Here is a 72,089-nt window from a genome sequence, read left to right as displayed (position 1 = left end):
CGCACAGCTTGGGCTCTGGAACCCAGCTCCTCGAGAGAGGCTGGACTCTCCACTTCTCTGGAGTTGCCCATGGTGAGCGGCGGCGGGCTGGTGTGGGCTTGCTTATAGCTCCCCAGCTCAGCCGCCATGTGTTGGAGTTTACCCCAGTGAACGAGAGGGTCGCCTCTCTGCGCCTTCAGATTGGAGAGAGGGCTCTTGCTGTTGTTTGTGCCTACAGGCCAAATAGCAGTATAGAGTATCCGGCCTTCTTGGAGTCCCTGGGAGAGGTACTGAGGGGGGTGCTCAGACTGGGGACTCCATTGTGCTACTGGGGGACTTCAATGCTCATGTGGGCGATGACAGTGACACCTGGAGGGGCGTGGTTGGGAGGAACGGCCTCCCCAACCTGAACCCGAGTGGTGTTTTGTTATTGGACTTCTGTGCTAGTCATGGTTTGTCCATAACGAACACCATGTTCGAGCATAGGGGTGTCCATAAGTGCACGTGGCACCAGGACACCTTAGGTCAGAGGTCGATGATCGACTTTGTAGTAATTTCATCTGATCTCCGGCCCTATGTCTTGGACACTCGGGTGAAGAGAGGGGCTGAGCTGTCAACTGATCACCACCTGGTGGTGAGTTGGATCCGCTGGCGGAAGAGGAAGCTGGACAGACCTGGCAGGTATGGTGAGGGTCTGCTGGGAACGTCTGGCCGAGCACTCTGTTGGGGAGGTCTTTAACTCCCACCTCTGGGAGAGCTTTTCCCAGCTTCTGAGGGAGGCGGGGGACATTGAGTCTGAGTGGACCATGTTCTCTACCTCCATTGTGGACACAGCTGTTCAGAGCTGTGGCCGCAAGGTCTCCGGTGCCTGTCATGGTGGCAATCCCCGAACCCGGTGGTGGACACCGGAAGTAAGGGATGCCATCAAGCTGAAGAAGGAGTCCTATCGGGCCATGTTGACCTCCGGGACTCCTGAGGCAGCTGACGGGTATCGGCAGGCCAGGCGTGCTGCAGCTCAGGCAGTTGCGGAGGCAAAAACTCGGAACTGGGAGGAGTTCGGGGAGGCCATGGAGAAGGACTATCGGTCGGCCTCGAAGAAATTCTGGCAAACCGTCCGGCGCCTCAGGAGGGGGAAGCAGTACTCTGCCAACACTGTTTACAGTGTGGGTGGGGAGCTGTTGACCTCGACTGGGGACATTGTCGGGCGGTGGAAGGAATACTTTGAGGATCTCCTCAATCCCACCATCATGTCTTCCACTGAGGAGACTGAGGCTGATGACTCAGAGGTGGACTCGTCCATTACCCAAGCCGAAGTCACTGAGGTGGTTTGCAAGCTCCTCAGTGGCAAGGCACCGGGGGTGGATGAGATCCGCCCTGAGTATCTCAAGTCTCTGGATGTTGTGGGGCTGTCTTGGTTGACACGCCTCTGCAACATCGCGTGGCGGTCGGGGACAGTGCCTCTGGAGTGGCAGACTTGGGTGGTGGTCCCTCTTTTTAAGAAAGGGGACCGGAGAGTGTGCTCCAATTATAGGGGAATCACACTTCTCAGCCTCCCAGGGAAGGTTTACTCCAGGGTACTGGAGAGGAGAATTCGACCAATAGTCGAACCTCAGATCCAGGAGGAACAATGCGGTTTTCGTCCTGGTCGTGGAACACTGGACCAGCTCTATACCCTTCATAGGGTGCTCGAGGGTTCATGGGAGTTTTCCCAACCAGTCCACATGTGCTTTGTAGATCTGGAGAAGGCATTCGACCGTGTCCCCCGTGGTATTCTGTGGGGGGTGCTTCGGAAGTATGGGGTTTGGGGCTCTTTGCTAAGGGCTGTCCAGTCCCTGTACGAACGGAGCAGGAGTCTGGTTCGCATTGCCGGCAGTAAGTCAGACCTGTTCCCAGTGCATGTTGGACTCCGGCAGGGCTGCCCTTTGTCACCGGTTCTGTTCATAATTTTTATGGACAGAATTTCTAGGCGCAGCCAGGGGCCGGAAGGAATCCTGTTTGGGAACCACAGGGTTTCATCTCTGCTTTTTGCGGATGATGATGTCCTGTTGGCTTCTTCAAACCAGGACCTTCAGCATGCACTGGGGCGGTTTGCAGTCGAGTGTGAAGCGGCTGGGATGAGAATCAGCACCTCCAAGTCCGAGGCCATGGTTCTCGACCGGAAAAGGGTGGCTTGCCCTCTCCAGGTTGGTGGAGAAGTCCTGCCTCAAGTGGAGGAGTTTAAGTATCTCAGGATCTTGTTCACGAGTGAGGGAAGGATGGAGCGTGAGATCGACAGGCGGATCGGTGCAGCCTCCGCAGTGATGCGGTCGCTTTACCGGTCTGTCGTGGTGAAGAAGGAGCTGAGCCAAAAGGCGAAGCTCTCAATTTACCGGTCGATCTACGTTCCGACTCTCACCTATGGTCATGAGCTTTGGGCAATGACCGAAAGAACAAGATCGCGGATACAAGTGGCCGAAATGAGTTTCCTTCACAGGGTGGCTGGGCGCTCCCTTAGAGATAGGGTGAGAAGCACAGTCACTCGGGAGGAGCTCAGAGTAGAGCCACTGCTCCTCCACATCGAGAGGAAGCAGCTGAGGTGGCTCGGGCATCTTTTTCGGATGCCTCCTGGACGCCTCCCTGGGGAGGTGTTCCAGGCATGTCCCCCCGGGAGGAGGCCCCGGGGAAGACCCAGGACACGCTGGAGGGACTATGTCTCTTGGCTGGCCTGGGAACGCCTCGGTGTTCTTCCCGAGGAGCTGGCCGAGGTGTCTGGGGAAAGGGAAGTTTGGGCTTCCATGCTTAGACTGCTGCCTCTGCGACCCGGTCCCAGATAAGCGGCAGAAGACGAGACGAGACGAGACAAGTTGAATGTATGAATCAGTAGTCGAAAACAGCTAATAATGTGGGGGGTGGGAGTCATTTTGTTAATGTTTTATGGATAAATTGGGTCTAAAATGTACATCAAGCATTGCGATTGGTGAAAGTTTGTCATAATTTGCATTACTGTTCAAAACTGATTCAATAAAGATTTATTTTTTGGAAAATAACAAAAGGTTTATGTCAGACACGTGAAATGTACCCCGAATTCTAGAATGACCCATATATATATATATATATATATATATATATATATATATATATATATATATATATATATGAGTGCCTTGCAAAAGTAGTCATCCCCCTTGGTGTTTGTCCTGTTTTGTTGCATTACAAGCTGGAGTTAAAATGGATTTTTGGGGGGTTAGCACCATTTGATTTACACAAAATGCCTACCACTTTAAAAGTGCACTTTTTTTATTGTGACACAAACAATTAAAATGAAAAAACAGAAATCTGGAGTGTGCATAAGTATTCACCCCCTTTTGTATGAAATCCCTAAATAACACTACGTTCACACTGCAGGCTGAAGTGACTCAAATCTGATTTTTTCGCCCATATGTGACCTGTATCTGATCTTTTATTGACAATATGAACGACACAGATCCGATTTTTTCAAATCCGACCCAGGCCGTTTGGATATGTGGTCCTAATTCCGATTCCTATCCGATCTTTTCATATGCGACTTCAGTCTGAACCGCCAGGTCGCATTCATCCGACTTACACGTCATCAACAAGCCACAAATGTCATTATTCTGCGCTGAAGTAGGTGGCGGGTCTCTCAAAAAAAGTTACAACAACATGGCACATGACATCAATGCGACTCCGCACCCACACGTTCCTTTGAACGGAGGTTGCAGTCACTACCCCGCAGAATGCCTGAGCCAAAACCCTTGCCCTTTTCCTTCTCAACCTCCTCCTTAACATCAGGCTATTGTGCATGTTCTGGCTCCGTCGCAACAACAACTGCATCATCGCCAGGTACTCCATGCTGGCTACTATCATACACAGGAAACTTTAGGTTACTTCTGTAAACACTGACCATGCTCACTGCAAGTGACATCGTTGTATCCTGCAATGCACATGCGGAACACTTTTAGGTCACTTTTCGTTCATACTGAGGATCACATACAAGTCGCATATATTTGTTAATGTGAACGACCTCACAAAAAAATCGGAATTGAGCATTAAGCCTTGCAGTGTGAACGTAGTGTAAGAGCTGGTCCAACCAATGCACTTCATAAGTCACATAATTAGTTGATTAAGATCCACCTGTGTGCAATCAAAATGTCACATGATCTGTCATATGATGCCTGTAGAAATCAACCTGTTCTGGAAGGACCCTGACTCTGCTCCACGACTAAGCAAGCAACATGAAAACCAAGGAGGACTCCAAACAGGTCAGAGACAAAGTTGTGGAGAAGTATAGATCAGGGTTGGGTCATAAAAAAATATTCCAAACTTTGAATATCCCAGGGAGCACCATTAAATCCATTATAGCAAAATGGAAAGAACATGGCACCACTACAAACCTGACAAGAGAAGGCCACCCACCAAAACTCACAGAGCGGGGAAGGAGAGCATTAATCAGAGATGCAACCAAGACACCAATGATAACACTGAGGGAGCTGCAAAGATCTACAGTGGAGACGGGAGTATCTGTCCATAGGATCACTTTAAGCTATACACTACACAGAGTGGGGTTTTATGGAAGAGTGGCCAGAAAAAAGTCATTGCTTAAAAAATCACTTTTGGAGTTTGCCCAACAGCATGTGGCAGACTCCCCAAACACATGCAAGACGATTCTCTGGTCAAATGAGACAAATTTGACCTTTTTGGCCAGCATGGTGGTGTAGTGGTTAGCACTGTCACCTCACAGCAAGAAGGTCATGGGTTCAAGCCCAGTGGCTGGCAAGGGCCTTTCTGTGTGGAGTTTGCATGTTCTCCCCATGTCTTCATGGGTTTCCTTTGGGTGCTCTGGTTTCCCCCACAGTCCAAAGACATGCAGGTTAGTTTAATTGGTGGCCCTAAATTGACCATAGGTATGAGTGTGAATGGTTGTCTGTGTGTCAGTCCTGCGATGACCTGGTGACTTGTCCAGGGTGTACCCCGCCTCTCGCCCCTAGTCAGCTGGGATAGGCTCCAGCTTGCCTGCGACCCTGTAGAACAGGATAAGCAGCTACAGATAATTGATGGATGGATGGATGGATGGATGGATGGATGGATGATGGGCCATCATGGGAAATGCCATGTGTGGCACAAACCCAACACCCTGAGAACACCATCCCTAGCATGGTGGTGGTAGCATCATGCTGTGGATGTTTTTCATCTGCAGGGACAGGAAACCTGGTCAGGACTGAAGGAAAGATGGATGGCACTAAATACAAGGCAATTCTGGAGGAAAACCTGTTTGTCAGCCAGAGGTTTGAGACTGGGACAAAGGTTCACGGTCTTGCAGGACAATGATCCTAAACATACTGCTAAAGCTATGCTGGACTGGTTTAAAGGGAAACATTTAAATGTCTTGGAATGGCCTAGTAAAATCCCAGACCTCAATCCAACTGAGAATCTGTGGCATAACTTGGAGATTGCTGTACACCAATGCAACCCATCTAACTTGAAGGAGTTGGAGCAGTTTTGCCTTGAGGAATGGACAAAAATCCCAGTGGCTAGATGTGCTAAGCTAACAGAGACATACTCCAAGAGACTTGCAGCTGTAATTGTAGCAAAAGGTGGCTCTACATGGTATTGAATTTGAGGGGGCTGAATACCTATGCACACTCCAGATTTCTGTTTTTTTTCCCATCTTATTTTTTGTGTCACAATACACAAAGAATGTGCACCTTTAAAGTTGTTGGCATGTTGTGTAAATTTAATTGATGCTAATCCCCCAAAAATCGATTTTAATTCCAGCTTGTATTGCAACAAAACAGACAAACACCAAGGGGGATGAATACTTTTGCAATGTACTGCACACACACACACACACACACACATACACACACAGGTCTATCTCAGAAACTGGTCTCTCATTTGGGACATTATGGTCAAACAATAAATTTTCTAATTTTACTTTTTTTTTTTTGCATTTATCTAACACTCAGTGTTTCTTTTGTCATGTTTAATAAGAATAAAGATAGTATCTTGCTTTATCTGTCATCCACTGTGGAAATTTTTTTTGAATACAATTCAAATGCTTTTGTAAAATTGATTTACACATAAAATAACTACATCATGAAGAATTAAAGCCCCTCCTTCACAAATGAGTGAAAATATTGAATAAGTTTCCTCTTTTTGATCGCTTGGATTAAAAATGCTAAGTTATGATGACTGAATTGATTATTCACTTAAATATGAATAATATGATACAATTTGGATTTTTGATATGGCGAAATAGGACAATAGGACACAATGGAAAAATCAAGAACACACCGGAAAGATGAGAAAAACGACGGTGGTAAAAGAACAGCGACTGTACCGGCTAAAGGTTGCACGGGTCTCTGCTGCAGCGCGCGAGCAATGGGACATCACTACCGCACCGAACAGAGCAGGGGCGGGGCAAAATGACTGGCCGTAGATTATATCAAAAGTTCGATCTAAATTGACCATGGTTGCAAAATATTGGCCCAAAATATGCAAACACTACGAAATATGAAAGTAGATGAAAAAGAACCATTCTATTGCCTTATACTGCAAGACTAAAACAAAATAAAACTGTCAAAACTCACCTTTTCAGTGATAACATCCGAACAGATCACTCGTGTAACAGAAAGACCACAAATGGAAGCACGATCAACTTCTAACTGTTGGAGTGGAAAATTCCATTCTACACGTGCAAATTGCTAATGTGTGTCCTCCCCCACACACAAATAACATGCTATGGTAAAAAATAGACCACAACTCATTTTATAGCTCAGAAATTCATACAAGACCAGCTACCATTGTAACATATTCTGTAAGAAACATATTCTATAGGTAACTTTCAGCTTTAATTTTAAAAAATAAAATTGCAGATTTATAACTAAATTTTTATATGGCATAGTGATTTTAAGTTACTACTTTTGGTGAGGTAGTGACCTTGACCCTGAGGCTTTCCGTTTAGATCAAAACACACGATCGTATTGGTTTTGGGTATGCGGAAAATGGAGTTACAACGGTGATCAAATACTTTGCATGATGTTTTATTATCTCATCTCATCTCATTATCTCTAGCCGCTTTATCCTTCTACAGGGTCGCAGGCAAGCTGGAGCCTATCCCAGCTGACTATGGGCGAAAGGCAGGGTACACCCTGGACAAGTCGCCAGGTCATCACAGGGCTGACACATAGACACAGACAACCATTCACACTCACATTCACACCTACGGTCAATTTAGAGTCACCAGTTAACCTAACCTGCATGTCTTTGGACTGTGGGGGAAACCGGAGCACCCGGAGGAAACCCACGCGGACACGGGGAGAACATGCAAACTCCGCACAGAAAGGCCCTCGCCGGCCCCGGGGCTCGAACCCAGGACCTTCTTGCTGTGAGGCGACAGCGCTAACCACTACACCACCATGCCGCCATGTTTTATTATGGTTATGATTATTCTGTGAGCGCACCAATCCTTAGGTGTATAAAGTTACAACTTAAAATACAATTAGTGATAACTGTAGACTTTTCAGTGGACTACAACCTTTTTAAGGGAATGCAATGTAGTCAACCATTTATCATGTCCCGGATCAAGTTGCCATTTTTCCACAAATTTGCAGAATTTTTGCCAAATTCTGAATATTCACATCAAAGATTTAGTTTTATAAGTATTATTTCTTTCATCATTTTATTTCAAATTAAAACCAACATCACCATTCAAAACCGTATAGTTTATTGACTGTGAGTATATTTAGTGGGATACCCCCACAGTACCCAATTTCTGAGACAGACCCATAGTGCTGTCAAGCGATTAAAATATTTAATCGCGATTAATGTCGCGACTGTCATAGTTAACTCACGATTAATCGCAATTTAATCGCACATTTTTGTCACATGAAAAACCATTGTAATTATCTTATCAGCATAAAAAAGTGAATGGGCTTGCTTTGTACCAATGTTTTTTTTTTTTTTTATTGCAGAGCATAACACGTCTTGTCACAGCCACTGACATCCATAACTTCCATATTAGATGAGAAAACCAAGGGATGAAAAATAAAGTGCATATCACTGTGAAAATAAAAAAATGTTTTATTTTACTCTTCATTAGTTTCTTTTGAAGAGAAGTATTTGCCATAAAAGAAGAAAAAAACATAACAAAAAAAAAAATTACTGTTTTATTTATTGAGTCACCACACAGACCTACTCTCATTGAATAAAGTGAGCTGAATGACCGCCAAACTGAGTTCGGCCAGGCTCTAACGTCATACCAAAACAAAATACATCACTGATTCCTTCACATTCAGAAAGGTTAAAAACATTCATCATACGTTCAAAAACGTTCATCATAGTGTGGCACTGTATTATCTAATTCTCACTGCTTATAACTATACACCTACCCGGTGGAGATGAGCTGGGAAACTGAAGACTGAAGGAACAGTATTGAAAAGTATTTTTCCAGTCTCACCTGTGAAAGGTAATCCCATGTGATCTCGTTTGGACGGTAAACCTGTTGGTACAGTTAAACGCAGCACATGAATGAGGCATCTTTATTCTCGGCTACTGTCTAGACGTTATACCAGAGACGGGTGAAAAATCTCCACTTTGCCCCATCCAATATGGCGGCAAGGATGACGTATGATTCTACGCAGAAGGCGGCATCTATGTTTATATGTCTATGACTTTCTCCATCACTCACACTTACTCTTATTGAAGCAGCACGCAACAAGCCTCAACAGGAACTACAGGTGACTCGCAGGGCCAAATTAGAATTTGCGTTAACGGCACTATTTTTTTTTAATCGCGATAAATTGAGATCGCGTTAACGCGTTATTATTGCGTTAACTTTGACAGCCCTAATATATATATATATATATATATATATATATATATATATATATATATATAAAACCACATACACAGACATGGACAAATTTGTTGGTACCCTTACAGCTCATTGAATCATTGAAACAATGCTTTTATTCCTCCTGAAAAGTAATGAAATTAAAAGCAATTTTCTCATGTATTCTTGCATGCCTTTGTTATGCCAAACAGTAAAGCAAAAAAAAAAAAAAAAGTGTGAAAAGAAATGATTTATTGTTAACATAAAGATATTCTAAAATTGTGTGGACAGATTTGTTGGTACCCCTAGAAAAGAATATAAATAATTGGATTACAAGAATATAAATAATCGGATTTCTAACTGTTTAACCTTAATTAGTGTCACAGATGTCTTTAAACTTGTAATCAGTCATTCAGTCTATTTAACTGGAGAAAAGTCATCACTCTGCCATTTGGTATCATCGTGTGCACCACATTAAACATGGACCAGAGAAAGTAAAGGAGAGAGTTGTTTGAGGAGTTCAAAAACAAAATTATAATTTAATTTTGCATGTTAAAGACAAACACTATAAGACCAACTCCAAGCAGCTTGATGTTCCTGTGATAACAAGTGCAAATGTTATAAAGAAGTTTAAGTTCCATGGGACTGTAGCCAACCTTCCTGGTTGTGGACACAAGAGGAAAACTGTGTCCACATTCAGAGGCATTAGGTTTTGTAAGCGTTGTGGCAATAATACAACAATGCATTGACAGAAAATGTACTTTAAATACTTCAGTATTTTTAAAGCAAGTACTTCAGTACTTTAACTTAAGTAAAAATTTGACTGTACAACTTTCACTTGTATCGGAGTAACATTTGACCAGCGGGATCTGTACTTTGACTTAAGTAATGAAATTAAGTACTTTGTCCACCTCTGTGTTTAACACAAATTAGACTTTGCTTTAGAGTTTTGATTCAACTGAATATTTTACATAACAAAACAAATGAAAATGGCATGGACAGAAATGATACCCTTAATTTAATATTTTGTTGCACAACCTTTAGCAGCAATCACTGTTAACAAGCAGTCTCTGAAGCTCTCAATCAGATTTCTGCATCTGCCAACAGGTACTTTGGCCCACTCTTCTTGATCAAACTGCTCTAGCTGTTTCGGGTTTTCATGAACTGCATTGTAACAAGGGAACTAGAGCCAATGACAAGAACTACCTTAAAGCTCCAAATGGAGAGAGGACAACATTTGGTGGTTGAAGTTTTAAGTTACTCATTGCCAGTACTGTGGAATGAACTACCAGATGCTCTTCCTTTTGAAACTGATTTAGAGTTATTTAAGAAACACTTAAAGACACATTTATTGAGTAAGAATAGTTAGAAATACTTGTTGGCAACAATGTTATTGTATTTATCATTTGGAATTTTTTTTTTAATGTCAACAGGCAGTAATGTGCATTGTATACAGTTAGGTCCATAAATATTTGGACAGAGACAACATTTTTCTAATTTTGGTTCTGTACATTACCACAATAACTTTTGAACAAAACAATTCAGATGCAGTGGAAGTTCAGACTTTCAGCTTTAATTCAGTGGGTTGAACAAAATGATTGCATACAAATGTGAGGAACTAAAGCATTTTTTAAACACAATCCATTCATTTCAGGGGCTCAAAAGTAATTGGACAAATTAAATAATTGTAAATAAAATGTTCATTTCTAATACTTGGTTGAAAACCCTTTGTTGGCAATGACTGCCTGAAGTCTTGAACTCATGGACATCACCAGATGCTGTGTTTCCTCCTTTTTAATGCTCTGCCAGGCCTTTACTGCAGCAGTTTTCAGTTGCTGTTTGTTTGTGGGCCTTTCTGTCTGAAGTTTAGTCTTTAACAAGTGAAATGCATGCTCAATTGGGTTGAGATCAGGTGACTGACTTGGCCATTCAAGAATATTCCACTTCTTTGCTTTAATAAACTCCTGGGTTGCTTTGGCTTTATGTTTTGGGTCATTGTCCATCTGTATGATGAAACGCCGACCAATCAGTTTGGCTGGATTTGAGCACACAGTATGTCTCTGAATACCTCAGAATTCATCCGGCTGCTTCTGTCCTGTGTCACATCATCAATAAACACTAGTGACCCAGTGCCACTGGCAGCCATGCATGCCCAAGCCATCACACTGCCTCCACCATGTTTTACAGATGATGTGGTATGCTTTGGATCATGAGCTGTACCATGCCTTCGCCATACTTTTTTCTTTCCATCATTCTGGTAGAGGTTGATCTTGGTTTCATCTGTCCAAAGAATGTTCTTCCAGAACTGTGCTGGCTTTTTTAGATGTTGTTTAGCAAAGTCCAATCTAGCCTTTTTATTCTTGAGGCTTTTGAGTGTCTTGCACCATGGAGTGAACCCTCTGTATTTACTTTCATGCAGTCTTCTCTTTATGGTAGATTTGGATATTGATACGCCTACCTCCTGGAGAGTGTTGTTCACTTGGTTGGCTGTTGTGAAGGGGCTTCTCTTCACCATGGAAATTATTCTGCGATCATCCACCACTGTTGTCTTCTGTGGGTGTCCAAGTCTTTTTGCATTGATGAGTTCACCAGTGCTTGCTTGCTTTCTTTCTTTCTTTCTTTCTTTCTTTCTTTCTTTCTCAGGATGTACCAAACTGTAGATTTTGCCACTCCTAATATTGTAGCAATTTCTCGGGTGGGTTTTTTCTGTTTTCGCAGCTTAAGGATGGCTTGTTTCACCTGCATGGAGGGCTCCTTTGACCGCATGTTTTCTTCACAGCAAAATCTTCCAAATGCAAGCACCACACCTCAAATCAACTCCAGGTCTTTTATCTGCTTAATTGAGAATGACATAACAAAGGAATTGCCCACACCTGCCCATGAAATAGCCTTTGAGTCAATTGTCCAATTACTTTTGGTCCCTTTAAAAACAGGGTGGTACATGTTAAGGAGCTGAAACTCCTAAACCCTTCATCCAATTTTAATGTGGATACCCTCAAATGAAAGCTGAAAGTCTGGACTTTATGTCCATGTCCATTATATAACTATAACTTGAATATGTTTCAGTAAACAGGTAAAAAAACAAAATTTGTGTCAGTGTCCAAATATATATGGACCTAACTGTATATATATATATATATATATATATATATATAAAATATAAACATCTCCTTCTCACCCCCGGCGGGGGGGTGGTATCCATGTCATCCTCAAGCTTGGGTCCTCTACCAGAGGCCTGGGAGTTTGAGGGTTCTGTGCAGTATCTTTGATGTTCCTAGGACTGCGCTCTTCTGGACTGAGGCTTCAGATGTTGTTCCTGGGATTTGCTGGAGCCACTCTCCCAGTTTGGGGGTTACTGCCCCAAGTGCCCCCACTACCACGGGGACCACGCAACCCTTGACCTTCCACATCCGTTCCAGCTGCTCTTTCAACCCTTGATACTTCTCAAGTTTCTCATGTTCCTTCTTCCTGATGTTGGCGTCAGCTGGGATTGCCACATCTATCACCACCACCCTCTTCTGCTCTTTGTCCACCACCACTATGTCCGGTTGGTTAGCCAGGATCTGTTTGTCAGTCTGGAAGCTGAAGTCCCACAGAACCTTGGCCCTGTTGTTCTCAGCCACCTTCTGTGGTATGGCCCATTGGGACTTGGGTACTTCTATTCCATACTGGTTGCAGATGTTCCTGTATACTATCCCAGCCACTTGGTTGTGCCTCTCCATGTACGCTGATCCAGCTAGCATCTTACACCCTGCTACTATGTGCTGGACTGTTTCAGGGGCTTCTTTGCACAGTCTGCATCTTGGGTCTGATCTACTCTGGTAGATCCTGGCCTCTATGGCTCTTGTGCTTATGGCCTGTTCTTGTGCTGCCATGATTAATGCCTCTGTGCTGTCTGTCAGTCCTGCATTATCCAGCCACTGGTAGGATTTCTTGATATATCAGCTGGATAGTACAGTGGTAATGCTCACTGACTACGATGCAGGAGATCGGGGTTTGAATCCTGGTCGGGGCAAAACATCATCCAGTAAGGGTCCTTAGGCAAGACCCCTCATGATATATCAGCCTACCTCAGGAATGAGTGAAGACATAACTGATAGAGTCATACCGGCTCAGACGTCGCCCGGGTCAACAAGGTCTGCGTCAGTTGCTAGGGAACCAGGGCAAACTGATGAGAACAAGACATCGATGTCTGAGGACAGAAAATACAGATTTGCTGGAATGCTATTATACAAGCAATCCCAGAGAGAGGGGATACATGCAGCGAATGTGGATATTTTGAAACCCACAATCAAGGCTAACAAAGAAACAGCTATTAGCCCAGTGAAATTGAAATCTACTATCACAATGATTATGATTAATGAAATACAACAACGATGCTACGGCAAGGGGGAGCCAGGAAGACAGGTCAGCGGGGAGATGTCGTCATCATCATCCCCACAACCAGAGAACAAGAACCAGTAACCATCTCAAAGATGAAGAGCTGGACAGCACCAGGCCCCGATATGATCCATACGTACTGGCTGAAGAAGCTAACTGCACTCCATGAACGCCTAGCAGCACAGATGAACCAGCTGCTGAGGGATGGGATTTAAAGAACAGCGATCTATCAAAGTCTGATCTTCACAACACATGTTTGTGGAAGTGCATCATGGCACAAACAAAGGAGATTTCTGAGGACCTCAGAACAAGCATTGTTGATGCTCATCAGGCTGGAAAAGGTTACAAAACCGTCTCTAAAGAGTTTGGACTCCACCAATCCACAGTCAGAGAGTTTGTGTACAGATGGAGGAAATTCAAGACCATTGTTACCCTCCCCAGGAGTGGTTGACCAACAAAGATCACTCCAAGAGCAAGGCGTGTAATAGTCGGCGAGCTCACAAAGGACCCCAGGGTAACTTCTAAGCAACTGAAGGCCTCTCTCACATTGGCTAAAGTTAATGTTCATGAGTCCACCATCAGGAGAACACTGAACAACAATGGTGTGCATGACAGGGTTGCAAGGAAAAAGCCACTGCTCTCCAAAAAGAACATTGCTGTTTGTCTGCAGTGTTACGTCCTGAGCCCCCTCCTGGCATCAGCTCGCCAGTGCACGGGCAAGGCTGGTGTCAGGTGGGATAATTAACATCATTCGTTACACCTGGGTGGCGTACCTGGAACATAAGGTGGAGCTTTGCTCTCCCTCAGGAGGCACCTACTGGCTGTGTGTGTGGACGCACAGTCATTTGATCTGCACTCTCTCTTACTTTCTTCCCTTTTTGCCTCTACATTGACCACATAACTGACATACACCTTCACTCATCTACACAGTCCATGCCATACTTTGCACCACATATGTTTACCCTAGACGTTTGGAAAACTGGTAATTATAAATAAAAGTTTACAATTCAATCCGTAACCTTTTGTGTGGTATCCCTTTTTATGCTGCGGCGAGTTTACGAGCCATGCCGTAACATAAATTGGGGCTCGTCCGGGAGTTACGTGCAGGTGGTGAGACAGGACCATAGACTGAACTACATTCAGGTGAGCCTCTCTTGTTGGTTGTAGTAGCATTGTGGCTGGTGATTAGGAAGACTACTTCAGCTGGGCTTATCCCTTCCGTCGGAGCACTGTTTGTTTTTTTTATTTGTTATTTTAGTTTTTTTGTTTTGAGGGGTAATCCTGGTCCGGAGTTTTGTACTCCTGTCGGGGGCATGCTTCGTGCAAATTCTTGCAGCGAGTTAATGCGTTAACCAGTCACCCCGAGGCCGGCAAGCCCTGGAAGTCTAGCTAGGCTAAGTTAGTTTGTGTGGATTGTAGGACAGCAGAGGACAACATAATAGGAAGACTCTCTGACAACCAATGGAGGGCTTTACTGGATGGAAGGGAAGTGTTTTGGCTCGGCCTGACATACAGATGGGTGAGTAGATCTGTTTGTGTGGTGTAGTGTCTAGTGTAGTATTGTGGAGCATTCGCTGTTATTATCATTTATTGTAATGTTTGTGTGGAATGTGCTGATCTATTTTTAGATCGAGTGACATTCCATGTTTACTTTTGTGTAGCCTATCGTAGTATTTTAGGCTGCACAAGCGAACGCGTGGGCTGGTTAAATTCAGCCTAATTAGGTGTGGAGGCTTTAGCGTTCAAACTACTCTGTGAGTTTTGCTGTGAGTATTTGAAAGTAACTCGTATTGAACAGGTAGTGTATGCTTCAAGTAAACTGTTTTTGTATGCTGTGTCTTGGGGAAGTATAGCATTTGGTGGCCTGGTTTTGGCTTCTTTGACTGCAGTTAATTGAGTTTGAAGCATAGTAAGTATAGAGTTTGTGCTTACTGTTGAGCCTTGTTATTGTGTGCCTCATTTGTTTTGTACTGGTTAGCAATCAACCATAGTTAAGTGTTTCAACACCTATTGGGGGGATAGGTAGAGTTGCACTTGTCTAAACTGTTGCAATATAGGTTGTGTTTTGTGTTGTAGTGCTTAGTTGATAATATGGCAACTTCTGAAGATTTTATAGATAACCCATCTGAGGAATGCTTGTGGAGAGTGACAAAAGACCAACTACGTAAGTTGGTGGAGCATTTCGGGTTGACCATTACAACACAAGAGAAAAAGATTAAGGAGAGGTTTTGCTTGGCAGTGAAAGACCAGCTAATTGAGAAGGGTGTTCTTGAGGGGGTAAACTCAGATAGGGAGGAGGCAAATGCTGTTTCTGAGGATGTAGCTGCCACTCCTGAAAAAGAGTCGCAGCCGGATACTGTGAAAGCAGAGGGAAATACAAAGGAGGGTAAGGAAGATATGGATGTTTGTAAATTGAATTATCGGCTGGAACTCAAATGTTTAGAGCATCGACAGCAGGTAGAAATCAAACGCTTAGAACAAGAACAAGAGCGTGAATGCCAACAACATGAATTGGCTATGAAAAAACTTGAGCTGGAAATGTTAAATAAACAAGGGTCATCTTCCTTCCAAGCCTAATCTCCTTCAGAAATCTTGTTGTCCTCTGCATTTGATGTAAGTAAGAACATCCATTTAGTGCCACCATTCTCGGAGATGGATATAGAGCGTTATTTCTCTCATTTTGAGAGGATGGCCACTACACTGCTTTGGCCTAAAGCAATGTGGCCTTTAATGCTGCAAAGCGTGCTTAGTGGAAAAGCTCAGGAATTCTTTTCAGCTCTGAGCAGTGATCAGGCTAAAGAGTATGATATAGTAAAAAAAAAAAACAGTCTTGCGTGCATATGAGCTTGTTCCTGAGGCTTATTGCCAGAAGTTTAGAGACCTCCGGAAAAAAGACCAGCAGACATTCGTTGAGTTTGCCTGAGACAAGGAGTGTCTATTTGATCGCTGGTGCACCGCTCAGAAAGCAGGGACAAGGGAAGAATTGAAACAGTTAGTCCTGTTGGAGGACTTTATAAACTGTCTCCCTCAACCTGTTGCGGTGCACTTAAATGAACAAGAGGTAAAGACTTTAGATGCGGCTGCCGTTCTTGCCGATAAATATGTGTTGACGATGTTGATGTGATGTGTTCCTGATGGCCGGCGTGGGGCCTATCATAATCGAACAAGAGATTTTGTAAGGGGTAGACCACCTCCTACTGGTGGAAATGGTTCACAGCAGCAGCCCCCCCCACCTCTAATTATTTTAATAATTTTCTTGGTAACAAGGGTGAGGTAAGATGCTTCTATTGTAAGAAGGTTGGGCACAAGGTGTCAGAATGTAAGAAAAGTAAAGCAGTAAAATCGGTTGGGTTAATTTCTCCTGCTACCCACTGTCCATCTAGCTGGTCTGGTATGGTGGGGAGGACAACCACTGTAGCTGCTGATGGTAAGAGTGGCAATTACACCTCGTTTATTACAGATGGTTTTGTGTCTTTGCCAGGGGAACAGCCGAGTGTGCCTGTTCGCATATTGCGGGATACGGGTGCTGCCCAGTCATTTTTGTTGGCTGGGGTCTTGCCACTGTCTAATGACAGCCACTGGGACTTATGTCTTAGTTAGAGGTATTGAAATGTCTCCCCTTAGTGTGCCTTTGCATCACATCCACCTAGCCTCTAATCTAGTATCCGATTATGTGGTTGTAGGGGTGCGACCATCTCTTCCCGTGCCGGGAGTGTCTTTTATTTTAGGTAACGATCTATCTGGGGGAAAGGTGTGGGGTGATGTTAACTTGGTGTCATCACCTATAGTAGTGTCTGAGCCAGAACTAAAACAGACGTGATCCATGTTATCGGAAACATCCTGATGTTTTTCCTGCATGTGCTGTTACCCATGCCATGGCTAGGCGTGGAAATCCTGACACCTATGTAGCATTGGAAGACACATTTTTCAGTACACCTGAGAAGGTAGACTGTAGTCCCCCAAAGTCACCAGTAGAAGAACAGCTGACATGTGATGTTGAGTCTGACAGTCTCACAGAAGGCTCAAAGGTGGCAGTTGAGCCAAATGTAGGTCCTTCTGATAATCTAGTGGGTGGTGGCAAACTTCTAGATACAGAAGTGGACTATGACAAGGTCACTGGTTTTCTGTCTGATTTGTTTAAAGTCTCCCGTGAAGAACTGATTAGGGAACAGGCAGCTGACTCCACACTTCAACCTTTGCTAACCTTAGCAACTGTTGAGCGTGATGCTGGTGATACACAAGCATGATATTGTATCTGGGATGGGCTGTTGTGTAGACGTTGGGTATTTAATTGTGACACATTTACTAATCCTGGGTTTCAGGTGATAGTCCCATGTAAATTTAGGAATGCTGTTTTGGAGTTATGTCATAATGGACTGGCGGGACATACTGGGGTTAGGAAAACGTATGACTGGGTGGTGCGCTGGTTCTTCTGGTCAAGGTGGCAAGATGTGGCATCTTTTGTGAAATCTTGTCATGTATGTCAGTTAATAGGAAAACCTAACCAGAAGATTCCAGTAGCCCCATTGCAACCTATACCAGCTGTGAGTAGTCCATTTGAGCATTTAATTGTTGATTGTGTGGGACCATTGCCTCGATCCAAATCTGGTAATTGCTACCTGTTAACTGTAATGTGTCAATCTACAAGATATCCTGCAGCATACCCTCTCAGGTCCATTATGATCAAATCTGTTTTGAAGGCCCTCACTACTTTTATGTCCACGTTTGGTATCCCCAAAGTTGTTCAAAGTGAGCAAGGCTCGAACTTTATGTCCAAGCAGTTTGCCCGTGCTCTGTGCCAGTTAAGATCGAAACATAACATCTCTAGTGCATACCATCCTCAAAGCCAGGGTGCTCTTGAGCGTTTCCATCAAACCTTGAAATCCCTTCTAAGGTCTTACTGTGTTGAGCTTGGAGCAGATTGGGAGGAGGGGTTACCCTGGTTGTTGTTGGCTATCTGTGAGGTGGTGCAAGAGAGCACAGGCTTTAGTCCTAATGAACTTGTTTTTGGGCATACAGTGAGGGGTCTGACAGCAGTTTTGGCAGATGAGTGGTGTGCTGCTGAACCACTGGTAAATGTGTTGGATTATGTGTCTGGCTTTAGGTATCGTCTGTTTGAGGCCAGGGCTGCTGCCAGGCACTGCTTGGGGAAATCCCAGGCTAGGATGCAGTCCCTGTTCAATCGTAAAGCAGAGCAACGTCAGTTTCAACCTGGTGACCAGGTTGTGGCACTGCTGCCTTTGTTGAGTAGTCCTTTCCAGGCTAAGTTTAGTGGTCCTTATGAAGTTGCTAAATGCTTACCAGACCACAACTATTTGTTGAACACTCCTGACCGGTGTAAAAAGGTGCAGGTTTGCCACATCAATTTGTTGAAGCCATACTTTCCATCTAAATCACCTGGGTTGAAGGCTATTAAGCCTGCTGAAAATTCCGGTGATTGTGCTGTTGCTGTTTCCTCTGTGGTAGGTGAGAGTGGTCTGGGTTTTGGCAGTGAGGATTCTGAGGAGGGAGTTAGTGCGCCACCAGTAGAAATTGTGGTGGGGCGTTTTAGAAACTTTGAGGTTCTGGCAGATCTGCCATCACATCTTTCTCATCTCTCTAGTAAGGAGAAAAATGACATTGTTGAGTTAATACAGTGTTTTCCCTCATTATTTTCAGACATACCAGCTCGTACCTCCCTTGTTGAACATGACATTGATGTGGCAGGGACGACGTTCATTAAACAGCATGCTTACCGCGTCAACCCAAGGAAGAGGGAGCTGTTACAGAAAGAAATGAGTTACTTGTTGGCTAATAATCTTGCAGAACCTAGTTTCAGTGCCTGGAGCTCCCCCTGTCTGTTGGTTGATAAGCCAGATGGCACATATAATTTCTGTACTGATTACAGGAAGCTCAACTCTGTAACAAAACCTTATTGTTTCCCCCTTCCACAGTGTGATGATTGTGTAGATCGTGTGGGTGCTGCAACATTTGTTAGTAAATTTGATCTGTTAAAAGGTTATTGGCAAGTCCCTTTAACACCTAGAGCAAAAGAACTGTCTGCGTTTGTTACACCTGACAATTTCTTGCAGTATCACATTATGCCTTTTGGTGTTAGAAATGCACCTGCTACATTTCAAAGGCTTATCAACCGTGTTTTAGCAGGGATGCAGGGTTGTGATGCCTATCTTGATGATTTGGTTATCCATAGTGCTACCTGGACTGAACATCTGACCCAGATAAGAGAGTTGTTTACCCAGTTATCTGCCGCTAGCTTAACAATAAATCTTGCAAAGTGTGAATTCGGTAAGGCAAGAGTGACATATTTGGGCAAGGTTGTCAGGAGCGGAGAGGTTAGGCCTGTTCAGGCAAAGATCGAATCCATATGTAACTTTCCTGTACTAGGCACCCGTCGGGAGCTGAGGAGATTTTTTGGGAATGGCTGGTTATTATAGGGCATTTTGCAAGAACTTTGCCTCTGTTGTGGTGCCCTTAACTTGGCTCCTCAGTCCTAAGGCCCCCTACCTGTGGTCCAGTAACTGTCAGGAAGCCTTTGACAATGCAAAGTTCCTGTTAGCTACCTCACCTGTGTTGCAAGCCCCAAACTTCAACACACCCTTTTGTCTTGCAGTTGATGCCAGTAAGGGCGGCGCTGGTGCCGTCTTGCTACAAACTGACTAGCTTACAGCAGGTTATGGTCGCTGAACTGCTGGCTGTCCAGGTGGTGCTCTGAAAACAGTGTGGGCTTTATAGATAATTGGGCTAATTTTGAGGGCACTGCTGGCCTGTTAGGGCGGGACGGTATCCATCCCACTCGGGAAGGTGCTGCTCTCATTTCCTGCAGCATAGGTCATAGTCTCAGAACAGGCCTAGTTAATTTCTGACAATCCAGAGCCAAGGCCAGGGAGCAGACGAACAGGCTAAACCGACTGTCTGCTAGCTGCACAGAGTCGTCACTCAGGGCCCACTACATCGAGACTGTGTCTGTTCCCCGAGCTCAACAAAAAGGTAGAAATTTTCAGAGAGTTTGTTTCAGTAACCTAATCAATATAAAATTAGATCAGACTGACTGTACAGCTGCTGCCAGCACCTTTGATCTAAAGGTGGGGCTATTAAATATTAGATCTCTTACATCTAAAGCGCTAATGGTTAATGAACTCATTACTGATCAGGAGTTTAATGTACTGTGTTTAACAGAAACATGGATTAAGCCAAATGAATATATAGCATTAAATGAAGCGAGTCCTCCTGGATACAGTTATATACACCAGCCTCGTCTAACTGGCAGAGGAGGAGGCGTCGCGGTTATTTATAACGATTATCTAGGTGTAACACACAAACCTGGTTATAAATTTAATACATTTGAAGTTCTTCATACTCATATAATGTATGTAGCCTCGAAAAATAAGTCTACCCAGTTAATTCCATTGCTTATTATTTACAGGCCCCCGGGGCCATATTCTGAGTTTCTTTCTGAATTTGCAGATTTTATCTCAGATTTGGTTATTTCCTTAGACAAAGCTTTAGTTGTCGGAGATTTTAATATTCACTTTGATAACCCAGAAGACCCTTTAAAAACAGCGTTTGTGTCCATCTTAGATTCAGTCGGGATTAAGCAGAATGTCATAGGACCGACCCATAATGGTGGTCACACCCTTGATCTAATACTAACATTCAGATTAAACGTAGACAATATAGTCATACTTCCACAGTCTGAAGTTATCTCAGATCATTGTCTCATCTCATTCAAAATATGTCTGAGTAATAATATATGCACCTCACCACGCTACTGTATTAAACGTACTTTCATGTCAACTACTGCACAGAGCTTTATAAATGATCTCCCAGAGCTGTCAACTTTGATTGGGTCACTGTCAGCCCCTGCAGAACTCGATCAGGCAACTGAATGCTTAGAGTCAACATTCCGCCATACTTTAGATAATGTAGCTCCTCTAAAAAGGAAAATGGTCAGAGACAAAAAATTAGCACCCTGGTATAATGATGACACTCGCACATTAAAACAGACCACTCGAAAATTGGAACGTAAATGGCGTCAAACAAAATTGGTAGTGTTCAAATTGGCGTGGAAGGAGAGCTTCCTGAAGTATAAAAAAGCTCTTAGTGCTGCGAGATCAACATATCTCTCCTCCCTAATAGAAGATAACAAAAATAATCCTAGATTCCTATTTAATACTGTAGCAAAATTAACCAGGAATAAGTCCACTATCAACACATGCACACCTGCAGTATGTAGTAGCAACGACTTCATTAATTTTTTTAATGACAAAATTGAGAATATCCGACAAAAAATTCAAACTACTAATTTAAGGTTAGACAATGAAAGTGACCTTGTAGTTAACAATATAACTGTATCAGATCATCAGTTAGAATGTTTTACTCCCCTAAAAGAAACTGAATTACTCTCATTAATCTCTACATCAAAAGCCTCAACTTGCGTACTAGATCCCTTACCGACACATCTATTCAAACAGATAATGCCTGGAGTAATTGAACCGCTTCTAAAAATAATAAATTCTTCTCTTACGATTGGCTATGTACCCAAATCCTTTAAACTAGCAGTTATCAAACCCCTGATTAAAAAACCTGACCTTGATCCCTGTCAGCTGTCCAATTATCGGCCAATATCAAACCTCCCCTTTATCTCCAAGATCCTTGAAAAAGCTGTGGCACAGCAGTTATGCTCATATTTACATAGGAATAACATCCATGAAATGTATCAGTCAGGATTTAGACCTCATCATAGCACAGAGACAGCACTGGTTAAAGTAGTAAACGACCTACTGTTGGCGTCTGATCAGGGCTGTGTCTCGCTACTTGTGTTGCTTGACCTTAGTGCAGCATTTGATACCATCGATCATTCCATTCTTCTGGATAGACTAGAAAATGTTGTGGGAGTTAAGGGAATGGCCCTCTCCTGGCTCAGGTCTTATCTAACTGATCGTTATCAGTATGTCGATATAAATGGTGATATTTCTAGACGTACCGAGGTAAAGTTTGGTGTTCCACAAGGTTCTGTCTTGGGTCCACTGCTTTTTTCTCTATATATGTTACCTCTGGGCGATATTATTCGTAAACATTGTATTAGTTTCCACTGTTATGCTGATGACACACAGTTGTATGTCTCTGCAAAACCTGATGAGACACACCAGCTTAATAAAATTGAGGAATGTGTTAAGGACATTAGACACTGGATGCTTATAAATTTCCTTCTGCTTAACTCTGACAAGACTGAAGTACTTGTGCTAGGACCACATACAGCTAGAAGTAAGTTTTCTGATTACACAGTAACTCTGGATGGCCTTTCTGTTTCTTCACGTGCAGCAGTAAAAGACCTCGGAGTGATTATTGACCCCAGTCTTTCATTCGAAACTCACATTGATAACATCACCCGGATAGCTTTCTTTCATCTCAGAAATATTGCAAAGATAAGAAATTTAATGTCATTGCATGATGCAGAAAAACTAGTCCATGCTTTCGTTACCTCCAGGTTGGATTATTGTAATGCCTTACTGTCTGGATGTTCCAATAAGTGCATAAACAAACTCCAGTTAGTTCAAAATGCCGCAGCAAGAGTCCTTACTAGAACTAGAAAATATGACCACATCACGCCTGTCTTATCCACACTGCATTGGCTCCCAATCAAATTTCGTATTGATTATAAAATACTACTATTGACCTTTAAAGCACTAAATGGTCTCGCACCACAGTACCTGAGTGAACTTCTGCTCCTCTATGACCCGCCACGCCTACTTAGATCAAAAGGTGCAGGCTATCTGCTGGTACCTCGTATAGTGAAGGCTACATCAGGGGGCAGAGCCTTTTCTTACAAAGCCCCACTGTTATGGAACAGCCTTCCAAGTAATGTTCAGGAATCAGACACAGTCTCAGCATTTAAGTCTAGGCTGAAAACATATCTGTTTAGTCAAGCCTTTTGCTAATGGTGTTTATGAGGTAAAGGAGTAGATCTGGAGGGTCCTCAGACATAGAGTGTTTTGGTAAACTGGGATGTATGGATGCTGTCAGTCCCCACTCGCTTGCTCACTCGAGTTTGTTGACGGCGCAGTGGCTGGCTGCTTTATGTCCCGGGGCTCCCTCATGCCTGTGTTACCTTCTGGCTCTCTCCTTTTAGTTATGCTGTCATAGTTAGTTGCCGGAGTCCCTGCTTGTACTCGGTGCAATATGTATACTGTTCCTACTTATTCAGGTGACATTGGGCATACCTAACCACCTGTGTTTTCTTTCTCTCTCCCCCCCCACCCCAAATCTGTCCCTCTGAGTTACATGGAGTCAACAGGAAATCTTTTGGTGGAGACGGTGGGGACCTCGACTGGCTATCGTAGCCTGCAGGGAATCGGCCGTCAGACATTCTGTCGCATGTCCCAGACCCGGTGAAATGTAACTGAATTGTCTTGGCCAGGCCTAACGGTCCCATCTGCATCTCATCATTGCTGAGGAGTGTGCTCCCATCACCCAATCAAGCATCCAGCCAGAGCAGGTCATGATATATTTTTTACCATATTAACATGCCATTGTGCGTCATGCCTGATGTAAAGACTCTCGTCTCTGCGAGCCTACCACACAGATTTAATACTTGTCATTTTTAGGGCATACCTAACAACGTGTTTTCTTTCTCTCTCCCCCCCCCCCCCATCTGTCCCTCTGAGTTACATGTTGATCCTGGGATTGAGATGCTGGCCTCTTCTGCCCCTCGGACCTGCTTGATCCATCCTGGTGCCCTGTGTCTGGTCGGAGTTTTATCGCCCCACTCCTGTGAAGGACGGCCCCATGAGGACAGTTGAGGGTTATACCTGTTAAAACTGTTAATATTATAGTCAGGCTGTCTGTTGTTGCCCAAATGAGGATGGGTTCCCTTTTGAGTCTGGTTCCTCTCGAGGTTTCTTCCTCATGTCGTCTGAGGGAGTTTTTCCTTGCCACCGTCGCCACAGGCTTGCTCATTGGGGATAGATTAGGGATAAAATTAGCTCATGTTTTAAGTCGTTCAAATTCTGTAAAGCTGCTTTGCGACAATGTTTATTGTTAAAAGCGCTATACAAATAAACTTGATTTGATTTGATTTGACTCAGAGGGCATAGAACATCCGGTGTGTTATTTCTTAAAGAAATTTAACCAACAACAACAAGCTTATTCTACTGTGGAGCGAGAGGCCCTTGCGTTGATTTTTGCCATCCAACACTTTGAAGTGTAGTTAGGGTCTTCCTCTGTTCTAATTGTTGTTTACACAGACCACAATCCTTTGGTTTTTATTGACCGTATGAGAAACCAGAATCAACGCATCATACGTTGGAGTCTAATCCTGCAGCGCTATCCGCTCCATATCAAACACATCAGGGGTAAGGATAATATTATAGCGGATGCCCTGTCCAGGATTTAGTTTTGTCTTTTTGTCTCTAGGGTTTAGTGTTTTGTGTTTGATGTTTCCCCCCAGTCCTGTTGTCTTCTCCTTGGTACCGGGATGAAGGTGGATGGGAGTGTTTCCAAGGAAACACAAGATATTTATCTTTGTTTTAGATTTGTCTGGAACAAATCTCTTAGGGATGGAGGTGTTACGTCCTGAGCCCCCTCCTGGCATCAGCTCGCCAGTGCACGGGCAAGGCTGGTGTCAGGCGGGATAATTAACATCATTCGTTACACCTGGGTGGCGTACCTGGAACATAAGGTGGAGCTTTGCTCTCCCTCAGGAGGCACCTACTGGCTGTGTGTGGACGCACAGTCATTTGATCTGCACCCTCTCTTACTTTCTTCCCTTTTTGCCTCTACATTGACCACATAACTGACATACACCTTCACTCATCTACACAGTCCACGCCATACTTTGCACCACATATGTTTACCCTAGACGTTTGGAAAACTGGTAATTATAAATAAAAGTTTACAATTCAATCCGTAACCTTTTGTGTGGTCTCCCTTTTTATGCTGCGGCAAGTTTACGAGCCATGCCGTAACAGCAGTTTGCTAAAGATCACGTGGACAAGCCAGAAGGCTATTGGAAACATGTTTTGTGGATGGATGAGACCAAAATAGAAATTTGGTTTAAATCAGAAGCATTATGTTTGGAGAAAAGAAAAACACTGCATTCCAGTAAAAGAACCTTATCCCATCTGTGAAACATGGTGGTGGTAGTATCATGGTTTGGGCAAGTTTTGTTGCATCTGGGCCAGGACAGCTTGCCATCATTGATGGAACAATGAATTCTGAATTATACCAGCGAATTCTAAAGGAAAATGTCAGGACATCTGTCCATGAACTGAATCTCAAGAGAAGGTGAGTCATGCAGCAAGACAATGACCCGAAGCACACAAGTTGTTCTCCCAAAGAATGGTTAAAGAAGAATAAAATTAACGTTTTGGAATGGCCAAGTCAAAGTCCTGACTTTAATCCAATCAAAATGTTTTTGGAGGACCTGAAGCAAGCAGTTCATGTGAGGAAACCCACCAACATCCCAGAGTTGAAGCTGTTCTGTATGGAGGAATGGGCTAAAATTCCTCCAAGCTAGTGTGCAGGACTGATCAACAGTTACTGGAAATGTTTAGTTGCAGTTATTGCTGCACAAGGGGGTCACACCAGATACTGAAATCAAAGGTTCACATACTTTTGCCACTCACAGATATGTAATATTGGATCATTTTCCTCAATAAATAAATGACCAAGTATAATATTTTGTCTCATTTGTTTAAGTGGGTTCTCTTTATCTACTTTTAGGACTTGTGTGAAAATCTGATGATGTTTTAGGTTATATTTATGCAGAAAGATAGAAAATTTGAAAGGGTTCACAAACTTTCAAGCACTACTGTAGTTGGTATGTAGGGCTAGGGGATATAGATGATTCTGTCTTCTTGTTCTTTACTGAAAATCAACATATTGACTTTGAATTCATATATAATCAGCATAAAAAGAAATCAGTGTATGTGTGGTTATATGAATCAGAATACATTTGTGATTACTTAAGGTGTGTGTGTTTATATATGTGGTTGAATGAATCAGAATACATTTATGATTACCTAAGGTGTGTGTGTGTGTGTGTGTGTGTGTGTGTGTGTGTGTGTGTGTGTGTTTTCGTGGCCACATATGTGCATATAAAATCACCACAAGTACTAAATATAAATGTGCTTTATTAATGAAATAAATTAAATTTAAAAAATTTTTGAAGGGTGCCTTCTCCACACTGCATGTTTCAGCTCTTTCCAGAGATGTTCGATAAGATTCAGATCAGGTCTCATTGAAGGCCACTTCAGAATTGTCCAATGTTTTCTTCTTCACCATTCTTAGGTGCTTTTAGTTGTGTGTTTTGGATCTTTATCCTGTTGGAGGCCCCATGACCTGTGACTGAGACAGAGCTTTAAATACTAGGTAGTACGTTTTGCTCCTGAATGCCTTGATAGTCAAGAGATTTCAGTGTGGCCTGCACAGATTCAAGGTACCCTGTGCCAGATGCAGCAAAGCAGACCCAAATCATAACCAAGCCTCCTCATTGTTTCACTGTTAGTATGGTATTCTTTTCTTCGAAAGCTTCAGTTTTCCTTCTGTGGAAATAGAGCTGATGTGACTTACCAATAAACTTGAGTTTTGTCTCCTCTGTCCAAAGGACATGCTCTCAGAAGCATTCTGGCTTGTCAGTATTCATTTTAGTAAATTCCAGTCTGGCTTTAAGTTTTTCTTGCAACAGTGGAGTCCTTCCATTAAGCCGACTGACACTCAAAAAGTGAACTAAGGTGCAACCAGACATCAATGTACCTTAACCTTGGAGTTAAACTTTTATCTCTTTGGAAGCTGTCCTTAGCTCTTTTTCTATCATTGACACTATCCTTCTGTTCAGTCTGTGGTCAGTTTTCCTCTTGTGTCCACATCCAGGAAGGTTGGCTATAGTCCCATGGAACTTAAACTTCTTTTTTCATTTTCATTTGTTTAATGTAAAATATCCAGTTGAATCAAAACTCAAAAGCAAAGTCTGATTTGTGTTAAACAAAGAGGTGGACAAAGTACTCAACTTCATTACTTAAGTCAAAGTACAGATCCCGCTGGTCAAATGTTACTCCGATACAAGTGAAAGTTGTACAGTCAAATTTTTACTTAAGTTAAAGTACTGAAGGACTTGCTTTTAAAAATACGTAAGTATTTAAAGTACATTTTCTGTCAATGCATTGTTGTATTATTGCCACAATGCTTACAAAACCTAATGCCTCTGAATGTGGACACAATTTTCCTCTTGTGTCCACATCCAGGAAGGTTGGCTACAGTCCCATGGAACTTAAACTTCTTTATAACATTTGCAATTGTCATCACAGGAACATCAAGCTGCTTGGAGTTGGTCTTATAGCCTTTGTCTTTAACATGCTTGTCTATAATTTTGTTTTTGAACTCCTCAAACAACTCTCTACTTTACTTTCTCTGGTCCATGTTTAATGTGGTGCACACAATGATACCAAATGGCAGAGTGACAACTTTTCTCCAATTAAATAGACTGAATGACTGATTACAAGTTTAAAGACATCTGTGACACTAATTAAGGTTAAACCGTGAGAAATCTGATTATTTATATTCTTTTCTAGGGGTACTAACAAATCTGTCCACGCAATTTTAGAATATCTTTGTTATGTAAACAATAAATCATTTCTTTTCACACTTTTTTTTGCTTTACTGTATGACATAACAAAGGCATGCAAGAATATATGAGAAAATTGCTTTTAATTTCATTACTTTTCAGGAGGAATAAAAGGACTGTTTAAATGATTCAACAAGCTGTAAGGGTACTAACAAATTTGTCCATGTCTGTATTTATATAATGTGTGTGTGTGTGTGTGTGTGTGTGTATACAGTATGTTGCAAAAGTATTCATCCCCCTTGGTGTTTGTTTTGTTGCAATACAAGCTGGAATTAAAATCGATTTTTGGGGGATTAGCATCAATTAAATTTACACAACATGCCAACAACTTTAAACGTGCACATTCTTTGTGTATTGTGACACAAAAAATAAGATGGAAAAAAAAAACAGAAATCTGGAGTGTGCATAGGTATTCACCCCCCTCAAATTCAATACCATGTAGAGCCACCTTTGGTACAATTACAGCTGCAAGTCTCTTGGAGTATGTCTGTGTTAGCTTACCACATCTAGCCACTGGGATTTTTGTCCATTCCTCAAGGCAAAACTGCTCCAACTCCTTCAAGTTAGATGGGTTGCATTGGTGTACAGCAATCTCCAAGTTATGCCACAGATTCTCAGTTGGATTGAGGTCTGGGCTTTTACTAGGCCATTCCAAGACATTTAAATGTTTCCCTTTAAACCAGTCCAGCATAGCTTTAGCAGTATGTTTAGGATCATTGTCCTGCAAGACCGTGAACCTTTGTCCCAGTCTCAAACCTCTGGCTGACAAACAGGTTTTCCTCCAGAATTGCCCTGTATTTAGTGCCATCCATCTTTCCTTCAGTCCTGACCAGGTTTCCTGTCCCTGCAGATGAAAAACATCCACAGCATGATGCTACCACCACCATGCTAGGGATGGTGTTCTCAGGGTGTTGGGTTTGTGCCACACATGGCAGTTCCCATGATGGCCTATCCATCCATCAATTATCTGTAGCTGCTTATCCTGTTCTACAGGGTCGCAGGCAAGCTGGAGCCTATCCCAGCTGACTAGGGGCGAGAGGCGGGGTACACCCTGGACAAGTCACCAGGTCATTGCAGGACTGACACACAGACAACCATTCACACTCATAACTATGGTTAATTTAGAGCCAGCAATTAAACTAACCTGCATGTCTTTGGACTGTGGGGGAAACCAGAGCACCCAGAGGAAACCTATGAAGACACGGGGAGAACATGCAAACTCCACACAGAAAGGCCCTCGCCAGCCACTGGGCTTGAACCCAGGACCTTCTTGCTGTGAGGCGACAGTGCTAACCACTACACTACCGTGCCCCCATGATGGCCAAAAAGGTCAATTTTTCTCTCATTTGACCAGAGAATCTTCTTGCATGTGTTTGGGGAGTCTGCCACATGCTGTTGGGCAAACTCCAAAAGTGATTTTTTAAGCAATGACTTTTTTCCAGCTACTCTTCCATAAAGCCCCACTCTGTGGAGTGTATGCCTTAAAGTGGTCCTATGGACAGATACTCCTGTCGCCACCGTGGATCTTTGCAGCTCCCTCAGTGTTATCGTTGGTGTCTTGGTTGCATCTCTGATTAATGCCCTCCTTCCCCGCTCTGTGAGTTTTGGTGGATGGCCTTCTCTTGTCAGGTTTGTAGTGGTGCCATGTTCTTTCCATTTTGCTATAATGGATTTAATGGTGCTCCCTGGGATATTCAAAGTTTGGAATATTTTTTATGACCCAACCCTGATCTATACTTCTCCACAACTTTGTCTCTGACTTGTTTGGAGTGCTCCTTGGTTTTCATGTTGCTTGCTTAGTCGTGTAGCAGAGTCAGGGTCCTTCCAGAACAGGTTGATTAATACAGGCATCATGTGACAGATCATATGACATTTTGATTGCACACAGGTGGATCTTAATCAACTAATTATGTGACTTATGAAGTGAATTGGTTGGACCAGCTCTTATTTAGGGATTTCATACAAAAGGGGGTGAATACTTATGCACACTCCAGATTTCTGTTTTTTTCATTTTAATTGTTTGTGTCACAATAAAAAAGTGCACCTTTAAAGTGGTAGGCATGTTGTGTAAATCAAATGGTGCTAACCCCCCAAAAATCCATTTTAACTCCAGCTTGTAATGCAACAAAACAGGACAAACACCAAGGGGGATGAATACTTTTGCAAGGCACTATATATATATATATATATATATATATATATATATATATATATATATATATATATGGGTCATTCTAGAATTCGGGGTACATTTCACGTGTCAGACAAACCTTTTATTTTCCAAAAAATAAATTTTTATTGAATCAGTTTTGAACAATGATGCAAATTATGACAAACTTTCACCAATAGCAACACTTGATGTACATTTTAGACCCAATTTATCCATAAAACATTAACTAAATGACTCCCACCCCCCACATTATTGGCTGTTTTTGACTACTGATTCATACATTCAACTTGAATAAACATGAAGTGTTTCAGTCTAACAATCTGTTTTTGGGGATTATTCTATTAACTATTATAAAATCAATTCCATAGAAAGTCAATTTTCTGTCTTATGTGAAATTTCAGTTATATATCAGAGGTGGACAAAGTACTCAACTTCATTACTTTGACTTAAGTACAGATCCCACTGGTCAAATGTTACTCTGATACAAGTGAAAGTTGTACAGTCAAAATTTTACTGAAGTTAAAGTACTGAAGTACTTGCTTTTAAAAATACTTAAGTATTAAAAGTACATTTTCTGTCAATGCATTTTTGTATTATTGCCACAATGCGTACAAAACCTAATGCCTCTGAAGCAACCTACTGGATTCACAAAACAAATGCTGTGCTGTCATGGTGGTTTAATATTAAGCTAGCTAGTCAGTGAAGCTCCACCTGACATGCTAGCAAACTCTTTTCAAACCCTAAATCATATCGGGTAGCTAATGCTACTAGAAAAGAACAATTTCTACATTCTGTGTATTTGGCAAGTGTAGTGTGTTAGGAATCACACAAGAGAGGAATATCCATTTTGTTGGTTTTTAATGAACACGCTCAACTCTAACACACATTTCCATCATGCTTGCCTCGCTATCATCCTATTCTACTCTGTTCTCGTGTGTCTCTCTTGCGAGATTTGTATTATGAGAACACTACATCTTCCCTCTTTTTAATAATGAAGTTCCTAGAGGTAAACTGAAAAAAAAAACAAAATCATATCTACATCAATGTAGCTAGACTGTGTTGAAACTTAACTTGTATGTCATCACCACTGTATGCTAAACCAATCTCATTTCAACATAAGTGTTCTTTTCTTTTCCTAAATCAGAATGAAAAATGAACATCTGTTTTAAACAAAACTTAAAATAATTCACCCTTCCCTCTTTTTAAACAAAAAAAATCATTCTTTTTTCTTTTTCTTTTTTTTTAGTAAAGTCAGAGTTCAGGTAGACATCACATAGTCCTTCTGCCATACAGGTGGGGACCTGACATGAGTCGACTTCACCGGTGCATCAGGTGACGGTACTGCTGTCATGGGTTCTGGATCTATGATGGGGGGGAATGGGTGGGCATGGAAGTGGTGACCGGGACAGACTCAGCTGGTGTGAGGACTGGATCTGGGATGGAGGGGGTGCTGAGACTGACATCACCGTCAAACTTCTTCACATGAGCGGCATTTCTCATTTTGGATGGGCTGTTGGGTTGTTGAACTATGACTGCATTTCCTTGTTTGCTGATGACTTCATATGGCTGTGATTCGAAGTTTGGGTCTAGTTTGTTGGACTTGTGTAGATTCTTGCAAAGAACTGTGTCTCCTGGTTTTATTTCCTGATCCTTAGCTCCTCTTCTCTGATTAGCAGCAATGCTCTGTTTCAACTTGTGCAGAGCATCCTTGTCATGAATTTTCTCTGAAGCGGTGGCATGGGGTTCTTCATTGGCAGCAGGCATACCGGTGAAGCTGGGCAGTTTGTCACGGAGCACTCTGTTCATCAACAGCTTTGCCGGGGACACTCCTGTGACTGCATGAGGAGTGGTCTGGTAGTGGAACAGAAAACTCTTCAGTGTGACCTTCTGTAGCCCTGTGCTATGTTTAGATTCAGTTCATTGGAAGGTTTAAATTCATGGGAGTTATTAAAGGGTTAAAATGTAAAATGAGAGAGAACGTTTGGAAGTGGAAGTGCTGGAACTTGTAAATGTCCTATGCCAATATGTTTTTGTTTCTAAGAATTTGTATTTCATTTCTGTTTCTAATAATGTGACGAATTATTTTCCTAACTTCTGATTGGTCAAGAATTGTGACCCCTAAATTGTTGCAGAGTAGGAAGTAGAGAGCGCAACACAACGTATTCAGTTCGTTGGAGGATAGTGAAGGGGACAGTCGGGTAGTTTGTCTCTTCCTGTTAGCTATGCTAAAGTCTGAACTTTCCCAGGCTTTGGGGAAGATTTCTGCTGCCAAGTGTTCGGCTAGAGCATTAATGAAGCAGGGGGCTTTGCTGTGTGAGACGGGACACTTTCCTTTTGAGGTTCCATGTGAGTTTTAATGACCGACTGTCGTGGAAAGCCGTTAGTGACCAGAGCAAACGCACACTAGTTTCAGTTACAGTTAGAAGGGTTGCTTCAACGTTATTGTGCTACCCGTTGGCTGTGTTTGTGAAACTACTAAGTGCTAGAATTGTCCGGTACACCGGAGGAGTTGGGATTCGTTTAAACAAGACGGTCAAAACCAGCAAACGCGGTGGGGAGACGGGACATTCAACGCTGCTGTTATCCATGCGGGAGGCACGTGATCAGCTAGGAACACGCCACGACTGGGCCCATGCTTCAGCTGCGCTACATGCAGTGAGCAAGTGAACACTCGCAACTGCTTCTTCTACTTTTTGTCTCAACGATCAGGTACAGATCATTTTCATTTTATTTAGCTCGCCGAGTGAAGCGGCCAGTGTTTATTTTCCAGGCCCCAACGCACCCAAGCGACGTTCAGGCCTGCAACTGGGTATATTTTGAGTCCCTTTAGTTATTTTAAAGCCGGCATAGTTTAGGGCATGTACATGTGACTGAGACATTTGCATTTCGATTGCATTTCCTTGGGTTTCCTATTTCATTTCCTATTGCATTTGAAAGAGTGACTTTGACTCTAAGGACTTTGAGTTTAAAGGGTGATTTTTCATTTTAAAGGGGAACTGTGAAATCTAAAGGAGAGCTTTTTCCCTTTGAAGGTTATTGTGATAAGGTGACAATATTACTGTGTCTTATTTGTTATAAGAGCAATTCTAAGTTTACTTTTAAGTGGTAACTAGCTCTGAGAGTGTGTCTTTTCAGTTTATTAACAAACAACAACAAGGGAGTTTCATTTCATGCTTTATTCATTTGTAATTTGATTGTAAATAATCTATTTTCTAGTAAAAGGTAAAAAGACATGTCATTTGAATTTCATTATTTCATGGTGACATTTTACTGGTTTAAATCAGTCTAAAAGGTATATTTACAGTGTATTTACAAGGTAATAGGTAACAATACTCATAACCAATCCGATAAAAACTACTGCTGTTTTATCACCATAAATGATAAGAACTCAGGGCGCCCCAAAGTTGGAAGGTTGATTTTAGATGTTTTGGATGTCATGCCAGTAATGTAGGCATGGGGGCGCTACACAAAATGGAGGCACCGCTGGGATTGTTATGATAAATTTGTAACGCTTTTCTTTTGTACTAGTGTGTTTTGAACATTTTTGCCGGATTTTGAAATTTTCATTTTCTATCATGGCAGATAGTAAGCTACAGAAAGAGCTTATTGAGTGGTGTGACAGTGCTACTGTTGATGTTACTCATGCCATATTAGTAGTGGGGTTGGGCGAAGGTCTTGAAGTGGCTAAAATTGAAGAAGAGCTGCATACAGTACGATGCTGGGGTCGAGTGAGAGTAAGGGGGATCAAGCCTTATGATGATAGTAATGGTTTATTAGTTCTGTGTGAATGCAAAGAAGTCATCAATCCACTTGTAGTACCTCCTGAAGTCCGATCTACCGATGGCGCTGTTTGGAAGATCATTACTGCCCAACAACCCACTCCTCCTGTTCCGTCTGATGACTTTTCAGTTAAGTTGCAACGCTTTCTTATGTCAGAGGGAAAAACGTTGGCCGATATTCAAACCTTGTCTACCACTGATGAGTCAGTCTTACGTGCCATGGTAGATGTAGTCAGCCGCACTACTAAAAGTCAAGCTGAGAGCCATGGATATCGCCGCCTGCGAATCTTTTCAGGAATCACTCCCACCCCTGCTGGGGAGGAATCTCTAGAATATTGGCTAGAACAGGCAATGTTAATGGTTCAAGAGAGTGAGCTCACTGAACAAGAGAAGAGACGACGAATCCTGGAGTGCTTGAGAGGCCCAGCCCTTGAAATTGTCAAGTCACTACGCCTCAGTAAACAAGGAGCCACCGCCCAAGAGTTTCTTGATGCGCTGGACAGTGCATTTGGTTCCGCTGAGTCGGCTGAAGACCTGTACTTCTCTTTCCGTCTCATTCAACAGAAGTCTGGTGAGAAGCTGTCAGATTATGTTCGGAGAATTGAACCTTTTCTGGCCAAAGTGGTGAAGAAAGGAGGTGTCTCGGCAAGTGATAAAGACAGAGTGAGAGTAGAACAGTTGCTTCGTGGCGCAATTGACTCGGACTTAATGCTGCTACAGCTGCGCTTGAAAGAAAGACGTAGGAATCCCCCCAATTTTCTTGACTTACTGTCTGAAATCAGAACAGAGGAGGAATACCAACAAACACGGAAGAAAGTGAATGCCCGTATTCGGAGTGTCGCTGTTTGTGATGACTCAGTTGATGAAGACGTAGACATAGAAGTGCTAAAAGCTGATTTTAAAGCTTTGAAAACTCAAGTGTTTGAGTTGCGTAAGAGTTCAGCTGGCGAAGGAGCTAGTGCCCATACAGCTATGCCTAATCCGAGTCACTTAGACAATGACAAGTCAGAAACTGCTGCTTTGCGAAAGAAAGTTAAGAGATTAAGCAAGAAGTTGAAGTCCAAAGGAGGCAATGCACCTGAGCCTTCAGCTACCGTAGCTGCTGTCGGGACCAGGAACCAAGGTCAAGGTTCTAGGCAACCACAAGGTTCGGGAGGTGGTGAACGCTTCTGCTATAGATGCGGAGAGGATGGCCATATCGCCACCAAGTGTTCATCTGCTGAAAATGAGAAAAGAGTAATCAAGAGACTCATAGCTTCTCTTAACAAAGCTAAAGGCAGGCAGGCTAATGAGGGAAAACAAAACAGTGAGGTCACTAACTGTTCCTCCAATAAACAGGAAGTAAGCAACAATACAAATGCTCCTCTTCCTAAAGGTCTCATTGGTCCACCTTCTACAGTGCGGGTGAAAGTGGACGGTAACCCATGTACAGCCATATTGGATAGTGGGTCCCAAGTGACCATCATCTTTGAGAAGTTTTATGAGAAACACTTGTCCGATGTACCCATCCAACCAGTGTCTGGCTTAGCCATTTGGGGACTAAGTGATACAAGTTATCCCTACTCAGGATACGTTGTAGTTGACATGCAGTTTCCAAAGGAGCTAACTGGGAAGTCAGAGACACTGTCAGTGTTGGCATTGATTTGCCCTGGGCCTAACACACCAGATCAGGTCCCGGTGATTTTAGGCACTAACGCTAACTTGTTCCACCGACTCGCTGACCTGTGTGGAAATCCGAAGAGTAAGGCTCTAGCACGGGCCATGAAAGCCAGTGATGCTGGACCTAAAAGAGACCTGGTGTGGCCTAATGTCGCTGATGACAGCCCTGGAAATTGTCTGGGCATAGTGAAGTTTACGGGCCCTGACGAGTTCATCCTTACCCCTGAGGAGAGTCGTTGTGTTCCGTGTCAACTGGACTTCTGCCAGCCAGTACCTAAAGGCATAATCGTGGTGGAGACGAGTGACGCCGTGCCCTTACCACATGGTGTTATGTTCCAGCCTGTTGTCGCTCCTGCTTCTGCCATTGACCCTAATTGCTTCAATCTGTTGATTCAGAACGAGACAAAGAAGGAAGTTACAATCCCCCGAGGGACACCCCTGGGTATGGTTCAGTCAGCTGAATTGGTCAGTTCGGTCGTGAAAAGCCAGAAAGCTGAAGGAATAGATCCAAGTTTGATTGACTTTGGAGATTCACCTATTCCTAATGAATGGAAAGAGAGACTCAGGAGAAAGCTATGTCATCGACGCAACGTGTTCTCACTCCACGAGTGGGAGGTTGGCTTAGCTAAAGGCGTTGAGCACAACATTCATCTTACCGATCCCCGTCCGTTTCGTGAGAGGTCCAGACGTTTAGCACCTGCGGACATCGAGGATGTGCATAAACATCTCCAAGAGCTGTTAGACACTGGAGTGATAAAGGAGTCTAGGAGTCCGTACGCATCACCTATCGTGGTAGCACGAAAGAAGAACGGCAACGTGCGTATGTGCATAGACTACAGGACTCTGAATAGCAGGACAATACCCGATCAGTATACCACCCCACGCATCGACGATGCATTGGACTGTTTAGCAGGAAGTCGCTGGTTCTCTGTCTTAGACCTCCGTAGTGGTTACTACCAAATAGCAATGGCGGAAGAAGACAAAGACAAGACCGCATTCATTTGTCCACTTGGCTTCTACCAATTTGAACGGATGCCACAGGGAGTGATGGGAGCCCCTGCGACGTTTCAACGTTTGATGGAGAAGGCCGTTGGGGACATGAATTTGCTACAAGTCCTCGTTTATCTTGATGATGTAATAGTGTTTGGTGCTACGTTGGAAGAACACGAGGAGAGACTAATGAAAGTCTTGGATCGTCTCGAGGAAGTAGGCCTAAAAGTGTCTTTGGACAAATGCCAGTTCTGTCAGCCCAGAGTCAAATATGTTGGCCATATCGTCTCTGCTGACGGGATTGCGACAGACCCAGCTAAAGTCGAAGCTGTAACACAGTGGCCACAGCCTACTGACCTTAAGTCATTGAGGTCATTCCTCGGCTTCTGTGGTTATTACCGCAGATTTGTCGCAAACTACTCCTCCATTGTCAAGCCGTTAACAGACCTAACTAAAGGGTATCCCCCTGTGAGGAAAGGCAAGAAGCCTACTGTCACAAAAGATCAGCAATACTTTAAGGAGGCTGAGCCTTTTGGCCCACGCTGGACTGATGCATGCACAAAAGCCTTCCGTGAGATCATCAGATGCCTTACCAACGCGCCTGTGTTAGCGTTCGCCGATCCAAACAAGCGCTACGTGCTGCACATCGATGCAAGTCTGAAAGGCTTGGGAGCAGTTTTAAACCAGGTTCATCCTGAAGGTCTCCGTCCCGTTGCATTCGCCAGCAGAGGATTGACTGCTGCGGAACAAAAGTATCACATCCATCAGCTCGAGTTTCTAGCACTCAAGTGGGCAGTGGTAGACAAATTCCACGATTACCTATATGGTGTGAGATTCACGGTGATGACCGACAATAATCCGCTCACATATGTGCTGACCACCGGGAAACTCAACGCAACAGGTCACCGATGGCTTGCTGCACTGGCCACGTATGACTTTGAAGTCAAATATCGCCCTGGGAAGGTGAATATTGACGCTGATTTACTATCTCGCAACTGGTCTGATGTTGATGCAGAGCCTTGGAAGAAGCTGTGTCAGGCTGATGTGAAAACGCTCTGTAGTCAGGTGAGCGCGCAAGATGTGTGTATGGCTGAAAGACTAGGAGTTCCTGCAGAGGGCATTCCTGAGCTCTATTCTCTTGCAACTCATCTGAATGTTGGGCAGTTAGAGCAGTTTTCCCAAGAAGACCTGCGGAGAGCTCAGCTCAGGGACACAACTCTGAAAGTAGTTGCAGAGGCCTTGAACACCGGCCACTGGCCTTCCAACGCTACTGACGGAGATGTATCTTTGCTGAAACGCGAGAGTGCAAGATTGAGACTTGAGAATGGATTACTTTACCGAGTGAGAACCAAAGATTCTGGTAAAGAACACCGCCAGTTACTACTACCCAAGGAGTTAAGAATGCAGGTGTGTCGTGCTTTGCATGATGATATGGGACACTTGGGAGTGGAGAGGACTATAGAACTGATAAGGGAAAGGTTCTACTGGCCGAAAATGAGTCAGACTGTCGAGACATACATAGGCAACTGTGGGAAGTGTGTCACGTGGAAAAGTCCATGTCCACGAGCCGCTCCGTTACATCAGATCACCTCCACAGGACCTATGGAGCTTGTGTGTATTGATTTTCTTTCTCTAGAGCCCGACTCAAGTGGATTTGCCAATGTTCTTGTGGTGACCGATCATTTCAGTCGCTATGCGCAAGCCTACCCTACTAAAGATCAACGAGCAGTCACTGTCACCAAGGTATTGGTCGAGAAGTTCTTTGTTCACTATGGTCTACCAGCTCGAATTCACTCAGACCAAGGTCGTGATTTCGAAAGCCGGTTGATCCAGGAACTACTGAAGACTTTGGGAATCCGTAAGTCACGGACGACACCCTACCACCCTCAAGGAGACCCTCAACCTGAGCGCTTTAACAGAACACTGTTATCTATGTTGGGAACTTTGAGAGATACCCACAAGCGCCAGTGGAGTCGTTATGTGAGTCAGTTGGTACACGCTTACAATAGTACCAAGAACGATGCCACAGGGTTTTCGCCGTACTACATCATGTTTGGCAGAGAAGCAAGATTGCCTATTGATGTGTGCTTTGGTACTGATGAGCATGAACCAATCACTCATTCACGTTATGTGGAAGATCTAAAAAGAGACTTAAAGAGTGCTTACGAGTTAGCTGCCAAGTCTGCAACTCAAGTTCACTTGAGAAACAAGAAGAACTATGAGCGAGTTTTACGCAACCAAGTCTTAGCCAAGGGTGATCGAGTGCTCTTGAAGAACTTGGGGTTGAAGGGGAAACATAAACTGCAGAGTAGGTGGAACTCTTTACCCTACGTGATAGTGGAAAAGCTCCCTGATTTGCCTGTATACAGGGTGAAGCCTGAGACGGGGATGGGGAAGCTGAGGACTATTCACAGGGACAACATTTTGCCAATTGGGAGTTTGGTGAGAATCTCCAAGGAGTCAGATGTTCAAGAACGAATCACAAGACCTATGACTAGGAGTCAGAGGGAGTCAGGGACACGTCAATCACATGTCAAGAGGTCTCAAGACAATGCAGGTTATTCGCTGGGTGAAGAATCTAGTGACTCTGAGTCTGACTACCAGCCTATGCTAAGATGGAGATCAGAACCTGACGATCTTGAAGATCCTATCTCTGAGAGAGATCAAGAGATAGAAGTACAGAACACTGCTGATGAGCAGGACAGTGTGTCTGATCATGATGAAGAGAATGATTGTGATGTGATGTCAGATATCATTGCAGACACTAGTGGTGAAGCGGCTGATGCTGCCGATGAGGTAGAAGCGCCTATTGAACCAATGTGTAGAGCAGAACCTGCAAAACATTCTCCCATACGAGTGGACAAGGAAGTCCAACCCCAGAGAACTTCCCCTAGACGTGAAAAGAGGGCTATTAAGCCAGTTATCAGACTAACATATGAAGAGGCAGGGAAGCCTAAAGACCAGCCTTTGACCATAGTGCATAGGGGTGTGGTCATAAAGATTGGCTAGAAGGAATTTTTCATTTAATCTCTTGTTTCATTTGATTTTGTGTTTCATTCATGTTTCATGGGAACTACGTTTCATGGGGACATGTAACCCATTTAAGTGGGGGAGAGTGTAGCCCTGTGCTATGTTTAGATTCAGTTCATTGGAAGGTTTAAATTCATGGGAGTTATTAAAGGGTTAAAATGTAAAATGAGAGAGAACGTTTGGAAGTGGAAGTGCTGGAACTTGTAAATGTCCTATGCCAATATGTTTTTGTTTCTAAGAATTTGTATTTCATTTCTGTTTCTAATAATGTGACGAATTATTTTCCTAACTTCTGATTGGTCAAGAATTGTGACCCCTAAATTGTTGCAGAGTAGGAAGTAGAGAGCGCAACACAATGTATTCAGTTCGTTGGAGGATAGTGAAGGGGACAGTCGGGTAGTTTGTCTCTTCCTGTTAGCTATGCTAAAGTCTGAACTTTCCCAGGCTTTGGGGAAGATTTCTGCTGCCAAGTGTTCGGCTAGAGCATTAATGAAGCAGGGGGCTTTGCTGTGTGAGACGGGACACTTTCCTTTTGAGGTTCCATGTGAGTTTTAATGACCGACTGTCGTGGAAAGCCGTTAGTGACCAGAGCAAACGCACACTAGTTTCAGTTACAGTTAGAAGGGTTGCTTCAACGTTATTGTGCTACCCGTTGGCTGTGTTTGTGAAACTACTAAGTGCTAGAATTGTCCGGTACACCGGAGGAGTTGGGATTCGTTTAAACAAGACGGTCAAAACCAGCAAATGCGGTGGGGAGACGGGACATTCAACGCTGCTGTTATCCATGCGGGAGGCACGTGATCAGCTAGGAACACGCCACGACTGGGCCCATGCTTCAGCTGCGCTACATGCAGTGAGCAAGTGAACACTCGCAACTGCTTCTTCTACTTTTTGTCTCAACGATAAGGTACAGATCATTTTCATTTTATTTAGCTCGCCGAGTGAAGCGGCCAGTGTTTATTTTCCAGGCCCCAACGCACCCAAGCGACGTTCAGGCCTGCAACTGGGTATATTTTGAGTCCCTTTAGTTATTTTAAAGCCGGCATAGTTTAGGGCATGTACATGTGACTGAGACATTTGCATTTCGATTGCATTTCCTTGGGTTTCCTATTTCATTTCCTATTGCATTTGAAAGAGTGACTTTGACTCTAAGGACTTTGAGTTTAAAGGGTGATTTTTCATTTTAAAGGGGAACTGTGAAATCTAAAGGAGAACTTTTTCCCTTTGAAGGTTATTGTGATAAGGTGACAATATTACTGTGTCTTATTTGTTATAAGAGCAATTCTAAGTTTACTTTTAAGTGGTAACTAGCTCTGAGAGTGTGTCTTTTCAGTTTATTAACAAACAACAACAAGGGAGTTTCATTTCATGCTTTATTCATTTGTAATTTGATTGTAAATAATCTATTTTCTAGTAAAAGGTAAAAAGACATGTCATTTGAATTTCATTATTTCATGGTGACATTTTACTGGTTTAAATCAGTCTAAAAGGTATATTTACAGTGTATTTACAAGGTAATAGGTAACAATACTCATAACCAATCCGATAAAAACTACTGCTGTTTTATCACCATAAATGATAAGAACTCAGGGCGCCCCAAAGTTGGAAGGTTGATTTTAGATGTTTTGGATGTCATGCCAGTAATGTAGGCATGGGGGCGCTACACTTCCAGTCTTTCTTTTCAATCGTGGCTATTTTCACTGATTTCAGAATTGTTCTGTTAAATCTTTCCACTTCTCTGTTGGACTGAGGCCAGTATGGTACTCTTTTCAGCTGCATGATGCCATGAACAGTGAGGTAATCATGGAACTCTCTGGATGCAAATGGTTGTCCATTATCACTTCTCAGATACTTGGGATAGCCATGAATTTGGAACATCATTTCCAGAGCATTAATCACATTTGTAGCATTTGTGACTTTCATGTAGGCAACTTCAGTCCACCTGGAGTAATAGTCAATTACAGCAAGCAGGTAGTTACCTTCAGAGATGCTTAGTAGATCAACTGCCAGGTAAGCTGGTCTGGCAATGGTGTACGCTCTAACTCTTCTGGTGGAGCGTTCTTGCCAATCACTTGACATGGATAGCACTGTGTGGCAGCAGGGGCGTGGCCAAGCAGCAGTCTGTGAATGGAGGACGGGGTCGGGGAAGGTAAGTGGCTAGGTCATTACACCTGATGTCAATTTGTGTGTGTGTGTGTGCGTGTGTTTGTTGCAGGGATGGAGTATAAAGGGAGGGGGAGAGGAGAGAAGGGCACTCCCTGACAACAACACGTGAGTGAGTGAGTGAGTGAGTGAGTGAGTGAGTGAAAGAAAGAAAGAAAGAAAGAAAGAAAGAAAGAAAGAAAGAAAGAAAGAAAGCTGAAAAGCTCAATAAAGTGTGTGTGTGTAAACACGAACTCTCGCCTGCCATGCTTCTGTGCTCCACCCACATCGGGGATTACTACAGTGGTGCTGAAACCCGGGACGCACAGAAGGGAACCACCCCATGGAGTCCTCCCCATTCAAAGAGCTCATCCTTGCCCTCGCTACAGCCCAGTAGAACCAGCATCAAGAGCTGATCACCCTCCAGAAGGAGCAGCAGCAGCACTTCGAAGCCTTGATGCTGGCCCTGCAGGAAGATCACCAGGCGTTCCGGCACCTGCTCACGTCAGCAGGGCCACCGGCCACCGCTGCCTGCACCCTCACGAAGATGGGACTGCAGGACGATCCGGAAGCATTCCTTGCTCTCTTTGAGCAAGCAACCGAGGCGTGGGGGTGGCCGCTGGAGCAGCGCGCAGCACGCCTCCTCCTGCTCCTAACTGGCGAGGCACAGCTCCCAGCGCAGCAGCTCCCTGCTGACAGCTGGCTGGTCTATGCGGACCTGAGGAAAGCCATCCTGCAGCAGCTCGGCCACTCCCCGGAGCAACACCATCAGCGCTTCCGGATGCTGACACTGGAGGAGGTCGGCCAGCCTTTTGCATTCGGCCAGCAACTCCGGGATGCCTGCTGGCGGTGGCTGAGGGCGGAAGACTGCGACGCCGAGAAGATCATTGATCTGGTGGCACTGGAGCAGTTTATCTCTCAACTTCCGGAAGGAATGGTGGAATGGGTCCAGTGTCACTACCCGGCGTCGCTGAAATGAGCCATCGAGCTGGCGGAAGACCATCTGGAGGCGGCTCTGATGGCAGGCAGATGAGGCTTCTCCCCTCGCTTCTCTTCCCTCTCTCTCCCTCTCTCTCTCTCTCTCCTGTCTCTGGTCCCCCTCCCCATTCCCCTGCCACGAAGGCGGTGGCTGGCTCCTCCCCAGCCGGCCCGTTGCATCCATGGTGTCCTCCCATCTCCCTCTTCTGTGTCTGTGTTGTCTCCCCCTCAGGTGAGTGACACCCATAACACCAGTGCAGAGGGAAAGCCCGGGCCGGTGTGCTGGCGCCGTGGGGAATTGGAGCGTCTCCAGAATCAGAGCCCCACAAGGGAGGTGGGGGCTGTCATCCGGATCCCCGATGCGCCAGAAACCACCCCCGATCTGGCAGGAATGTATCGCGTACCGGTGAGTATTCAAGGGGATACATATCACGCTTTGGTGGATTCCGGTTGCAATCAGACCTCAATTCACCAACGCCTGGTGCAAGGTGAGGCATTGGGGGGATCACAAGCAGTGAAAGTGTTGTGTGTGCACAGGGATGTTCACCATTACCCTCTAGTGTCTGTCCATATTCTATTCTGGGGCCAAATGCATAAAATGAAGGCAGCGGTTAATCCTCGTCTTACCCACTTGTTGATCTTGGGTACTGATTGGCTGGGATTTAAATAATTAATGGAGTATTTAACACTCAGTGGGTCCTGCCCTAGTAGGTCACGGGAAGATCCTGGTGTGGCATTGGCTGGAGAAGCTGTCACAGAGCCGTCTGTGTCAACACCGCGTCAGAGTGAGGAGCACCCCGCTCCTCCTCCCTCTCTCGGGGATTCTCTTGGGGATTTCCCGTTAGAGCAGTCATGAGACGAGACTCTGCGGCATGCATTTGACCAAGTGAGAGTAATCGATGGTCAAACTCTTCAGCCAAGTGTGGCACCAACCTTCCCCTATTTTGCCATTATTAAAGATAGATTGTACCGAGTGACGCAGGACACTCAAACCAAGGAACGAGTAAACCAGTTGTTAATCCCAAAGAGCCGTAGGGAACTCATATTCCATGCGGCTCACTTTTATCCCATGGCTGGACACTTGGGGCAAGACAAAACACTAGCCCGCATAATGGCCTGGTTCTATTGGCCTGGGATTCACGGGGATGTCCGTCGGTGGTGTGCGGCATGCCGTGAATGCCAATTAGCAAATCCCGTGGCCACTCCAAAAGCGCCATTGTGCCCTCTTCCTCTAATTGAGACCCTGTTTGAGCGAATTGGGATGGATCTCATCGGGCCATTAGATTGGTCAGCACGGGGATATTGCTTTATTTTAGTTCTAGTGGACTATGCAAAGCGATATCCGGAGGCAGTGCCTCTCCACAATATCTCAGCACACAGTATTGCGGAAGCGCTCTTCCGCGTTATCTCCTGGGTCGGGATTCCGAAATAAATCCTGACAAACCAAGGCACTTCGTTTATGTCATGCACACTGCGCGAGCTGTATGGGTTACTGGGGATTAAGTCCATCCGCACCAGTGTATATCACCCACAAACGGATGGATTAGTAGAGCAATTCAACCAGACACTCAAAAATATAATCCAGAAATTCGTTGGTGAAGATGCGCGTAATTGGGATAAGTGGCTCGAACCCCTGTTGTTCGCAGTATGAGAGGTCCCGCAAGCCTCCACAGGGTTTTCTCCCTTCTAATTATTATATGGGCATAAGCCGCGTGGCATTCTGGATGTGCTGCGGGAAAATTAGGAGGAGGGACCTTCACCGAGTAAAAATGAAATCCAGTACGTTCTTGACCTGCGTGCAAAACTCCACACCCTCACACAATTAACCCAGGAGAATTTACGGCAGGCACAAGAATGTCAAAGCCGGCTGTATGACAGGGGCATGCACCTTAGATAATTCATGCCAAGAGAAAAAGTACTCATATTATTGCCCACGTCGAGTTCTAAATTAGTCGCCAAGTGGCAAGGGCCCTTTGAGGTCACATGGTGAGTCGGGGACGTTGACTATGAGGTAAAGCAAATGGAAAGGGGCAGGGCACTGCAAGTCTACCACCTCAACCTTTTAAAACACTGGAATGAGGGGGTCCTCGTGGCGTTGGCGTCGGTAGTCCCAGAGAAGGCGGAGCTGGGTCCGGAGGTAAAAAAGATAACATCTCAGACCACTCCGGTCCCTTGTGGAGACCACCTCTTGCTGACCCAACTCATGGAGGTAGCCAAGTTGCAGAAGGAATTTTCCAACGTGTTCTCACCCCTTCCGGGTCGTACCCACCTCATAGAACACCACATCGAAATGCCCCCGGGGGTGGTAGTGCATAGCTTCCCTTACCGCTTGCCTGAACACAAGAAAAAGGTGGTTCAGGATGAGCTCAAGGCCATGCTCGAAATGGGCATAATCGAGGAGTCCCACAGTGACTGGAGCAGCCCAGTGGTCCTGGTTCCCAAGACTGATGGGTCGGTCCGGTTCTGTGTGGACTATAGAAAGGTCAATGAGGTGTCTAAATTTGACGTGTACCCAATGCCTCGCATTGATGAGTTGCTTGATCGGTTAGGCGCTGCTCGCTTTTATTCGACACTGGATCTAACCAAGGGATATTGGCAGATCCCCTTGACTCCTCTATCCCGAGAGAAAACGGCCTTTTCCACATCGTTTGGTTTACACCAATTTGTCACGCTCCCCTTTGGGTTATTTGGGGTGCCCGCTACGTTCCAGCGGCTTATGTACAGGGTCCTCTGCCCTCATGCTGCCTACGTGGCCGCCTGTCTAGATGACATAATAATCTACAGTCATGATTGGCCGTGGCACTTGGAACACCTGAGGGCTGTTCTAAAGTCGCTGAGGCAAGCGGGCCTCACAGCTAACCCGAAAAAGTGTGCAATTAGGCAGGTGGAAGTACGGTATCTGGGGTTCCACTTGGGTCATGGGCAGGTGTGTCCCCAAATTAACAAGACTGCAGCGATTGCAGCCTGCCCGAGGCCCAAGACCAAAAAGGAAGTGAGGCGGTTCTTGGGGCTGGCTGGCTATTATCGTAGGTTTATACCTAACTATTCGGACGTCACCAGCCCGCTAACCGACCTCACTAAAAAGGGGGCTCCAGATCTGGTCCAGTGGATGGAGCAATGCCAACAGGCCTTCTTGGAGGTAAAAGCTGCACTGTGTGGGGGACACTTTTACACTCCCCTGACTTCTCTCTCCCCTTTATTTTGCAGAGTGATGCATCGGACAGGGGGCTGGGGGCCGTTTTGTCCCAGGAGGTGGAGGGTGAGGAGCGCCCAATGCTGTACATCAGCCGAAAGCTGTCAATGTGCGAAAGCAAGTACAGCACAATTGAAAAGGAGTGTCTCGCCATCAAGTTGGCAGTCCTCGCCTTCCGATACTACCTGCTGGGGCGCCCTTTCACCCTCTGTTCGGACCACGCGCCCCTCCAGTGGCTCCACCGCATGAAGGATGCCAATGCGTGGATCACCCGTTGGTATCTCACTCTCCAGCCATTTAAGTTCGAGGTGATCCACAGGCCGGGGGCACAGATGGTGGTGGTGGACTTCCTGTCCCATCGGGGGTGTGTGTGTGTGTGTCAGCTTCAGGCCAGACAGCTCCCCAGCCTGAGTCGGGCGGTGGGGGTATGTGGCAGTGGAGGCGTGGCCAAGCAGCAGTCTGTGAATGGAGGGTGGGGTCGGGGAAGGTAAGTGGCTAGGTCATTACACCTGATGTCAATTTGTGTGTGTGTGTGTGTGTGTGTGTGTGTGTGTGTGTTTGTTGCAGGGATGGAGTATACAGGGAGGGGGAGAGGAGAGAAGGGCACTCCCCAACCACAACACTTGAGTGAGTGAGTGAGTGAGAGAGAGAGAGAGAGAGAGAGAAAGAAAGAAAGAAAGAAAGCTGAAAAGCTCAATAAAGTGCGTGTGTGTAAACACGAACTCTCGCCTGCCATGCTTCTGTGCTCCACCCACATCGGGGATTACTACACACTGCTTTATTTTCTTTTCGACCATTTTGTCAATTTCCAGCCACCAGACTTTGGATCGCAGTCGATTCTTTGTTCGTACAATCCATTGATGCCCTTCATGTCCTAACTCCAGTATGTGCTCCTGCAGAGCTTCGGGAATCACAATCCTATTTCCATGCATGACCATCTGTCCAGCCATCCAAAGTTCATCCTTGACCGCCTGGAATGCTGTGCCTTTAAAGTAGGTCCAGTCATTTTTCAGTATGGCTTGGCATAGCTTGGACATGATAGGATCATCCTTTGAAGCTTGCTCAATCTCACGAGGGGTTAGAGCATGAGGTGTTGAATCTTTAACAATGCTGTAGATGTACTCATCGGTTTCTCTTTCCTCAGCTTTGTCACAGTGACCAACGGGTTGACGACTCAGGGGGTCGGCCTTGTTGGTCTTGCCGGGAATGTGGACTACTTGGTAAGTGAACTGTTGCAGGTACAGCAACCACCGTTCCACCCTCGCTGATGGAGGGAGTGAGTTGGGTGACAGTACTTTTACAAGTGCCTTGTGATCTGTGAGGATCTTGAATTCACATCCAATGAGATACAAGCTGAATTTTTGACAGGCCCAGAACACTCCAAGAGCTTCTCTTTCGAAATGAGAGTAGTGTGTCTCAGTGGGTGTGAGCTTCCTGCTGGCATAGTACACTGGCTTCCAGACTCCATCTGTCTGTTGTTGCTCTAAGATGGCACCTACGCCAATGGGGGAAGTGTCACAGGTGATTCTGGTTGGTCTTCCAACTGTGTAGTATGCCATGACGGGGGCGTCGATCAAAGCATCCTTGAGCTGGGCAAATGCACGCTGTTCCTCCTCTTCCCATTTCCACTCAGCATCTTGCTTTGTGAGTTCCCAGAGAGGCGCAGTTATTGTGGCGAACTGTGGGACGAACTTTGCACAGAACTGGGCCAATCCGAGGAAGCTACGCATTTGTGACACATCAGTTGGTGGGGGGGCATGCGCGATGGCTTTGACTTTTTCATCTGACACTTTCAGGCCGTCTTGTGACAGAATATGACCCATATACTTGATGGATGTCAGTTTGAGCTGACACTTCTTCTCATTGACTGTCAGTCTTCTTTCTGCTAGCCGTTGGACCACGGTAGCCAGCCTTGAGTCATGTTCTGCTTCTGTGCTGCCAACTACCACTATGTCATCAGACATGTTGTAGGCTCCTGGGCAGTCTTTGATAACTTGGCTGATTATCTGTTGGAATTTTTCTGAGGCCTTGTTTACTCCAAACAAGAGCCTTTTGTACCTGTAGAGTCCCCCTGGTGCAGCGAATGTTGTGATTTCTCTGGAATCAGGGTGGAGCTGTGATACACCATGTTGAGGTCAATTTTCGAAAAGTATTTCCCTCTGGCCATTTCCTGGATGGTCTCGTCGATCGTAGGCACTTGATGATGCTCACGGACGATGGCTACATTGGCTCTTCGCATGTCAATGCAGATTCGCACATCTCCGTGTTTGCGGTCATTTTCTGACCTTTTCTCCACAGTGACTAGTGGATTCACCCAATGAATCTGTCACTCGCTCAATGACGTCTAGGTCCACTAGCTCTTGTAATTTTTCAATGACGCGCTGCCTTCGATTGAATGGAATTCTCCACACTGGCTGAGTGACTGGAGTGATGTCTGGGTCAATTTTCAGTCTGAGCTGGTAGTTTTTTAGTTTCCCCAGCCCAGTGAAGACTTTTGGGTACTGTGTGCATAGGCTTGACCATATGTCAGCTCCAGAACAGCTCAGGATGTTCGCATCAATGCCAACTCTCAACAGTCCTAGCTCTTTGCTGGTTCTGCTGCTTAAGAGTGATGCCTGTGCTTGTGGCACCACGAAGAACAAAGCAGTGGCATGTCATGTTGTGTTTGGGACTTCAACTTCAAGTGTGCATTTACCTAGAAGCGTGAGGGCTTGTTTGCTGGCATATGGATACAGTTTTGTAGAGGCGGGTTGCAGACTAACTTCAGGTCTGGCCTTCTGTAACTTTTTAAAATCATGCACAGACAGCATGTTGTGGTGAGCACCAGAGTCTATCACCATGGATAAGGTGAAACCGTTCAGGTGCAGATCTAAGGTGTCCTCTGCTTTAGATATCTTGAATAGGTAGAGATCTTCAGATTCACTCCGCGAGTCATTGCTTTCTCCTTCTTCTACCCTATGTTGGCCCTTTTTGTTTCGACCTTTGCTTTGCTTTGGATCATCCTTGCTGCGACCTGAGGCTCTGCCACGATCCTGTGAGCTCGGCATGTCTTCTTGGTTTGACTTGCATTTATCTTTGTGGAAGCAGAGATCATCAAAGTGACCCTTTTTGCCACAGTGGCTGCACTTCTGGTTCTTGGATCGGATGCATTCGCGACCTGTGTGTCCTTGTGCACCACACTTGTAGCACCCAGACTGTGATGGTGCCTTGGGCTTTGGTTTGGGCCTTGTTCTGCCAGCGACATGGTTTGTATTGGCTGGAGAACTGAGAATTAGCGCCTCCTTGTGGTGGTATGAGACAATTACTTGGATAAGGCAATCCAGTGTGAGATTGTCTTCTCGATATAATTTGACCTTTAACTCAGAATTTTTAATGTGCAGTAGTACTTTATCTCTCACATGGTTATCAGCTTCAGCAGCGAAGTTGCATGTTTTAACTAGTACTTTGAGGCGAGTGATGAAGTTGTTTATTGTCTCACCAGCATTGGGCTCTGTTTCCCAGAATTTTGTACGGGCCTTTGGTATGTTCTCCTTTAATGCAAAGGTGTTGTCGAAGACCCGGATGGCTACTTGATATACATCTACTGTAGGTCGCTGATCATTGCCGGGTTGGTGGGCTTTTTGCTCGTCTGTGAAATTTTTCCACATCTCACGCAGGCCTTCTCCCCCTGTTAGCAATAACACAGCTCTCTTTTGTGCAGCATTTATGACTCCTGAGGCTATGATGTATATTTCAAGCTCATTCCGCCACATTTCCCACCTTTGATGTAAAGTTTCAGGCTCGCCAACCGTGTCTAATGGTTTCGGTGGAGTGAGTCCACCAAGCGGGACAGCTTGAGCCATTTTTACTTTCATTTTCAGACTTGGAGTGTTCATTTAAAAGTTGGCTTCTAACAGGCTTCGTGAGCAGTAATTCTGGCATATGCACGCTCAATTTCGAGTATTAAACATTTTGGCATCACACAGAAAACTTATTTCACTTCCCTGAAAGAATGGCGTCGAATTTTCCAGTGAAGATTCTGAATTGTAGCTCCAATGTTCATTGCCAATGTTGTTGCAAGGTCATGAATTGCAGATTTTTTTTCTGCTCTGGGTCCGTCGACAGCCGAGAGGGCTTTCTTTTCCTTCCTGCTATGCTGTCGGGCACATCCTCGTCACCAGTTGTAGTGTGTTAGGAATCACACGAGAGGAATATCCATTTTGTTGGTTTTTAATGAACATGCTCAACTCTAACACACATTTCCATCATGCTTGCCTCACTATCATCCTATTCTACTCTGTTCTCACGTGTCTCTCTTGTTAGGTTTGTATTATGAGAACACTACAGCAAGATTATGCTAAAACATATTTCTGAAAGGACTTCAGATAAGTTAATGTTATTCATGTTAGCGTAACTCTGTTTTTACATGCTAACTAACAGCATCCAAGTTAACTAGCCATGTGTTAATGTTAGCCATGGACAAGGTGATGGCAATTTGGCAGGTAAATCCAGAGAAAGTCATGTAACTAACCAGACTGCATAGCTATTGCAACATTATCGCTAGCTCTAAAAGCACAGACAACTTCATTGCAAGCTTTCTCTTGGAATAAAACGTTTCCATACCTCAATATGCTTCCGCAAGCATTTAGGTCATGGTATAGGGAAAACAGTGAATGAATGATTATCATGGAATGGTACTCTCTCATCTATATAGCAAAGAAACTGAGTTATAAACACCCACAATCACTTCCCTGTATTCAAACTGGGATGGATTTTTGTTTGTCTTATCAAACAAAAAAATGTCAGTATGTCTCTCTTTTGCTCTCTTGCTCTTGATCTGAATATATCAAGTGGTATTCACCCTAAAACAACATCAAACCCAGTAACTAAAGCTTCAAATAAAAAATTATGGTGATTTCTTCAACTGAAATCACAGTTTTGTGTGTGTGTGTGTGTGTGTGTGTGTGTGTGTTTTCACTGCTTGAGATGAGTTAAATGCAGAGAAAGAATTTCACTGTGCCGTAGTAATGTGTATGTGAGAAATAAAGACTTAATTCTAAAAATCTAATTAGACTTCAGTGAGACTCTGATGTGGGTGGAGCACAGAAGCACGGCAGGCGGTTATTTGCATTCTCAATTATTTTCTTTATTTCTGCTTTTCAGCACACAGCTCAAACTCACTCTCTCACTCACACACACGCGCGCACACATGCAGGCTATTATCGAGCCCTCAGTGCCAACCTCCCCTTCTCACTCTCCTTTTATAGGGCGTGGTCACTGGAGGAGACATACAAACACATGTTAAAAGACAACAGGTGTAATGACACAACCACTCACCTTCCCTGACTCTGCCCTCCATTCACAGACTGATGCTCGGCCACGCCCCCGCTGCCACATACCCCCACCGCCCAACTCAGGCCGGGGAGCTGTCCGGCCTGAAGCTGACACCCCCCTGATGGGACAGGAAGTCTGCCACCACCATCTGTGCCCCCGGCCTGTGGACCACCTCGAATTTAAATGGCTGGAGGGCAAGATACCAACGGGTGATCCACGTGTTGGCATCCTTCATACGGTGGAGCCACTGGAGGGGCGTGTGGTCCGAACAGAGGGTGAAAGGGCGTCCCAGTAGGTAGTACTGGAGGGTGAGGACTGCCCACTTGATGGCTAGGCACTCCTTCTCTATCGTGCTGTACCTGCCTTCCTGCATTGACAGCTTCCGGCTAAGGTACAGCACAGGACGCTCCTCCCCCTCCACCTTCTGGGACGGAATGGCCCCCAGCCCTCTGTCTGATGCGTCTGTCTGTAAAATAAAGGGGAGAGAAAAGTCAGGGGAGTGTAACAGTGGCCCCACACACAGTGCAGCCTTTACCCAAGAGAAAGCCTGTTGGCATTGCTCCGTTCACTGGACCGGATCTGGTGCTCCCTTTTTAGTGAGATCAGTCAGCAGGCTGATGACGTCCAAATAATTAGGTATGAATCTATGATAGTAGCTAGCCCCAGGAACTGTCTCACCCCCTTTTTGGTCTTGGGCATCTGGCAGGCCACAATTACTGCCATCTTATTAATTTGGGGACGCACCTGCCCATGGCCTAAGTGGAAACCCAGATACTGTACTTCCACCCAGCCAATTGCACAATTCTTTGGGTTAGCTGTGAGACCCGCCCACCTCAGTGACTTTCGGACTGCCCTAAGGTGTTCTAGGTGCTGCGGCCAGTCATTGCTGTATATTTTAATTTCGTCGAGGTACGTGGCTGTGTAGGTGGTGTGGGGGCAGAGGACCCTGTCTATAAGCCGCTGGAACGTAGCGGGTGCCCCAAACAGCCCGAAAGGAAGTGTGATGAATTGGTGTAAGCCAAATTGTGTGGAAAAGTCCGTTTTCTCTCAGAACAGAGGACTCAAGGGGATCTGCCAATAACCCTTCATTAATTCCAGTGTCGAATAAAAACGAGCAGTGCCTAATCGATCAAGCAGCTCGTCAATGCGAGGCATTGGGTACGCGTCAAATTTAGACACCGCATTGACTTTCCTATAGTCCACACAGAACCGGACCAACCCATCGGTCTTGGGGACCAGGACCACTGGGCTGTTCCAGTCACTGTAGGACTCCTTGATTATGCCCATTTCGAGTATGGCTTCAAGTTCATCCCGGATCACCTTTTTTTTGTGTTTGGGCAGGCGATAAGAGCGGCTGCGCACTACCACCCCCAGTGGCGTCTCAGTGTGGTGTTCTATGAGGTGGGTGTGGCCGAGCAGAGGTGAAAACACGTCAGAAAATTCTTTCTGCAACTGGGCTACCTCTGTGAGTTGGGCCGGGGAGAAGTGGTCTCCACAGGGGACCGGAGTGGTGGGCGATGTCAATTTCCTTTTTTGAACCTCCGGCCCCAGCTCCGCCTTCTCCAGGATTACTGACACCAACGCCACGGGGACCTCATTCCAACATTTTAATAGATTGAGGTGGTAAACTTGCAATGCCCCACCCCTGTCCATTCGCCTCACCTCATAGTCTATGTCCCCGACTCGCCATGTGACCTCGAAGGGCCCTTGCCACTTGGCAACCAATTTGGAGCTCAACATTGGCAGTAATATGAGTACTTTGTTTCCCAGTGTAAACTCCCTAAGGCGCGTGCCCCTGTCGTACAGTTGGACTTGACGTTCTTGCACCTGCCGCAAAGTCTCCTGGGTTAAGTGCGTGAGTGTGTGGAGTTTGGCATGCAGGTCGAGAACGTATTGAATTTCATTCTTACTAGGTGAGGGTCCCTCCTCCCAATGTTCATGTAACACGTCCAAAATGCCATGCGGCTTACGCCTATATAATAATTCAAATGGTGAAAAACCTGTGGAGGCTTGCGGGACTTCTCGTACTGCAAATAACAGGGGCTCGAGCCACTTATCCCAATTATGTGCATCTCCGCTTACAAACTTCTGAATTATATTTTTGAGAATTTGATTAAAACGTTCCACTAAGCTGTCAGTTTGTGGGTGATCGACACTAGTGCTGATAGGTTTAATCCCCAGTAGTCCATACAGCTCGCGCAGTGTGCGTGACATGAATGTAGTGCCTTGGTCTATCAGGATTTCTTTCGGAATCCCAACCAGGGAGATAAAGCGGAAGACCGCTTCTGCAATACCACGTGCTGAGATATTGTGAAGAGGCACTGCTTCTGGGTATCATGTTGCATATTCCACCAGAACTAAAATAAAGTGATATCCTTGTGCTGACCGATCTAATGGCCCGACGAGATCCATCCCAATTCTTTCAAAAGGGGTCTCGATTAAAGGGAGAGGGCGCAAAGGCACTTTTGGAGTTGTCGCGGGATTTACTAATTGGCATTCGTGGCACGCCGCACACCACCGACGGACATCCCCATGAATTCCTGGCCAATAGAACTGGGCCATTATTCGGGCTAGTGTTTTATCCTGCCCTAAGTGTCCAGCCATGGGATTAAAGTGAGCCGCCTAGAATATGAGTTCCCGGCGGCTCTTTGGAATTAATAACTGTATTATCTTTTCACCAGTTTGAGTGTCCTGCATCACTCGGTATAACCTATCCTTAATAATAGCAAAGTAGGGGAAGGCCAGTGTCATATTTGGCTGGAGAATTTGACCATCAATTACTCTCACTTGGTCAAATGCATACCGCAGAGTCCTGTCTCACGACTGCTCTAATGGGAAATCCCCAAGGGAATCCCCGAGAGAGGGAGGATGGGCGGGGCACTCCTCACACCACATATCGCCCTGACGTGGTGCTGATGTAGATGGCTCTGTGACAGCTTCTCCCGCCAGTGCTACTCCAGGGCTTTCCCCAGACAGATTACTGCAGGACCCACTCCTAACTATGTGCGTCATTAACTCCTTAAAACCTGGCCAATGAGTTCCCAAAATCAGTGAGTGGATGAGACGAGGGTTAACCACCGCCTTTATACTATGCTTTTCCCCTTGAAATAGAATGTGGACAGACACCAAAGGGTAGTTGTGAACATCCCTGTGCACACACAACACCTTCACCACTCATGCTTTCTCCAATGCCTCACCTTGCACCAGGCTTTGGTGGATTGAGGTCTGGTTACAGCTGGAATCCACCAAAGCCTGGTACGTATCCCCTTGGACACTTACCGGTATACAATATGCTCCGGCCCAACCGAGGGTGGTTTCTGGCATGTCAGGGACCCAGACCACTGCGCCCACCTCCATCCTAGAGCACTGATGCTGGAGATGTCCCGGCTCCCCGCAGAGCCAGCACACCGGCCCAGGCTCTCCCTCTGCACCAGTGTTACGAACATCACTCACCTGGGGGGGAGGAGACACAGGCAAGGAAGGGGAAAATGGGAGGACACCACAGGTGCTTTGGGTCAGCTGGGGGGGAGATGGGAATCAGAGGGAGAGGGAGAGAGAGAGAAGAGAGAGGAGAAGAGGAGACACGCCTTCCTGCCATCGGAACTGCTGCCATATGGTCCTCTGCCAGCTCAATAGCTTGGTCCAGCAATGCCGGGCGATGACACTGGACCCACTCAGCCATTCCTTCTGGAAATTGCACGACAAATTGCTCCAGTGTCACCAGGTCGATCACTCCCTCGGCGTCGCGGTCGTCTGCCCTCAGCCACCACTGGCAGGCATCCCAGAGTTGTTGGCCGAACGCAAATGGTCGGCCAACCTCCTCCAAGTGCAGCAAGCGGAAGTGCTGCCATTGTTGCTCTGGGGAGCGGCCAACATGCTGGAAGATGGCTCGTCGAAAGTCCACATACACGAGCTGGCTGTCGGCGGGGAGCTGCAGCGCGGCCAGCTGTGCCTCTCCCGTCAGCAGGGGGAGGAGGTGCCCCTCTCGCTGGTCGACCGGCCAACCCCATGCCTCCGCTACTTGCTTGAAGAGTGCAAGGAAGGCTTCTGGATCGTCGTGCAGACCCATCTTCGTTAGGGTGAGGTGGGGAGGGTCCGCTCTGGTGGTGGTAGTGGGCCCTGCCGACACGAGCAGGTGCCGGAACACCTGGCGGTCTTCCTGTTGGGCCAGCACCAAGGCTTCGAACCGTTGTTCTTGCTCCTTTCGGAGGGTGACCAGCGCTAGGTGCTGGTTCTGCTGGGCTGTGGCGAGGGCATGGATCAGATCCTTGAATGGCAAGGACTCCATGGGGCTGTTCCCTTCTGCACTCTTCCCGGGTTTCAGCACCACTGTAGCGAGACCCTGATGTGTGTGGAGCACAGAAGCATGGCAGGTGGTTATTTGCGTTCTCAATTCTTTTATTTATTTCTGCTTTTCAGCACACAGCTCAAACTCACTCTCTCACTCACACACATGCATGCATGCATGCATGCACGCACGCATGCACGCACGCACGCACGCGCGCACACACACACACACACACACACACACACACACACACACACACACACACACAGGCTATTATCAAGCCCTCGGTGCCGACCTCTGCTTCTCACTCTCCTTTTATAGGGCACAGTCACTGGAGGAGACACACAAACATACGTTAATTGACAACAGGTGTAGTGACATGACCACTCACCTTCCCTGACTCCACCCTCCATTCACAGACTGATGCTCGGCCATGCCCCCGCTGCCACACAGACATACAGACTTTACCTAACACATATGCAGTACTGACACAGAAATTAGTATACAATGTCCATTGTCATAGCAACGTGATTTCTGCCATCTAAAAAGATCACTTTTCTCAGTGTATAAAAATGAACAAAAGCATGCCACACAGAAGTACAATGAAAAAATTATTTTTTTTGAGAAAACAAACAAACAAACACTGTGAGTCGCTGGCGATAGAATTTATCGACAGCAAAAGGCTCCCAAAGGCTGGGTATGGGTCTGCTCATTGTTTACTTGTGTGTATGTGTTCACTGCTTCAATGATCAGGCTTATTTTTACCCCCAAACACTTGATACTTGGGCATCTTCAGGGTTGCTTACAACAATTTAGTAGCTATATATATCCAATAGAACTAAGTCTCAGTAAGTCATGTGGCGTGTAAGTGACATCACAATCTTGGATTCTCGCATGTAATTTGTACTCAGATTGCGATATTTGATCCTCGGAGAGAGTAAGATGGCAGTGCCCAGGGATATTGTTTTTCTTTCAAAGTAAAATCTGTACACAGTATACAGGTACAAATATGAACAAGTAAACACTTGAACATGTCTAGTATGGATATTATCTGTCAATATAAAGGAGTTTTTTTGGGGGCGTTGTTTGGCTTTAAAAGTAACTGAAACAGAAAATGTAAAATTAGTAGCAGTAATTTACACTTTGTAACTTTTCCCCATGTGTGCAGCACATACAGTAGATTACTACTGTGCAAATACTTTAGGTCTAGGAAAGAAAAAATCAAAGAATGACTATTATAGGAACAAATGACTATTTTATTTGGTTAGTGTTCAGTAAAAAATTTACAAAAACATTACTGGATGAGGCTGTTTTTATGTATCTATAATACATGCATGATGAAATGGTTTTGTACACCATTGTTCAAACAGTTCTTCATTTCACTTCTACATCCTCCCCTCAGATGCTGTACAAAAATGAGAAACAAAATGGAGCTGTGAATTTATGTTCTGCGGTCATTATAAGATTCAGCTGGACCATAACTGTCAATGTGTATCAGTTGCAAGGGAGAAGCAATGTGGCTGAGAAGGTGAGAAGTGCAAAGCTTTAGAGAGGAAGCTAAGATGGTCCATGCTTGAATATGTTTGCTTTAATTTCCTGTGACATCTGTGGGCATCTCTTCACCAGGCCAATTAGACTGGGACATTGATCAAATCAAACAGCCTGCATATAATTGGTACACATTCTCCACCTGCTGTCACTCACTTTAGCAGAATATGGGTAAAAAATACAGATGTAATTCCATGAATGCATATCTCACAATAGCAAACAGAACCATGGGTGTAGATAGAGCCATCTGAATTCCAGATATGGAAAGAGAATGACAAAACCATGCACCTTCTTTCTTTCTTTATCTGTTCCTCTCCCTCCCTCTCTTTGCACAGTGTTGTATGCAGGGATGGTAAGAGTGTTTCCTATCAGTTTATCTCATCTGCAGTAGTCACCTTTGGCATCTCAAAATACCTTGAGGCATATGGCAGGAGAGCAGCCCACTTGCAATCCCCCACCCCCACCCTGACTCACAGTACTACTTGAGCATCTAGTTCCTTAGCAACTTAAACAAAAAAAAAGTTTAGTGATGCAAGATTTATAGCTCTAAGGCTTGGTTCTTAGCATAAAACGCTGTCTTGTTTGAGCTGCTAGTGTAATGTAAGGCATACATTGCATATGCTCTTTCGTGGTGCTATTGACTGTATAAAATGTAAGGCATGCTCCTATTCACTCCCATTCTATAGAAATGAATGAAAGGATTTTCAGCTGGAGATATTTCATTAATACAGATTCATCTAATAAGGACATTAATCACTTGCACATGAACTGGACATTCACTGATAAATTAACCATGGTTTTAGGAAGCACAACTGGTTTAACTGTAGTTAGCAGTGCATGGTGACTTAAAAACTGATTATTTGGAACAACTACTTATAAAATCCATCCTAATGTTATTGGTAACATATTGTGTTCACTGACAAACAAATGACTTTTATGCAAATGTTGATAGTTGGATGGCTGGATATCGTTAATATTGAAATAATGTTGCTGTCATGGTGGCTATATGTGTTAGTGTAATTAAGCTAGCCTTTTAAACCTCTTGATGTTTCAAGCATTTTTAATATAAATGGCTAACAGTTTGTATTTGGGAATGTGTCCAGAAAAGTTAAAATAATGTATAATATAAAATGAGGTACTACCTAATAGCAGAGCTTCCAGTCAAATGAAAACAAACATGCAACAGATGATGTACTTTGATGTGTTTCAATTTCAATTTGTGGCAGCGGGGGCGTGGTCAAGCATCGGTCTGTGACAGGAGGGCGGAGTCAGGGAAGGTAAGTGGCAGAATCACTGCACCTGATGTTGATTAATGTGTGTTTGTGTATCTTCCCCAGTGACCGCGCCCTATTTAAGGAGAGAGCGAGAGCAGAGCAGAGTAGAGCGCTCCCCAACCAGACACATGATGTGTGTGTGCGTGTCTGTGTGTGTATATATGAGAGACCACTGAAAAGTGTAAAAATAAAGAGTTATGAAACTCAGTTCTGGCCTGCCATCTTCTGTGCTCCTCCCACTCCTACAAACTGCCACAGTGGTGCTGAAACCCGGGACGTGGAGCGCAGAAGAAGAACAGCCCCATGGAGTCCTCCCCTTTCGCCGACCTGGTCCACGCCCTCGCCACAGCCCAGCAGAGCCAGCACCAGGCGCTAGTCGCCCTCCGGAAGGAGCAAAAGCAACAGTTTGAGGCCCTGGTGTTGGCACAGCAGGAAGATCAACAGGCGTTCTGGCACCTCCTCATGTCGGCGGGGTCCACCACCTCCACCGCCACGGGCCCTTCCCCCCTCACCCTAACGAAGATGGGCCTGCAGGACGACCCCGAGGCCTTCCTCACGCTCTTCGAGCAGGTAGCAGAGACCTCGGGCTGGCCAGTGGAACAGTGCATGGTGCGCCTCCTCCCCCTGCTAATGGGCGAGGCACAGCTGGCCGCGCTACAGCTCCCCACCGATCGCCGGCTGGTCTACACGGACCTCCACCGGGCCATCCTCCAGCATGTGGGGCACACCCCTGAACAGCAGCGATAGCGCTTCCGTGCTCTTCGCTTGGAAGAAGTCGGCCGGCCATTCACGTTTGGCCAGCAACTCCGGGACGGCTGCTGGCGGTGGTTGAGGGTGGACAACCGCGACGCTGAGGGAATCATCGATCAGGTGGTACTGGAGCAGTTCATCGCTCGCCTACCAGCAGGAACCTCAGAGTGGGTCCAGTGCCACTGCCCGGCGTCACTGGATCAGGCCATCGAGCTGGCGGAGGACCATTTGGCGGCTGTCCCGATGGCAGGACAGCAGACAACCTCTTCTTCCCTCTCCTCTCCCTCTCTCTCTCCTCCTGTGTCTCATCCTCGCCCCGTTCCCCCACCACGGAGGAGGGGGCCGGTGCCACTCCAGCCAACCCGCTGCACCCCGCGGTGCCCTCCCGTTTCTCCCTTCTGTGTCTGTCTCTCCCCCCCTCAAGTGAGTGAGCCCCAGAGCACCAGTGCAGAGAGGAGTAATGAGTGGTAATGAGAGGTGGGCACGGTGGTTCGGATCCCCGACGCGCCAGGAGCCGCCCTTGATCGGGCTGGAGCGTATCGCATACCGGTGAGTGTCCAAGGGGATACATATCAGGCGTTGGTGGACTCTGGCTGTAATCAGACCTCATTCCACCAAAGCCTGGTGCAAGACGAGGCATTGGGGGGAGCACAATTGGTGAAGGTGTTGTGTGTGCACGGGGATGTTCACAACTACCCTTTAGTGTCAGTCCACATTCTTTTCTCAAGGGGAAAAATTTAGAGTAAAGGTAGCGGTTAATCCTCGCCTTACCCACTGGATAATTTTGGAGACTGATTGGCCGGGATTTGGGGAATTATTGAGTCATTTAGTGAAGAGTGGGTCCTGCCGTAGTTCTGCAGAGGGAGGTCCCGGTGTCGCATTGGCGGGAGCAGCTGTCACAGAGCCATCTATGTCATCTCCGCATCAGAGTGAGGAGCTGTAGGCTCCTCCTCCTTCTATTGGGGAATCCCTTGCGGATTTTCCATTAGAGCAGTCGCGAGACGAGACACTGCGGCATGCGTTTGACCAAGTGAGAGTAATCGATGGTCAAACCCTCCAGCCAAACACCACCCTGTCCTTCCCCTACTTCTCAATTATGAAGGATAGATTATACTGAGTGATGCAGGACACTCAGACTAAAGAACAAATCACGCAGCTTTTGATTCCAAAAAGCCACCGGGAATTGGTATTCCAGGCAGCTCACTTTAATCCTATGGCTGGACACTTAGGGCAGGATAAGACACTAGCCCGAATAATGGCCCGGTTCTATTGGCCAGGAATTCGCGGCGATGTCCGTAAGTGGTGTATGGCATGCCGCGAATGCCAGTTAGTAAATCCAGCGGCCATTCCAAAAGCGCCTTTGCACCCTCTCCCATTAATCGAGACCCCGTTCGAAAGGATTGGGATGGATCTTGTCAGGCCATTAGATTGGTCAACACAAGGGTACTGCTTTATATTAGTTCTAGCAGACTATGCAACACGGTACCCAGAAGCAGTGCCTCTTCGCAATATCTCAGCACTCAGTATTGCAGAAGCGCTCTTCCACATCATCTCCCGAGTTGGAATCCCCAAAGAGATTCTGACTGATCAAGGCACCTCGTTTATGTCATGAACATTGAACGAACTGTATGGGTTATTAGGTATTAAGCCGATCCGCACCAGCGTTTATCACCCACAAATGGACAGTTTACTCGAACGATTCAATCGCACCCTCAAAAATATAATTAAGAAATTTGTAAGCGAGGACACACGTAATTGGGATAAATGGCTCGAACCCTTGTTGTTTGCAGTGCGAGAGGTCCCACAAGCCTCCACAGGGTTCTCCCCATTCGAATTGTTATATCGGCGTAAGCCGCGCGGCATTTTAGACGTGCTGCGAGAAAATTGGGAGGAGGGACCTTCACCAAGTAAAAAGAAGATTCAATACGTTATTGACCTGCACGCAAAACTCTACACACTCACCCACCTAACCCAGGAGAATTTGCGGCAGGCTCAAGAACAGCAAACCCGCCTGTACGACAAGGGTACGCGCCTTAGGGAGTTTGCACTGGGTGATAAAGTACTAATACTGTTGCCCACATCGAGCTCCAAATTAATCGCCATGTGGCAAGGACCCTTTGAGGTCACACGGCGAGTCAGGGACGTCGACTATGAGGTGAGGCGAATGGACAGGGGTGGGGCGCTACAGATTTACCACCTCAATCTACTCAAACTCTGGAATGAGGAGGTCCCCGTGGCGTTGGTGGTTCCGGAGAAGGCGGAGCTGGGGCCGGAGGTTCCAAAGGGAACATTGGCATCGCGTACCTCGCCGGTCCCCTGTGGAGACCACCTCTCCCTGACCCAACTTGCGGAGGTTGCCCAGTTGCAGACTGAATTTTCGGATGTGTTCTCGCCCCTGCCCGGCCGCACCGACCTCATAGAGCACCACATTGAGACGCCCCCGGGGGTGGTAGTGCGCAGCCTCCCTTACCGGCTACCTGAACACAAGAAAAAAGTGGTTCGGGAAGAACTCGAGGCCATGCTTGAAATGGGCATCGTCGAGGAGTCCCACAGTGACTGGAGCAGCCTGGTGGTCTTGGTACCCAAGGCCGACGGGTTGGTCCGGTTCTGTGTAGACTATAGAAAAGTCAACGTGGTGTCTAAATTCGACATGTACCCAATGCCTCGTATTGATGAGTTGCTCGATCGACTAGGTACGGCTCACTTTTACTCGACACTGGATTTGACAAAGGGTTAATGGCAGATCCCCTTGACTCCATTATCCCAAGAAAAAATGGCCTTTTCCACACCGTTTGGCTTACACCAGTTTGTCACACTTCATTTTGGGCTGTTTGGGGCACCCGCTACATTCCAGTGGCTGATGGATAGGGTCCTCCGCCCCCAGGCCACCTATGCGGCCGCATACTTAGATGACATCATTATCTATAGTAATGACTGGCCGCCGCACCTACAACAGCTGAGGGCCGTCCTTAGGTCGATGCGAGCGGGTCTCACAGCCAACCCGAAGAAGTGTGCAATTGGGCGGGTGGAAGTACGGTATCTGGGCTTCCACTTGGGCAACGGGCAGGTGCGTCCCCAAATTAACAAGACAGCAGCAATTGCAGCCTGCCCGAGGCCCAAGACCAAAAAGGGGGTGAGACAGTTCCTGGGGCTGGCTGGCTACTATCGTAGGTTTATACCTAATTATTCGGACATCACCAGCCCACTGACTGATCTCACTAAAAAGGGGGCACCAGATCTGGCCCAGTGGATGGAGCAATGCCAGCAGGCTTTTTCTGAGGTGAAGGTTGCACTGTGTGGGGGGCCACTGTTACACTCCCCTGACTTTTCTCTCCCCTTTATGTTACAGATGGATGCGTCGGACAGAGGGCTGGGGGCTGTTTTGTCCCAGGAGGTGGAGGACCGCCCAGTGCTGTACATCAGTAGAAAGCTGTCGGTGCATGAGGGGCGCTACAGTACCATTGAAAAAGAGTGTCTGGTGATCAAGTGGGTGGTCCTCGCCCTCCGATACTACCTGCTGGGACGCCCTTTCACCCTCTGTTCGGACCATGAGCCCCTCCAGTGGCTCCACCGCATGAAGGATGCCAATGCGCAGATCACCTGTTGGTATCTGGCACTCCAACCCTTTAACTTCAAGGTGATCCACAGGCCGGGGGCAAAGATGGTCATGGCGGACTTCCTCTCCCGTCAAGGGGGGGGGGGAGTCGGCTGCAGGCCGGACGGCCGCCCGGCCCGAGTCGGGCAGTGGGGGTATGTGGCAGCGGGGGCATGGTCAACCGTCGGTCTGTGACAGGAGGGCGGAGTCAGGGAAGGTAAGTGGCAGAATCACTGCACCTGATGTTGATTAACGTGTGTTTGTGTGTCTTCCCCAGTGACCGCGCCCTATTTAAGGAGAGAGCGAGAGCAGAGGAGAGCACTCCCCAACCAGACACCTGATGTGTGTGTGCGTGTCTGTGTGTGTATATGAGAGACCACTGAAAAGTGTAAAAATAAAGAGTTACTAAACTCAGTTCTGGCCTGCCGTCTTCTGTGCTCCTCCCACTCCTACAAACTGCCACACAATTTTATCACGAGAAGATAAATTTCTCCAAACTCACGTGTATATTATTCTTTTTATTACTATACACTACAGTGTGTTTTAGGGATTTATAGCAAAATGTTTTGAAAACAAAAGATACTACGCGATTCATGAAAACACTGACTGGATTCAGGTCAACTTCTCAGATCCCGAAGGATTTTGCAGTGATTTCAAAATCAACATCACTATTTAGAATTAAATTCCCACAATTCCCACTATTAATTCATTTTTTACGTTTTATTTCTCTTTCAGCTTGTCGCTTTTGTTGTGAAAGATTTATTCGCCTTTCTCTTGCTCTTCCTTGGCTTCTTTCCTTTTCTTCCTCTGTCAAAACTCTCTTTCTCTTCCTGGTTTTGATTTAATCTTTTTCTCCTTGGTTAACTTATTCTGACATCTTTTTAAAATTTGTATTAGAGTTTGTAAAAATTATTATTTTGTTGCGCTGTTTGAGTTGTTCTCGGTGGAAAAACCCGATAAATATGAAATTATCTGTAGACAAAAATAAGTTATGTAGGCGCACTCATGCTTCTAGTTCCTGCCAAAATCAAACAGCCAATCAGAATCGCGAGGGGCACAGACGGACGGACATATAAGGCTGGGATCCCTGTGTGTCCATGAAAAAGCAACTCGATGGGTTACCATATTTTCTTAAATATGGAGCTTCAGCCCGCACGAAAGCTCCACTATGATGGTAAATTCTGTGGTGAAGTTAACTGGATGGCTACAGCCTGTCTTTTCAGGGAAAAGTGTAAATCATGTCATTCCCAAGCCTATCCATGCCTTATTTTATAGTAGAACAAAAATTTAAAAACTCATTTCTGGGGGAAAATTAAAAACAAACAAACAAACAAACAAACAAAACATGCAGATATCAGCATAGGGAAAAGAAACTGGTCAAATTAGACACTGTAGATGGAAATATATTTTAGAGGGGAAAAGTGACATGGGATAAAAGGTTGTTTTATCATTGAAATTCATGGGTATGGGCCAGGCTAAAAATTGTATTGCACTAGCCAGCAGGGGCAGTGGATGTGTGCTGGCTTAACTTTTCAGAGATGATGCTGTCATAAATTGTGTGTATTTAGATCCAAAAGGCAGAAGAAAGGAGAAACCAAGAAGCGCTGCAGAAAGTGTTGCAGAAACAGAAAAAAGGCCCTTAGACAGCTTTGTGAGGACAACCAGAGGAAGCTGGTGAAGATCAAGAATTTACTGGAAAAAGCTCCATATCACCAGTGACTGCTTAGGATGACTAAAGAAATTGAAGCTTTGTCTGCTTGACTGCATTCTATGAACATTGTAACTCATACTGAAACGTATGTAGAGTGGGGAAATTCCCCTACACCTTAAGCTTTGGCTGACTAGAGCAAAGACTGTTTCACATTTGTTAAAAAAAAAAACTAGGGGATTATGGGTAAAGAAATGTATTTAGCCTGCCTTGTAAAAGATGTTAAAGATAAGGAACAGAAGCATTATTATTTTTTGTCAACACATGCTGAGGTCATGGTGTGTTCTATGGTTTATAATGTAATGTTGGCTTGGCTCATTAACTATAAAAGATCCCTGGGTAAACCCCAGTTGGGTTTGAATACCTAGGGCATTGAGATGCTTAGAACTCAAATTTTTATAATCTGCATTTTAAGGCATTACATAGAAGCCTTTTTGTTGACAGTTTATCTGTCAATCATTCATTTGCTGTCAGATATTATGCTTCGTTTTAGTTTATCATGGGTTTACTGTTGATAGAATTCTGGTGAACAGTCAACAGTAAACCCATGATAAACTAAAACGAAGCAGTTTTTCACCAGAATACTCATGAAGCATCACAATGGTATGGATAAGCATGTATGTGCTGATGGTCAGCTCTCTGACCCTTTCCCAATAACATCAGGGGTTAAACAAAGCTGTGTAATTGCCCAGATATTCTTCTTTTTTTTAAGCATTAGCAAACTGCAGAGATGAAGGCATTTATATCAGGTTTAGAACTAATGGCAATGTCTTCAACATCTTGAGATGATGTGCCAAAACCAAATTAATCCACCAGCTGGTCCAAGAGCTGATCTTTGCTGACGATTGTGCTTTATTCACCCATAATGAAGACAGAATACAGGCATTGGTGAGCAGCTACTCTGCAGCCTCAAAGCAATTTGGCCTATGTGTGAACATCAAGAAAACAGAAGTTCTTTATCAGCCCCCACCAAGATATAGTACACTGATCCAGCAGTCTACATCAATGACAAGCAGCTGAAAAACACAGATGCTTTCATGTACTCAGGGAGCATTCTGTCGAGTGATGCCCAATTGGACAGGGAGATTTGCAACTGCATTACAAAAGCTAGTGCATCCTTTGGTTGCCTGCAAAAGAGGGTGTGCAGGAGCCATACCATAACTTTATCTACAAAGGCAGCTGTATATCAAGCCATCATCCTGAGTACCCTACTCTGTGGAGCTGAATGCTGGACAACATACCGCTGCCACATCAAGTAACTCAAAGCCTTCCAGCAACATTGCCTCAAAAAGATCTTGAAGATATCTTGGAATGAGAAAGTGTCAAATCTTGAGGTGTTATGTAAAACAAATTGTTCATCTGTTGAAAGTGTCATCATCAAGCAACAACTTCAATGGACGGGGCACACTGTCCGTATGGAGGACCATAGCTATTCTATGGTGAACTAGCTTGTAGCGAGCAAAAAGTCGGAAGGACCAGAAAGCACTATGAAGATTCTGTGAAAGATTCTCTCAAGAAATGCAGCATCTGAGCTGAAAGCAGAAAACCATCCACTGTGGAGAGCCACCATCTGAAAGGGGGTATCCACTTTTGAGGAAAATAGAACATACCAGATAAAATCAGGCCCACCTAAGGAGAAAGGCACCAGAAACTGCTGACGCCCCCTCCAGACACAAAATCTGCTCAAAGCTGTGTGCATCGGCTGCTGGCCTTGCCATCCACACTCATGCTATCCACCAGTAGTCACACATCACATCACATTATCTCTAGCCGCTTTATCCTTCTACAGGGTCGCAGGCAAGCTGGAGCCTATCCCAGCTGACTACGGGCGAAAGGCGGGGTACACCCTGGACAAGTCGCCAGGTCATCACAGGGCTGACACATAGACACAGACAACCATTCACACTCACATTCACACCTACGGTCAATTTAGAGTCACCAGTTAACCTAACCTGCATGTCTTTGGACTGTGGGGGAAACCGGAGCACCCGGAGGAAACCCACGCGGACACGGGGAGAACATGCAAACTCCACACAGAAAGGCCCTCGCCGGCCCCGGGGCTCGAACCCAGGACCTTCTTGCTGTGAGGCGACAGCGCTAACCACTACACCACCGTGCCGCCCCACCAGTAGTCTTCATCCAAATTACAATTGTTAGGGCTGGTGGAGGTATGGTGAAGTTAGGCTCCAAAAAAAGAACAGAGACAGTAATCCAATAAATAAGATGATTTAATACAGGGAAGAAAGGGTGTGGCAAAAGATAAACAAACAGGATGAAAAACAAATAGCAAAAATAGTCTGGGCAAAATGAGAACAAACAACTTGACAAAAACATGAGACAGGCAAAGACAAAAATGCTAGTGCAAAAAAAAAAACATAAACAAAAAAAGACCCTTAGTGCAAGAAACCATGAACCAGAAATAACCCTTAGTGCAAAATAACTAGAGACCAGAGGCTTAAGCTGTGACACATGGAACATGGGGTGGATGCATCATATGGTGAGTGGTAGTGCCAGTCTGACAGAACATGGGTTGATTACCTTTTTGATGAGGAAGGGTCCTAGGTACCTGGGAGCCAGCTTGCAGGAGATAGTTCTGAGTGGCAGATGGCATGTGGAGAGCATGACTCGTTGCCCCACCCGGTAAGTGGGCACCTTAGAGTGGCATTTGTCGGCCTGCCTCTTGGATGCTAGGGTGGAGCGAATTAGTTTTCTCCGGGCCAATGCCCATGTCCTTCTGCAGCAGTGTATAAAAAGCTGAGCTGAGGGTACGGCGACCTCCTCCTCTTGGTTGGGGAAGAGTGGTGGTTGGTAACCTAGGGAGCACTGGAAGGGTGAGAGACCTGTGGCAGATGAAGGAAAAGTGCTATGAGCATACTCGATCCAGGGTAGGTACTTTCTCCAAGAACTGGCATCCCTGGACACCATGCACCTGAGTGCAACCTCCAAAGCCTGGTTTGCCTGTTCTGCCTGGCCGTTGGTCTGTGGGTGGAAGCCTGAGGTGAGACTACAGGTGGCCCCAATGAGATTGCAGAAGGCCCTCCAGAACTGTGCAGTGAACTGAGGGCCCCGGTCAGAAACAATGTTGGTGGGTAGTCCATGTAGGCGGAAGACATAGTGGATGAGTAACTCTGCAGTTTCTTTGGCTGAGGGGAGCTTGGGCAGAGGAATGAAATGGACAGTTTTGGAGAAATGGTCAATGACAGTAAGGATGCATGTGTTGCCACCATATTTGGGGAGTCCTGTGATGAAGTCCAGGGTGATGTGAGACCAAGGTCGATGTGGAGTTGGGAGGGGTCTTAGCAAGCTGGCAGGGGGTTGATTGGTTGTCTTGTTCTGGGAACATGTGTCACAGGCTGCCACAAACTCCTGGACATCCTCCTTGATGGATGGCCACCAAAAGTGCTGCTGGATAAGTGCCAGGGTTTGGGTGGCTCCCGGATGACAGGCCAGCTTGAAGCCATGACCCCACTGCAGCACCTGGGTTTACACAGGACAGGGAACAAACAGATGGTTAGGATGAGTGTTGTTGGGGTTACCTTCACTGGGGTCCTGCTCCAGGGCTTTCTGCATGAGCGTCTCAACCTCTAGAATGGTGGCTCCCACCAGGCAGCATGGAGGAAGGATGATCTCGGGTGGCTTGGACTCCTCTTGGTGGGAAGAGAACATCCTGGACAGGGCATCGGGTTTGCCGTTCTTGGAGCCTGGGCAGTAGGAGATTGTGAAGTTGAACCGGGAGTAGAAGAGAGACCAATGGGCTTGATGGGAATTCAGGCATTTGGCAGACTTGAGGTATTCCAGATTCTTATGGTCAGTCCAGACTAGAAAGGGGAGCTTTGACCCCTTGAGCCAGTGCCTCCACTCCTCCAAGGCTAGTTTAACAGCCAGTAGTTGTCGGTTGCCGATGTCGTAATTTTGTTCAGCTGGGGATAGCCGGTGGGAGAAGAAGGAGCATGGGTGGACCTTGTCATCACTGGCCCTCTAGGATAGTATAGCTCCGACCCCTGACTTGGAAGCATCGACCTCGACAATAAACTGCTTGGTAGGATCGGGTATGGTGAGAATGGGTACTGTGGTAAACTTGTGCTTGAACGCGGAAAAGGCTTTCTCTGCTTCCTCCCCCCACTTGAATTGGGTCTTGTTTAAGGTCAGGGCTGAAAGAGGTCTGGCCATCGTGCTGAAGTTGCGAATGAAGCACCTGTAGAAGTTGGTGAATCCTAGGAAGCGTTGGAGCTCTCATCTCAAAGATGGGGTGGGCCAATCGGCAACTGCCTCGAGCTTGAGGGGGTCCATCTGGATCCTTGCCTGGGAGATGATGAATCCCAGAAATGAGACAGAGCTCTGGTGAAATTCACTATTTTCTGCCTTGACGAACAACTTGTTCTCCAGCAGGCACTGGAGGACCTGCTGGACATGACCCCGATGTTCCTCCAGGGAGTGGGAGAAGATCAGGATGTCAGTGTGACATCCATGATGATGACTATTGATAGAATTGCTCATTGTAGCTGTTTTTATTTATTTATTTATTAACGATTGTTTCAAATTAATTTTGTACTCAAGCACTGTACTAGTTGCTTTATACTTCTAATAAACTGAAACCCTTTCAGGGTGATTCATTCAAAGACAAAGCTTAGTTTTGAGTCTATTCATTGATCTGAAGACTTCAATGAATAAAACGACCCCATGGACATCTCTTCAAAGAAGCACGGTGTTCAGGTCAGGACATATTTTCTGTTCTAGTGTAACTAAGGGACTGTCTCACATGCCTTGGCTGAGTGCAATTTACCTTTACACATAAAAGTTTATCTAGTACTACTCGAATTAAACTTTGATAACTTGCATAGAGGATCATTCAATGCTCTGTCCATTTTTTTATACAGTTGATGAGTGGGCCCAGCTGGTTGACATCTAATAAGCCTTTGGCTTTTAACAGTTCTTGTAAAACATGCAGAAATTACATGCTTTCATCATCTCATCTCATCTCATTATCTCTAGCCGCTTTATCCTGTCCAACAGGGTCGGAGGCAAGCTGGAGCCTATCCCAGCTGACTACAGGCGAAAGGTGGGGTACACCCTGGACAAGTCGCCAGGTCATCACAGGGCTGACATATAGACACAGACAACCATTCACACCTACGGTCAATTTAGAGTCACCAGTTAACTTAACCTGCATGTCTTTGGACAGTGGGGGAAACCGGAGCAGCCAGAGGAAACCCATGTGGACACGGGGAGAACATGCAAACTCCACACAGAAAGGCCCTCGCCGGCCACGGGGCTTGAACCCAGACCTTCTTGCTGTGAGGCGACAGCGCTAACCACTACACCACCGTGCCGCCCTGCCTTCATCATTTTGGAAATAATTAATTTTAGAAAAATGTGGCATTTTATTCATTCTAATCATAGAAATAAATAAAAGATAAGCTTCTTTTTTCTAAGCACAGATTAGGTTGGATTTTTACACTTGAGGTCAGAAGTTTACATTCACTCATTCGGGACATGAATGTCATGGCAACATTGGGCTTTCAATGACTTCTTTGAACTGTTCTTTGGTGAAAAAGGATTGTAAAACATAGATATTTAATTAAAAAAAGAATTTGGTGCTCAATTTTAATTTATTATGGGTTTTATGAGTTGTTTGCGCCAAGTCCTTTTTGCCCGCGACTGCCGGCGTTAATTACTAATCCTTTTTTTTACTTTTTTCTACAAATAAATTTCCAGTATCCTCTTCATTTTTATTGTACTGTCGCTTTTCTTTTTGTACTTTTCACTTTCGCTTTCTTTTTTCCGTTTTTTTTCCCCCGGTTTTTCTCTTTCTTTTTTCGGAAGAACGCTGAGAGCGGAAGCTTTCTTTTTCTCTCCTCCTGTGTAAAGACCACAAGTGGAGGCCATCCACATCGGATCTGCTTTAATATCAACAGATCTTCGTTTAAGGTACGTGAATCTTTTCATCATGGCACACCTTCAGCCTGTTCAGTGTGCTGAGTGCAGGATGTTTAGTCATTCTTCCTCCGTCGCTAGCGATAGCTTTATTTGTGATAAGTGCAGATTAGTTAGCTCTCTGACGGAGAAGATTACAGTGCTAGAAGTGCGTGTCCAGGCTTTAGAGAAGGTTAGTGAGTGTGAAAACAATGTAGTTTCTGTAGGGGAAAGTCTGGATGCCCTAGGTGGAGTTAGTAATCCCCCAACTCTGGCATTAGAGCCCTTACAGCGGGGCGAATGAGTGACGGCTCAGCGGCATAAGCATAGAGCCAAAGCTACTGCTGAGGCTCGCCCACGGGAGCACCACTCCTCTCCGCGTTATGTGCCGAACAGGTTTGCTCTCCTTAGTGATGCACCCACTGAGAAACCTGAAAGAGCTCTGGTTATAGGGGACTCTATCATACAGCATGTGAAATTAGCTTAGCCTTTAGGGGCACCAGCAGCTTTAGTCAGGTGTATACCGGGAGCCAGGGTGCCGGACATAGCAGGTAATCTTAGGGTCCTAGGCAAGCACAGGTTCTTAAAGATAGTTATCCATGCAGGAGCTAATGATATATGCCTTCATCAGTCTGAGGTTACTAAGAGTAACTTTGTAGAGGTGTTTAAATTAGCGAAGGCGATGTCCGATGCTGTAGTATGCTCTGGCCCCATCCCAATGCGGCGTGGCGATGTAGCTTACAGCAGATTATGGTGGTGCTCTGAAAACAGTGTGGGCTTTATAGATAATTGGGCTAATTTTGAGGGCACTGCTGGCCTGTTAGGGCGGGACGGTATCCATCCCACTCGGGAAGGTGCTGCTCTCATTTCCTGCAGCATAGGTCATAGTCTCAGAACAGGCCTAGTTAATTTCTGACAATCCAGAGCCAAGGCCAGGGAGCAGACAAACAGGCTAAACTGACTGTCTGCTAGCTGCGCAGAGTCGTCATTCAGGGTCCACTACATCGAGACTGTGTCTGTTCCCCAGGCTAAACTAAAAGGAAGAAATTTTCAGAGAGTTTGTTCCAGTAACCTAATCAATATAAAATTAGATCATACTGACTGTACAGCTGCTGCCAGCACCTTTGATCTAAAGGTGGGGCTATTAAATATTAGATCTCTTACATCTAAAGCGCTAATGGTTAATGAACTCATTACTGATCAGGAGTTTAATGTACTTTGTTTAACTGAAACATGGATTAAGCCAAATGAATATATAGCATTAAATGAAGCGAGTCCTCCTGGATACAGTTATATACACCAGCCTCGTCTAACTGGCAGAGGAGGAGGCGTTGCGGTTATTTATAACAATTATCTAGGTGTAACACAAAAACCTGGTTATAAATTTAATACATTTGAAGTTCTTCATACTCATATAATGTATGTAGCCTCGAAAAATAAGTCTACCCAGTTAATTCCATTGCTTATTATTTACAGGCCCCCGGGGCCATATTCTGAATTTCTTTCTGATTTTGCAGATTTTATCTCAGATCTGGTTATTTCCTTAGACAAAGCTTTAGTTGTCGGAGATTTTAATATTCACTTCGATAACCCAGAAGACCCTTTAAAAACAGCGTTTGTGTCCATCTTAGATTCAGTCGTGATTAAGCAGAATGTCATAGGACCGACCCATAATGGTGGTCACACCCTTGATCTAATACTAACATTCAGATTAAACGTAGACAATATAGTCATACTTCCACAGTTTGAAGTTATCTCAGATCATTATCTCATCTCATTCAAACTATGTCTGAGTAATAATATATGCACCTCACCACGCTTCTGTATTAAACGTACTTTCACGTCAACTACTACACAGAGCTTTATAAATGATCTCCCAGAGTTGTCAACTTTGATTGGGTCACTGTCAGCCCCTGCAGAACTTGATCAGGCAACTGAATGCTTAGAGTC

This window comes from Neoarius graeffei, chromosome 8 (genome assembly GCF_027579695.1).
Source record: "Neoarius graeffei isolate fNeoGra1 chromosome 8, fNeoGra1.pri, whole genome shotgun sequence".
In the NCBI taxonomy this organism is placed as follows: domain Eukaryota; kingdom Metazoa; phylum Chordata; class Actinopteri; order Siluriformes; family Ariidae; genus Neoarius; species Neoarius graeffei.
Note: the sequence above shows the minus strand (reverse complement) of the source record.